Source organism: Hirundo rustica, chromosome 4 (assembly GCF_015227805.2).
Source record: "Hirundo rustica isolate bHirRus1 chromosome 4, bHirRus1.pri.v3, whole genome shotgun sequence".
In the NCBI taxonomy this organism is placed as follows: domain Eukaryota; kingdom Metazoa; phylum Chordata; class Aves; order Passeriformes; family Hirundinidae; genus Hirundo; species Hirundo rustica.
This window is the reverse complement of record NC_053453.1, coordinates 21,355,111-21,427,199: the sequence shown is the minus strand read 5'-3', so window position 1 is coordinate 21,427,199 and position 72,089 is coordinate 21,355,111. Positions and strand designations below refer to the sequence as shown.

At 39.5% G+C, this 72,089-nt stretch overlaps 1 protein-coding gene and 1 long non-coding RNA gene across 4 annotated transcripts; one reads left to right on the top strand and one right to left on the bottom strand.

Moving 5' to 3' along the window:
* Nucleotides 1–37,320: 37,320 nt before the first annotated feature.
* GPR37 (G protein-coupled receptor 37) lies at nucleotides 37,321–50,986 on the bottom strand. The gene is made up of 2 exons (XM_040062492.2): nucleotides 50,276–50,986; nucleotides 37,321–39,744 (listed from the first exon to the last, which is right to left on the bottom strand). The coding sequence occupies exons 1-2, from the start codon at nucleotides 50,984–50,986 to the stop codon at nucleotides 38,926–38,928; spliced, it is 1,530 nt and encodes a 509-aa protein (XP_039918426.1). The 3' UTR covers nucleotides 37,321–38,925.
* A 269-nt stretch (nucleotides 50,987–51,255) lies between these two features.
* Nucleotides 51,256–68,683, top strand: LOC120752337 (uncharacterized). Of its 3 annotated transcripts, XR_009207806.1 has the most exons (5): nucleotides 51,256–51,519; nucleotides 53,336–53,475; nucleotides 54,501–61,045; nucleotides 66,285–66,369; nucleotides 68,540–68,683. It is a non-coding gene; the product is annotated as an uncharacterized LOC120752337 (long non-coding RNA). The 3 variants fall into 3 exon arrangements; XR_005700673.2 differs by lacking the exon at nucleotides 51,256–51,519 and having other exon boundaries at nucleotides 52,265–53,475; nucleotides 57,325–61,045; XR_005700672.2 differs by lacking the exon at nucleotides 51,256–51,519 and having other exon boundaries at nucleotides 52,265–53,475.
* The last annotated feature ends 3,406 nt before the right edge of the window (nucleotides 68,684–72,089 follow it).

Below are 72,089 nucleotides of genomic sequence, written 5' to 3'. Positions count from 1 at the left end.
GCAGCTATGCTAGGTGGTAGGTGGGAATTTGGTGTGAAGGTTTTGGAGTCTGGCAGTGTCCTCTGGTGCCCATAGCCAAATAAACCTACCCTAGATTACTAGCAGACTGAGATATGAGTCATGTAGTGAACAGAGAATACTGGAAAGTTGTGTAAAATCATCTTTTAGTCAGATTTCACCCCATGATAATGTGCTTTAGACATCACTCAAAGCAGGTACACCTGCACAATAACCAGCTGACACCTTATCAGAATGTAAGAATATAATAGACCAGAAAAAATGACAGATTAGTTGGATTGGGAGATCATCTGTGATAGTTTCAATTGACTTATTACCAGGTGGCAGTATTTATAAAAATAACTTTTCAGCATGAGGCATTCAGCCATGCCTTGATTGTCTGATTATTCCTGTGACTTATATGTATTTCTTGCTGATAGCTGTTGTAGCAAGAAAAAGTGCTAATACTATCACCCTACAAAATTTTTTCAAAATGCCATACAGAAAATGGCACTATGTAATTTTTGGCATCAAAACTAGACCAACTAAATGACTAGGATACAACTTTTAGAAATACATTAGTGGACAAAGAAGATTATAGAATTATAGAATCATTTGGACTAGAGAAAACTCTTAAGGTCCTTGAATCCAACTGTTAACCTGGCATTTCCAAATCCTCCAGTAAACAATGTCCCTAAACAACACGTCTACACCTATTTTAAATACCTCCACTCTATCACTTCTCTGGACAGCCTGTTCCAATGTTTGACAACCCTTCTCATGAAGAAATATTTCCTAATAATAAATCTAAAGCTTCTCTGGAACAATTTGAGGCTGTTTCCTCTCAGCCTGCCACTTGTAACTTGGGAGAAGAGACTGACCTCCACCTCACTACAGCCTCCTTTCAGGTACATTTAGAGTGAGAAAAGGTCTCCCCTGAGCCTCCTTTTCTCCAGGCTAAACCCCCCAGCTTCCTCAGCTGCTCCTCTTTGGATTTGTTCTGTAAACCCTTCACCAAGTTCATTATCCTTCTCTGGACACTCTCCAGCACCTCAATGTCTTTCTTGTAGTGAGAGGCCTAGAACTGAATGCAATATTTGAAGTGCAGTCTTACCTGTGATTCTTAGACCAACAAGTTTGAAAAGGGAATCTTAATAGCTAATAAATAGTCAATAAGAAGAAACTGTAAGCATTTATAGCCAGAGATGGGGTGGGGTGAAAGGTAAAACAGGCACAAGAGCTACTGTGCAATTAAAAATCAAGAATTTAAATACCCTTTTGTATAGTGTGTTCATCGGAACACCACAAAATTTTCGAAGGAAGAAAGAGCAACCTGCAGAAAGGGTGTATGCTTTATTATTCCAAGGTGTCTGGCTTCCTTCATAAATTTGGGTATGTCACTTACTTTGCCTGATTCCTTACTTGCTAAGGATATTATTTTCCTATCCACAGGGCAGTTGTGGGGAAAAATGACATTAGTAATGATTAGGGATTTGAAAATCTGGATGTTGTCATACAAGTATCTAAGTCTTTAGTTATCTATTGAGACGGAAATTAGATTTGGGAGGTAGCTTTGTCTCAATCTCCAAACCTATGATTTAGTAAAAGTAATGAAACACTGGGACTTGGGGGGTTGGTTAAACTGGAGAATTACATTATTAACAACTCAGTTTCAGTGACAGGATTGATGCTCACAAGTCAGATTACAAAAGCTGTTTTGAAGACTATAAAAACAGTCTTTACGCTAAAAGAAGACATTACTTTTGTGCTACCTTAATGAAACAAATATTTTGAGGAGAACAATTTTTTTTTTTTTTTTTTTTTTTCTTATGGAATAGCTTTGATATTTGAATTCCTTTCTTCTCACATCTTGATTCTCACATTCAGATACACATCAACCTTCCTGTATGTCAGTCAGACACTAAAGGTAATAGTTATGGCCTGCAATATTTTACTGTGTTATTCTTTCTAAATAACTCATTGACACCCTTTATGGGAAAGGAATTTTTAATTCTTTAATATTAACAGAAATTTTAATGATTTCTGAATTTTTATTTTTTAATTTAGGATGAAATTTCTATAATAAATTTTTATTTATTAAATAAATATTAAAATAATCAACTATTTCACTCATTTTCTCATACATACTGTAAATGATGAGAGACTTGATCTCTTCTAGAGAAGAATCCTTAACATTATAAAAAGCTGTAAAATATTATACTTTTAATTAAAATCCTTATAAGATCTCTATTCAGTGATATGAAAATATTTTGAAAATCTAAAGAGAAAATGTATTGTAGTCTATCGATATGTAGAATAAAAGAGTTGCTTCTTGCAGGGTCTTTTAAGAAATATTTTAATTTTCAAAATATTCCAGAATTAATTCTGAAAAGATGCCTGATAGTTATGAAGAAAAACTCAGATCAGTGCAATAAAAGCCTTGTGCACCTGAAAGTTAAGAACTACATTGCCATTCAGTTATAAATTGAAGATACATGGTCCCTTAACTCACATTTAAAATCCTGATTTCACATACTGTTGAATGGAGAAAATAAAAAGGAGTTAGGAAATAAAAATCTGAAGATTTTGTTGGAGGTGGGCTTTAAGCTGAGTCTTTATGCATGGGGCAGAGACAGTGCTCTGGGAGAATGGCAGATCACAGCATGGTCTGGATTCAGGGATATGTGTGACAAACTTTTTTTTGGGTAATTATTTTATGTCCTTTTGTAAGGAAAAGACAGGATGTGCAGGCACAGCCAGCCTCCTTCTGAGGAGGAGAGTATTCCTGAACATTCTCCCACATTTAGGCTTCCCTCCAAGGGAAGTCAAAACAAGAAACCCTGAACAAGGACCTGCATGATTTATATATACCTGCCTGACAGTGTAGCTGTACTGTCACCTTCAGTTAAAGAATATGAAAACTCAAAGATGAGTCTAAAGATGTACAGAAAAGCATCTCTGCATATTTGGAATTTTCTCTTTGGGGGTACCCGCTTCCTTCAGTGAAAAGGGTTTGGTTAGTTTTGGCCGCTTGAATCACTACTAGGCAAATGCTTAAAAAAACCCAGTTTTTTTTCCAAAAAATATTTTAACCTGATAATGTGAACAGACTTTAAAAAGCAACGGAAACACATATCCTTTCTCTCTCAGGCACATGCTTTACCTATTTGTATACTAAATCATGCTCCTTAACACTAGTTCTTTCCATTTAGTTCCATGACAGCTGCCTTCTGGAAGGAACATGAAAGAATTCTCAGAGTGATCATTCTCCAAAGTCTTAGTAATACTGATTTTTATAATGCAGTGGAGAAGATGCATGCTCTTCCAAGGAAGTTTTGAAAGAAAAGAGACAGCCTGTGTATTTTTGAAGAGTGTGGTCCTGAGGGTGTGCTTCATGCTCTTGGCCTCTGCAGGTCACCTGAGCAAAGTTTTTTGCAGAGTGCTACTGAATCTATTAAGGCACAGAGTTGTAATGTACTTCCTTACTCTGGATAATCTGAGCAGGTTCCTGGTGATTGATTCTTCTGCCAGAAATAACGGTCAGGCGTCCTCTATATCTGAATAAAATTCTCCCATGCTAGGGCACAACTCCCTTTAGTCTCTCCTAACAAGAGACACTGTTTTGTGACATCTTCCTTCCTCTAAAATCGTAATATTTGTATTTTGGGGAGCTTGTAATTAATTTTTTAGGGCATTCACATTTTCATATAGCTTAGTTTACTTATTCCATCCTCATAGGTTAAGATTTTAAGTATCTTAAGAAGCTTTCTGCTCTTTTGATTTTCTGTAGATTTCTATTCTCTTTGAAATACAGCATCCCCAAATGTGGGTGTTATTTCACCAAAGCCAAAGCATCATTATTATATCAAGTTGGAATTCCCAGCCACCTTGACTTACTGTGATAATCTGATTGATACCACCCAGTACCAGAGCAGCTTTTTTTATGATTGCTGACTCATCCCTGGTTTATATGTACTTTAATCTTTACACACTCCCTGATGAGCCCAGTTTAAGTGAGTTTTTGAATTTGATTACTCAGTTGTGTGAATTTATTTCCATATGTCCTTACTGATTCTCCTCAATGATTTTAGAAACTTGCTCCGTTTTAAGAATTTTCCATGTTTTAATCCTAACTTCCAAAATAATTTGGATCCTTTTCAACATCAACTTTTGCATATAAAAGTTATGTACATTTTGCAGCACCTTCCAAAGCTTCAGTGAAAGTTTGCTACATGGGTAAAATGTAGTATTTTTCAGGACCCTACATCAAATTTATCATTGGAATACCATAATTATTTTATTTGATTATTTATAATGCTTACATTATAGAATTTCCAACTAATTCCTGTATGGCCCACAACCATGCAAAATTTTCAGATTTTCCCTACCAAGTGTGCTCAGGATTGAAGTAGTAAAATAGACTGAAGTCAAAAGGTAATATTTCCTTTCCCTCAAAATTACATAGTCAAATATTTAAGGAAGAAAGAGATGTTCAGAATAACATGCAAGGAGCATCCTCCTGTTCAGACAAACCCTCTGTCTGAGGCTTTTTCAAATGTCAGTGCCGAACTAACAAATACTTATCCCTCTCAACATTTTGAATTTACTTGTAAAAATGTCCCTACCATACTAACATTGACATTATTACTTATCTTTTCCTCATAGTGCACTAAAGATCTCATCCAGTTTCTTGTTCCCTGCTGTTCTCTATTTTCCACCTACTCATACACAAAACTATCTCAGCTTCTGAAAATTTTCACTGCCTAAAAACAGTTCTTGTTCCTCAACTGCTTCTGCCTTATTGAATAGTCAACTCATACAAAAGAAAACTGCCCTTTGCTAGATTCTTATTTTTCAGCTTCACAAAAAATTACTTCTGGGTTCACACAAAGGATTTCTCAGCTGCATGTTCATTTTATTAATATCTCTTCCCTCTTATCTATGCTAACATACAGACTGAGATCAAGTACCAATCTTTCCAAAATCATGTCTTACTCCCTCACCTTTCCACTTCCAGTTTTAACAAGAGTCTTCTCAGAGTGTTGCTTAAATGCTTAGTATTTTTGAAGTCAGAAATATTCAGGTTGCAGGGCCAGACTCTTTCGACAATGAATGTTGATTTGTTCTTGGCCTCTGCAGGTCACCTGAGCAAAGATTTTGCAGAGTGCAACTGAATCTATTAAGGCATAGAGATGTAATGTACTTCCTTACTCTGGATACCAGTTAAAACCTAGCAAAATAAAACAAAACAAAAGAAATCCCAGACACAAATAAACCAAAACCTGCCCCACCCCCGAAAAAAAAAAAAAAAATTGAACAGAAGACAAAGAAAAAAGTTGTTTGAATAATATAGAAAGCGGCAAAAGTAGCTTTCCTCCATGAGGAATGAGAGAGAATGAGTAGGCACACATGGCTAAATTATTTGTCCAATGAAAGACTAAAGTACTGGTTTCAAAAAGGAAGATGGAAACTAAATCTCAGTTTGGTCACTGACCAGCCCCCGCAGTCAGTTTTTACATGAAACAAATCGTACTATTTTGTACTGTTTAGGGCATGTCCCTTCAGAAAGATACTTAACGTGACCATCACAAGTAAAATCCTCAAGAGAGTCCCTGAGGTAACAAAGCAGTTTAGTGATAGGTGCAATGTCAGATATGGGACATTAAGATAAGCATAAGATACTCCAAAGAACAAAGGAATTCTCAAAGCAGAAGAGAAGAATGTTTTGTTCTGGTCCATAAAGTCAACCTGGCTCAGCAGTACAGGCAATACCAGAGAATATCAAGAAACCACGAACAGAGAAATCACCTAACAGAATGCCAGCTGATGGCTGTCTTATCTCCTGAAGCACAGAACTTTATATTTTAGAATTTCTACCCCATCAACTTCAGGAAATATGTTTTCTTAGTTGTGGAACCAGCTATTGCTTAGACAATATGGTTTGCAGTACATGCATAATTTTTTGTAGCGACAGAAATGGGATAACATCAACAATTGGTACCCTATTTGTTGAATGTTCTCTGAGAACAGAAGGTATTGAACAACAAAAAATGCAACTTTAAATTTAATTCAGGCATTGGCATTGACTGATCACTAAATTTTTGGAGTAGAATTCTAGATGCCAATAATTCAACAGCAGTATATATTAAATAATGGACTTTTTTTCCTCAACAATAATGCCTGAAAGTAATGACATACCAAAAGATCTTTTACTAAAGAAAATTACTGAGCTTCATGAATTTCATGTTCAGACTAATCATGCTGATGCATCAGCTCAGATGTAGGTATTTGTCGTCACAGCTAATTGTACCTTACTTTTAAAACAAGTGCCAATGTATCTGTTCTGTTTGCAGTACATAAGGGCATGGAGATCTAGGTCCCTGTGACATTTTGCTGATATAAAGATATTGCAACATTAAACCTAATTATATGAAATGCAGTGGGAAAGTTCAGTGGTAAATACTACAGCACAAATTGTACCTTGACATATACCTATGGTGACCTTACCAATGTCAAAGCACAGAGGTTTCCCAGAAAAGTTTGGCCTTATGAATAAAAGCAATTTAATATGACACACATTTATTTTTATCATAATTTGAAATATGAAATGTGGGAAAACCACTTTTCATTCTTTGCAGAAAATTTTGACATGATCTAGTTCTCTTTTTTCCCAGTGATCCTCCTGAAATCCCATTCAAAATCAGTTGTCCTTTTGCCCAGCAAATAATATAATTCATGAAGTGCATATTTGAGATCAAAACTGCACTGCAAAGAAAAGTACCAAATCTTCTTTGAAAGCAATGGGATTCTCTCCGGTAAATTATTATTTATCTAAAACCATCTATGATTTAATAGAATTTTAATTAGGTTGAGATATTAAAGGTTGAAACAATGATGGGCAATAGCTATTCTGGTTTGAGTAAGAAGTGATTGAGAATCTTGACATATTTTTCTTCTCTAAGTCACCAGCTGTAGAAAGATCTGAATCTCACACCACAAAAATAGCACTTCTGCTTCTACTCTTTGTGCTAGAAAAAGAAAAGAGGATTTGAGTTGTCCTCTCATGCTTTCTTGAATTCTCAGGAAAATCACTTCCACTGATTGACAATAATCCGCTAACTTAACTGATCTAATCTTGGCTAGGTTATATATCCATTCTATCCCTGTCTAGCTGGTGGTGCCCTTATCTAATTTCACAAAGTTTCTGCGGTGCCCATTTTCCTTGCAGATATAGTGAAGATGCCTGGGCTACCATCTGCTCCCAGGTCTGAACTGGACTTCCCACATGAGAAGGCAGAGCGAGAAGGCAGGGCTGGTAAAGGAGCTGAGCCAAGCCACTGCCCAAGCTGAGCCTGTGGAAAGAACTGTCTTCTTCGGCTCACTTGCAGTGGCAGCCTCCTATCATGTAAAACACTGCCAAATTCCATGTAAAAATTGGCTTGAACTCAGGCCCAGATTTGAATGTATCCTCTCCTCTGTGACTCCTAGTAAATAAACACCATTGCTGATTTCTCTATTATCTGATAACCATTGTTTAATACCATCTGCTGCATCAACCTTCACCTGCAATTTCTGTGAAAGAGCAGAACACATCATGTAATAACTATTTTTGTAAAGCACTTTTCTGAACTACTGCTCTAATTTGTAGGGTCTGGCAGTGCAACTCGTTACTCATTTGTAGCAGTACTCATTTGGACCCCACAGAGGAGCTTTTGTGAAGCACCGCTCGCAAGGTTAAAAAACAGTCAGGTTCACAGACTGTGAAACTCCTTTTGTATGGATATTCCCAGATGCAAACCCAGAAGGCCCCAGAATGATGTGGTGTACAGAATTTCATACAGAAAAAGTGGCACCATAGGCATAACCTCTGCTTGAGCTGAAGCAATTTTCCCAGCATTTTGCCCAGCATCACAGCCTAAAGAGCATTGAAGCAGCTGATAATACACCAGTATGGCCAATGATATAAAGGAGATATTTAGTGTCCTTTAGCCTTCATAATGGCACTGAAAGTAACCCTGCTGAACTAATAGTGGGGAAAGAAGGGGGAACCTGGTGAGACTGGGCAGGCACATGCACAGAATAATTAGCAGAGGTCTAAGCTGAAGAGAGTCCCCACTGTTAAGCATTTATTGCTTGCATCTCAGATAGTGCTGTGAATATTACCTTTAACTGCTAATATTTGCCTGGAGACAAAGTGATCCAAACCTGACAGCAGATGTTACTAAGTGAACAGGGAATCAGTGTCCTAATAATTATTTACTCCTGGAGTAGTTCTCTGGCTTTTTAGTGGCAGACAAACACAGCATGCCACAACTAAATTATTATATGCTAATGACTACAATAATTTCAGATTAGGCAAGGGCTGGAGAATGGTACTAAGGCAGGATGAAAATCTGTTCAAACCAGCAAACTATTTAACACCTCTGCTGATGGATTTTGTTTCTGTTACCAGTGGTATGCATGAAGGATATGTTTATCTGTTTTCCTATTTTAAAGTTAAGCTATTGTGCTCATCTTAGTATCTTTAAAAGACCTCATGCAAATATGCATGAATTTCAAAAGATCAAATGGTTAAGAGGAAATTATAGAGGTGTGGCACTTCTATATCACTGCCTGTGGATTTATGTGCATAGTTTTATTTGATCTACAGGCAGAGAGGAATTGAAACAATAATTTTCTTGACACTGCCATTTAGAAATTATGTAAGAACTGGGGATCTGATAGTCACTCTTTAGGACTGGACACAGGCTTCTGAACTGCACTTAATTTCTAACATATATCAGATCTATTTAATTAACTTCCTTCCTGCTCTTAAAAGAATCAGTAATACTAAATTGGTAAACCCACAAGATAGGAGAAGAAACTATACCACTTTACTGTGCCAATGTAATCTATTGGACCATCTTTTACACATTTCACTTCAAGTATTTAAAGATGGATTTTTTTAAGCAAAGCTGGTAAGTTGAGAACTTTGTTGGATAAGATAGGTTAAATTAGATCTTTCATCAACACTATACATCTGCTGTATCTTTTTCAGTCTGTGGATTAAGATAAATATGGTGCTCCTTACTGAAGTCATAAGAACATCTTTTAAAGTCTAGTCAAGTCTTTATAAGCAATTTGCAAACATTGGGTTTTTTCATCCTGCATTCTTCCTTCACTTTTGTCTCTCAAAATCCCTCAGATATTCTAGGGGCAGTAATTTGTCTGTACCATGTTAACACCTGGCAAAGTAATGTGTGGCATATGGCCTATTGGTTTATGAGCACAAAAAGGAATTTGCCGTTGCCTGAAAAATTAATTTTAAATTTCTGTGTAAATTAGTGGCAAGGGAATGTGTTTTTCTAGTTCACATCCATATCTCCAACAACAAATTGCAGTTTAAGGCCAATGAAGTATCTGCCACAAAATAAAAAACTATCTTTCTCACTCTGTCTGCATCTGTTGGTAAATTTTTAACAATTTCACTAACGTAGGTGTGGCCTGACATTTCTAAGTCTGAAGAGATTGTAGCCTGTTAGCAGCTGCTAACTCTTTCCCAAGGGAAAAGCTCTCAAGAAAGCCTCTTCTCAAAACAATCTTGGCAAAACAACTTTCCTTTCCAAAACAATTTTTCTCCAGGTGATGTTTTGCTGTTTCTCTAGTTTGGGATTAGAAAGGTGTTGTTCCTATTCACCAATCATGTTAAGTCTGTATCGGAACACCTTATAAAAGGTGATAAGAATTAGACAATGAAGCCTTCTATACTCTTTGCCTTCTGAAATACTTGGAATCGTTCATCTTTCTTTTGTGTCCTACAGTGACATGTAGGTAACTTTCTATGTATAATTAAAAAAAAAAAATAAATCTGGCATCATAATAAAGCATGTTAGTAATAATTGTAATTTTCCAACCAATTTTTATTTGTAGATTATACAATTGCAGTGTGAAATAGTAATTTCTACCTAATATGTCCAGTTAGATTCAATCCAAAACAACACATTCATGAAGGGAAATAAAAATAAGAGGGATTAGTTCTTTCTGTCCCAATTGCTTTCCAAAGACTTTTGAAAGAACTTTCTGCATAGTCATTGTTTCCCTTTTAAAGTCCTTCAGGTCACTCTCATTATGCAAATCTTTAGCATAATATGCCCATTTGATTCCAGGACAAATTATTTTCTCTTTTGGAAAGGCCATGACAAAAGTTCTCACACATTTTTCTTTTTTTACTTTTAAAAAATTCACATTGAAAACATATAATTATTTTCTAAAGTCTGATACTTTGAATTTGACTCAAAGAAGTAGACATCATCCCTTTAACAAATGAAATATCACTGGCCCTGTCGTCAGGAACATAATGCTCCACCACCTTGTCTTTGCTTGGCATCTCTGAAAGAAAGAACCTGACTTCTTTTTCAGGCACTAATTTGAGTTTCCTGAGTTGGAAGTGCTGCTGTGTTCAAAATTTCCTTACAAGATGATTTTATAACCTGTACTCACCTCTGCCAAGGAGATCACACAAGGTTTGCATGAAAGGCTGACCCAGGACTCAGGCTGCTTCTCATTTTCTAGGCTGGCTTTAAAATCCTTTGAAGAAGTTACCTCACCACAGGTAGGAGATGAGAAATTTGAAGGGTTGTTACACACTGCCAATGTTGATGTAAGTCTGGTGAAAAGCTATTGGGCACAGCAGGACATAACGAGAAATTCACTTTCAGCTCAGTGATCTCTTCCATGCAGGCCACAGAGCTGCTGAAATCTCACAGACTGGGTCACATTTCTGAGATAGTCTCTCTTTGCTTTTGAAATAAAAGAGCTGACAAGACACATGCTCTTTTTCAAATTGTAGAGTGACACATCATTACATGAAGAATATAGCATTAAAAAGGAAAGCACAATACTTTTTACTCCTATGGTTCTTCCAGCATCTTCACCATTCTGTTTAGGGCTTTTTCTTTTGAACATTCTCAGTGGAACTACTTTCTGTTGTTTCTTCTTTTCCATCTAACTATGACTCCCTGTTCTGGTTTGGGACAAATTTGGGAGAAAACCCCTGTATAGGATCTCTCTAAGGAAGCAAACTCATGTGGCCCCTCCCTCCAACCGGTCTGGGAAAAAAAAACCTAAAACCTTCTTTGGAGAAAAGTGGAAAAAACTATTTTACTAAACAAATGAAGTGTATACAAGTATAAAGAATGAATAGTATGAAACAATAAAACCTCTCCTTCTGAAGTGAGATGGCAAACTGAGAAAGTCTTTGCCGTGGGTGTAGCTCGGCACTCTCTCTCTCAGCGTCTCCTCAGTCCCAGTCCCTCTGGCGCTGCTGGAAAATGCCGAGGTCCAGGCCCCGGTGGGCCGCAGGTGCAGCCCCCAGTGCTCCCCTGGGTTTTCAGTCCAGAGCAGGTTTAAACAGTTCTAAGAAAAAGGAAAAAAACAGGCCAGGGAAATTCTCTGCCCTAGCTAGCTGAAACGAACTAAAAGCAAAGAAAAAAAAAATCTGTCCTGCAGTCTCTCCAAGCCTCCGCCGAACACCCCGTCCGCAGAAGAATGTGGAGGAGTCAGGCAGTTTTCTCAAAACAAACTCCGCGCTTCTCCTTGCTCTTAGAACTAGTCTTAAAGGCACAGGACTCAATATACAGCACAAACAGAACAGACGATTGGGGATACAGGCATCATAAAGTTACCCTAGGACACTCCCGTGCAAAGATTTTGTTTCAACCTGGCACACTTGCTAAAATGTTCTGTTTTTTGCTTTGGATTTCTGACTTTCGTATTTCTTCCCCACTGTAAAGTTTAGCTTCACAAATTTAATTTTCCTGCTCAGACCACCACAAGCTTCCAAGACTGTATATAGTCTGCTACTTGCGTGGTAGGTCACCTTTTGTTATTAGCTTTAATACAGCCATTAGGACTGTGCTAGAAACACCAAATTTGTGCCACTCAGCTGGCAGGAGATGGAAGCCCTGAAGGCACAGGAGCCGATGTGGTAATTGGGGTGGTGAAGAAAGTTCATGGCCAGGCGAAGAAAGACTGAGGTTGTCAAGGGAACAAAGACAGCTCTTCTGTGCATTCTTTTAAATCGGACAATTTTTTTTTTCTTGTTTTTGGTGGCAAATGCTTTACTATTTAATTTTTAGCATATATTATAGATATTTCAATAAGAAAGATGTATTTCAAGGATCAACTGGGCATTTTCACCCACCCAGTGCCCTGGAAATGAGAATACCGGTAAACCTCTTCATCTTCCTTGTTCTTAATTTGTGTCATGTTTTCAGTTTTGATGATTATTTACTCAAATGTGATACTGGAATAATCACTAGACCTGCAGTTTCTTGCTTCCTGCTTTGGCAAGAGAATCCCACACCAGGACCCTTTAATCCTATTTCAGTACCAGCCAGTACCAAGAGAGGTTCTGAAGTCAGCCCAGTCAGCCTGATTGGGCTGTCTGGTCTAATCAGTAGTCAGTATAGTCAGCGGTTCTCTAGAAACACTTTGCTAATTGCACAGACCTGGGCTTAGACAAAACCTGTCCCTCCTACCCAGAACTCTTTGACCACCTCCATAGTCAAATCTCCATTATGAATTTGCCAGATGCACGTTTTGCTCCTTCTTTTGTTATTTTTGTCTCATTAGCAGTCTCATTTCTCTGTGCCTTTGAAGAACAGAGTAATCTATGACTCACATTCAGCCCTAATCTTAAAGCAAGGCAACTGTGAACAGTTGCTTAAGAAGATTCCTAAGCCCCTTTCAGGAGGGCTGAGAAGATCAGCCCAAATTGTTAGCAACAGAGAAGTGAGAGTGTTTTCCTTAAATTTTTATCTGCTCCATCTAAGTTGTTTTCATAAATAAAAAAAAAAATTCTCATTGACATGAAACTACTTTCATAATGATATGAAAAATAAAGAATACTGACTGACTTTGAAATAAAATTCAGCTTCAAAGGAGTAAGGAACTTCTTATGGTATCAAAATGACATTTTCCTCATGATATAAGAGCTGTTGTCTCCTGCATTGCTGCAGACTGCCATTCTTTTACCCCCAAAGGTATACTAATCAATTCTTAAACAGTCCTACTTCATCCATGTTTTAGATGTCTGAACTACTGAGTGATCTTTGTAGCAGACACATCTGAAAAAACAGCACTCACAATGCTTATGCATAATTTACAGTGTAATTCTTTACACTTATATAGTACCTTTCAGCTTAAGATTCCAAAGCTCTTTGCGAATATTAATTAATTTATCCTTCCAGTGGTACTTGAAGATAGGGGATATTACTATTCCTCAGGAGAAGCAATGGTAAAAAAAAGAAATAAAAACAGAATGCAACTTTCAGCAAGTCACTGATGATATATAGCTTTATTTTTTCAAAAACAAAATGGAGGGAAAAAAGTAATTTTCAAAAATGTTATTATGAATAATTATTTTCACTTCCAAGAGAAGTCTGAAAAATTTTAGAGCAAAATATTACATTCAATATGTAAAGATATATAAGTTTATTATTTAGTTACATGGGTATAAAAGGTTTATTTTTTTTATAAGTAAAGGTATGAACTTATGAAGGCCTCAATTCTTGCATTCAGCTAATGCAGTACTGAAATAAATAGGAGCTAGACACCCAGCCCCCGGGCACTTTTGAGTGTCTTGACAAATGGGTACAAATGGGTATTTCAATCCCTCCCAGTCCTGAGGGGCTTATCAGGAATTCAATAACTTTATTGTGCATTTTTATTTTTAAATTTCAGGATCCCAACTTGTTTCTTGTCCATCTTTCTTTTGTCCTGTAAGAATACTGTCTGCTTTGAAAACCAAAGAACTGCCATTGAAACTCCAATTTTTTTTGAGTTTCTGAAAGCATTTTGACACTTAATCAAGCCTTGCTGCTCCCAGCTCCCTTTATTATGATAATGTATTACACCAAATTGAAGATGGCAAGAGGAAAATTACTCGGATGATGTCTTAACACACTGAATGAAGGCCTGCTCTCACAGAAGCCCATAGCAACGTTCACATTATTTGCTTAATGCCAATGTTGTATTCTCAGCCACGACACACAGCAAAGAAAAGCCAGTTACACAGAGCTGAATATATTAAGATGTTAGCAGCACTGGGTACTTGAATTCCTTTGTGCTATGGTGTTCAAATATGATATTTGATGACTTGTTAAAATGGAATTGCCTTGTCTACTCCTAAAGAGTTATTCCTATGCCACCTTCCACATACTTGAGTATTTCATCATGACTTTTCATTTTAAAATGATCCCATTTTCACATTTCTCTTTCACAGGATTGGTGCATAAAGGAGAATTTTTTAACTTCAGTAATTCCCCCTCCAGCAATGCTGTGTTTCTGTAACAGCCCCAGAGGGCAACATTTATTCCAGTGCTGTCGCACATTGGTTGAACTTTCTTCTAAACTTAGGAGTCTTCATTTCCAACTGAAAGTTTGTCTTTGAAGATACACAGTCGCTTTTGATAGGTAAAATAACAAGGAATGTTATTTTACCTCTTGCTACCTCATAAGGAAACAATTTTTTTAAAATCTTTCTAAGACTATTTAGAGTTTTGCTACCTATAATTCAAGTCATCTGTCTCCTAATACATTAACCAATGACAGCTTTTGTAGTTGCAATTTAAAACAATTCTGGCCTGGAATGCAGAAGCTATGTTTTCACTTAATCTAACTGGCACCATCGCTGTAATGAAGCAAGGAGTGGAGAAACAAGACAGAAACCTGGCTTGATAAACATTCTTTTACTATTAGTGTCAACAAATATATATTAAAAAAATAAATACTTGTCCTAGGGTAACTTTATGATGCTTGTATCCCCAATCGTCTGTTCTGTTTGTGCTGTATATGGAGTCCTGTGCCTTTAAGACTGGTTCTAAGAGCAAGGAGAAGCGCAGAGTTTGTTTTGAGAAAACTGCCGGACTCCTCCATATTCTTCTGCGGACGGGGTGTTCGGCGGAGGCTTGGAGAGACTGCAGGACAGAGATCTTGTTTTGCTTTTAGTTAGTTTCAGCTAGCTAGGGCAGAGAAGTTCCCTGGACTGTTTTTTTCCCTTTTTCTTGGAACTGTTTAAACCTGCTCTGGACTGAAAACCCAGGGGAGCACTGGGGGCTGCACCTGCGGCCCACCGGGGCCTGGACCTCGGCATTTTCCAGCAGCGCCGGAGGGACTGGGACTGAGGAGAGACTGAGAGAGAGCCGAGCTACACCCACGGCAAGGACTTTCTCAATTTGCCATCTCACTTCAGAAGGAGAGGTTTTATTGTTTCATATTATTCATTCTTTATACTTGTATGCACTTCATTTGTTTAGTAAAATAGTTTTTTCCACTTTTCTCCGAAGGTTTTTTGTTTTTTTTTTTAACCGGACCGGTTGGAGGGAGGGGCCACTTGGGTTTGCTTCCTTAGAGGGATCCTATACAGGGGTTTTCTCCCAAATTTGTTCCAAACCAGGACAATACTATATATGATTTTTGCATCATTGGTATGGTAATCAATGTAACAAAATAAATCTAAATATAGGGCTATTCAGCATGCTTGCCTCCAATCTTAGCACTACTAGCTAATCTCTTTGTAATACATTCATGTATTATATACAGTCACCTCAAGGAGACATTTTATGTACGTCCACATATATTAACATCCATCTTCTTAACATCAAGTACCATATTTGTGAGTTAAATGGTTTTGTGGTTTGTGACTTTTAGCATGTCGAATTTTAGAGGTCAGATTAAGAATTTTTCTCAATACTTTACTTTTTATAGTTTCTGCCTTTGTGCAAATGGGCTTCAAATCATATAATAAAAAAAAGGACTCGTGGGCACCTGGGGCTTTCAACTTTTTCTCTTACACTCACTTTAGTGAGTCAAGCAATTCTGCTATGCTTGATTGGGTACTGTCACTTGTCTCTTTTGGAACCACTGGCTCGCTTTGCCCAGGCTAGCTCAAGACTGCAACAAGACAGGAAAACTCCCCTGGATCCTAGAAACCAGGAGGATGGCAAGGGGGCTTTTCCCCCTATCATGAGAGAGAGACCCATCTGTGGCAGAGGAAAGGAGTCAGACTTGGTGAGAGGGCAAAGTCCAAGGTCTTTATTCCGGTCTTTATTTCGTCCTGATCAGATGTCTGCCTCAGCTCTGCTGCTCAGGCCAAGTCCTGGCCCGGCCTCGTGTTCCAGGCTTACATACAGGGGAAGGGCTAAACGAGGGGACAAACCAACACCCAGTGAGGGATAAGGTGGGAGTGGAACAGGGTTGGAAGGACATTCAAAGAAACCAATGGGAACATAAAGGGAGGAACCTCCTTTCCTCATTCAATGTCCTTACCTGAACTCTCCAGAAGCTGGGAGGAACAGCTGAATGACAGACAGAGCCCTCAGGAGGGGACTGGGAGGAGTGTGGGAGGATTGACAGGGAAGGGGGGCAGGGACAGCCCTTGGAATAGAACACTTTCCAGGAGAACAGGGGAGTACAGAACAAACCATTATAACATAAAACCCAATATAAAAATAAGTAACATAAAATACAACATGAAAACAAATAACGTAATGCGGCAGAGTACTTCACTGAAATCCAAGTGGATTTCATAAAGGCATACTGAGATCTCTCTATACCACCTCACTTAGTCACAGATATACAACTTCAGATTGCAAAAAATATATTATGGGTTTGGAACACACACCAGAATGAGCAGAAATCATAAGTTATCAGTATGCAAAGAGTCTCAAATAGCTTGGGCCCTTTCCACAGGTTCTTTAGGGCTTTCCTGGCTCCCCTGGTCATTCCTGAAGTCCTTTGATAATAATGATTATAACTTGTGGAGACTACCAGATGGCATTTGTGCGGCCATGGTCCTGTGTGATTTAGAACTGGGTCTACCACATACAGCAACACACCTTTGTTTTGGACCGTGGACAGGCAGATGTTCTCTGTGTGTAATATTTCTGCTAGCTATGCTCTTTTACATGGATTCTATGCCAATTAGAAAAACAGAGAAAAAGCCTGATCTGGCATGAAGTTAGAGATGCAGACTGATAATACTTGATCCGGCAGGTACCCTGGCAATATGGACTTGGTTTATTAATATTTTAAAATAAACATAAGTCGGCAAAGTAAGTATTTACCGCATCAGTGCCTTTCATCCTACACCTACCGTGGTTTTGATTCCACAAGAGGATAGGTTTGTCGTTATGGTGGATAGCAAGAAGCATGTCCATACAGTTCACAGTAAGTCAGAGCCTATAAGTTCTCCATAACTGTTTCTCCCAAAACTGTCAGATATCTTTCCAGGAAGCAGACTCCCAAGGTATCTTTCCAGAGATTGTAATGAACATACGCTGAAATTGCTGAACCCAGTGTGATCCTGCTGGTTGTACCAAATAAGTTTCCATTGTTTTCTTTTTTATTATTATAATGCAATGAGTAAGTGTTATTTTAAAAATCCTCTTCTAAAATGGAATTTCATTCCTTCAAGGGCAAAACTTGTTACAGAAACTACTGCTTCACACCAAATGAGACACACATAATTTTTTATTTATTGTTTTATCCTCAAATTTTTTGATCACTCTTTCAAATTCTAATAATTCTTAATACAGAATATTTGCATAAAAGACAGATAAGAAGGAACAGAAATATGCATGCTTTCCAATTATTTAAGCATAATGTGACTGTTGATTTTGTGGCATGTTTACTTGCCTTACAAAGATTTAAGTCTATTCCAAGATGCAGAACTTTGCCAAAAGTGGTTGTAACTTTCACAACAGAGAGAATCTTCAACTGTATTCAGGATCTTTTCATTCAGAAATGTTTTTAACTCTTTACTATTAACAAAAAATTTCTGTGAACCCCACATCTTTTAGCTGACAATGCTGATATTTTCAATTCAGTATCTTGTAAGGAAGGTGCTGAGCATGTGACTTGGTGCTTAGATAATTAATGTTCAAAGACACTTGCTAGGAGAGGGTAATCTAACAGAGGTAAAGTATGTCCATATATCAAACAAGCAAGCAAAGGAGTGCCCAAATTAATTGCTAGTATTTTGAACCTTCACGAATACCTATTTTTACTGTGCTTTTAAAATGTATGTAATTATCTTACTTTTCCACATGTATACTCTTTACTAGATAAGCAGGGTGAAGAGGAAAAAACTACTGAAGTATTTTTCTTCCAGTAATTCAGATCTCTCTGACTTGATACCACAAAATGTCAATGAGTTCTAAAAATGGTCTGCTGTTAATATACTGTGTGATTGTATATAAAAATCCATTAGACTCTGTTTGGATTCTAGAATGAATAAGAAAGGATTTTCTCTTCAGACTTTAGTCAGGGACTTCTTTTAATATTCTTATATTCATAGAAAATTAGGGGCTGAAATAAATTACAAATGATCAGATGTCCAGTGGTTGGACCTAGACAGACTCTATTACACCTTGATCAGCCTGGACACATATTTTGTATAAGCTGTGGTAAAGACCTCCAATGACAAAGACTCCTAATCCTCCTCCGGCAACCTGTTAAGACTGATAAAATGAATCCAAGTAAATTTCAAACTAATCCATATGTTGTAGAATTGGCTCTGAACTGAAATTTCCAGAGGGCTTTAGTGTGGAAGAACAACCAGCTGTGTAAGGGCTCTGAGGAACCTTCTCTCCATTGCTCTTGGATTATGTATGCACAAGGCTGAGAGACATTCACATTCCCAGTGGTGAAAGAATTCTCATTCTCTCCCACTTTTACAAATACAGTCTCTCTTGCTTCTATCACAAAACAGCATAGTGCCACTCCTCTTTTATCTAATGATCTTCCCTCTAGATCCTTACAAATAGCTAGGAGGAGAAAATACAATTACATCCCATAATCCCATGTTAGGTTGCCAGACATTGTTTTGTACAGGCAAGATTGAATGAGTACTAAGAAAAGGAAAAGCCATAGAAAATCCTACAGATATTTATTCATTTTCATCTGTACTTTTGTAAAAACTTCAAAAGCAGGAGTAAAAGTTGTTCCTCATTCTGCTACAGTTCCATAGACCATGACATAGGACCACAAAGCTGAATATTGCCAACCAAGATTTTTGGTTCTATTGATGTAACGGTATCCTTAACAGCTCAATTAGCAAGCCTTAACTAAATATGAATCAAATAAGACAACAAAGATGACCACACCCTGGCAATGATGCCAGCTGACACAGAACAGCCTCTATTCAGTGCTAATAACGGTCTTAATTTTCAGAGCAGAAACCTGTGCAAGGCATCTGGGAATGATCAGTGAATGGTATTCCCTAGTCATCTCAAGGAGACATTTGGAAGATAATTGTGATCAGGATTGTTCTGAAAACATAACAGCATAACATATGGTTGCTAGTACCCAGAGAGCTCCTGGAGAAGACATACAGTATTCCCATAGGTATGAAAATGTTTACTTTGTTTCATCTGAACCCACTTTCCTAAGCTGTACCTTACGGCTGTCCTAATCAGCTGGTACAGGCACAGAAAGAAGAGATGGGCCGAGGACAAAGAGAAGCGGGGAGAGCGACATCATGGGTATCACAGGAGCACATCTTTCCAAGGACAGAAGGTCGGTGGTAACAAACACAATTTAGAAATTCTTGCCTAAGTTAGAGTTGACTCTGCAGGCTGACATACAAATGAAAGCCAGTGTTTCTTATTCACACCTGTGCTGTGGGCTGGGGAAACCTGCAGCCACGTCTTGTCATCCAGGGGCAAAGTTTACCAAGATTTTTGGACAGTCAAGCTTTGAAGCTGTGGCTTAGGATTCCCTATTGGCCTGAGTTGTTAGAGAAGTGAGACAATTCAGTTTTAACCTTGTTCTTTTGGAGATCCTCTGCAAGTCATCGGCACAACACATGGCCCTAGTACATGAGGCGTACACATTGGCTTTTCCACTCCCTGATGCACGGCATTCTTCCAGCAGGACACCCTGAGCATAAGGATACCTGTGCATGTTGCTTATCCCCAGTGCTCCCACAGGAGCTCACTGTAAAGGCAATGCCTTTAAAAGCTGAGCTCTGACTGAGGTGAAGTAGAGAGCAGCTAATGACCAGAGACAGCTACAACACTCCTTTCTCCTGCCTGTTGTCATTCAGCCGTGGTAATCAGCTATACGAGGGAAAAGTGACCCTTCTCATGTGCTGTGCATATAGGAAATGTTAAATTGCCAGGTTAAAATTCAAGCAGGCCCCTGTGTCCACAATGCATCCAGCCTTTGTCACTGGTTTTGATGTTTGTTATCTTTTATTCCACAGAATTAAAAGAGATAGAAAAAGGAGCACAGTATTTAAATAATTAATACCCTTGACTGAGGTTTTCAAAGGAATACATTCTGAGGCAGGACAAACCCAGGAGCTGTATTCACTTTAAATAATTCTAGTATTCCAATTAGGAAAGCTGTGAGCTTTTTGTTTCTTAGTTGCCTGGAGACATGGAATACTTTGTGAGGCTTTTAAAAATTCCCTATAATTCCAATTAAAGGCTTTTATATTTACTCCTAAGGTGACACCTATGTAATATGTTTGTTTGCAGTTATCTTTGGCAGGAAAAGATACTAGGAAAGCAACCAGAATTTTTCAGTAAGCCCAGCAGACTACCTGGGAGAGAGAGAGACTGTATGAAACCATCAGCAGCGGCTGTCTGGGAGAAACAAATACTCCAGTAAAGCTCTGAGGAGCAACTCCCTGTGGTGTGCTGCCTCATCCTCAGAGCAGGATTAATGTCATTTAGGAAAACCAAATTTTGTAAAGATGAGGAAAGCAACAAAATTAATCACATCTGCATGGGGGTTTTTTTGTGGTTTGTTTTGTTTTGTTTTTGTTTGTTTGTTTGGGTGGGGGTTTTTGTTTTTGTTTTTGTTTTTGTTTCCTAACAAGCCTATATTTGAAAGCATTTACATATGGTAGATTAGGAATTCTGTAGATTGGCATGTTTTTCCCTGTCTTAAAAGGATTTATAGATATGTTTTGTGAGAGAAAAACTGTAGCTTTATAAGAGCTTCTAGAATCTGATAAGACTTCACTTCTGATTGTAGACTTTAATTATTATAAAAATGCTATAAGTTATTTATCAATTATCATTCTTGCTACTGCTGTTTGTTTATAATATTACTGCATATCACCACACATTTATTAATATTATGGTGTCATTATAGCATAAGTTTTAACAATATTAAATAGTAATAATATGGACAAAATTAACACCAACATTAACATTAATCATATGCTCCAAGAGAGAAATAAAAATCATATTGTCATCAATAAGAAGGTGCTTTATGTACAAGAGGGGTGAATCAGAGTCACTGATTTCTAATGCTGATGAACTTCAAGCCACTTTTTAAGAAATACTATTTTAAGTATACAAAGCTCAAATTGAAATAATTTTATCTGGCATATTATAGCAGATAATGTAAAGATGTCACATACAAATTATTGCTGGGAAAGAAATTAGTCTGTGTGATCAGTTCTTGGACATTGTCTCTTTAGACCTCTTTACAAAGTCAGAATGCTTTTAAAGCAAGGTATGTTCTTCCTGATTGTGTAAATTTTTTTTCATTTATAATGAAAGCCTCCATGAAAGGAAATTATATATATTTTAATTATTTTCCTATTCAAAGGTTTTCTCAGGGAAATTGTATTTTTGGGGTCTATGAATAGTTTTTTAAAAATCATTAATGCAAAAAACTTGTGTACTGATCTTTTGTTGTTTTTGTAAATGTCTGTGCACCTTGAGTTATTTTTGTCTGAAAATATCAGGCAGTTTGGTTAAGTGAATTGAAGTAGTAAAGTCGTCTGTATTCAGAACTTTGGGAGTAGAGGATAGGTACAAACAAACTCTGCTAAGAAAACATATGCTTATACACAATCCATTTGTGTCAAAGCTGATTGCTGTCATTTGTGACTTACTGGCCTGGGTGGGCAGCTCCCTGCTTTGGAAATCCAGCAGAGCACATGGATTTCTAGCAGCTCTTATGGAATGGAAGAAATCTTCCATTTGCATCTTCCTGCCTGACATAACAATTGCCAAATATCGATGGATTTAATAACTTAAACTGCTATCATTTTGTATCTGGTGGGCAAAACAGGTAAACTCATAATAAATGTGCTCATCCTGGTAAAAATTATGGCCTTGATCTTGGCTCATTAAGATGAGAGGAAGTTCAGCTGCAGCTGTGGGAGAAGGGGATACATGCAATCTACCAACAGGAGAGGAACAAACATTCAAACCACTGAGATGTCTTGATTTTCTATCAAAGGAATATTTTTATCTGACTTAAGAAAAACACTTAAAATTTTTATCTCACTTTTAATGATAATCAAACATGCACTTAAAAATTTGGGAATGACAGTCTATAACGGGAATTGTACATGATACAAAAAATTAGGTGAGCATATAAAAGTAAATAAGTCACTACATCTGTATGAGGTAAAAGGAAATAGCTCTCTTGCTTACATTTATATCCTTCTGGTATTATCAACACATTGCTTATCTAAGTGTGGTTTGCTTTTTATCAGATTTAAAAAAAAAAAAAAAAATTCAGGCAAGAATTTAAGGAATAGTGCTTTTCATTAAATTTAACTCTCCTGCATGGTTGAATCTACATGTGAAATGCTTAGATACTACATGTTTCTCCTCCACACAAAAGGTCTAATTTAATAGAACATTATCACATGTAGCCTTGTTCTGTTGCATGATGATATTTATTAAAATATTACTTCTTTGGGATGTTAAAGTTTATATATGCTTTAGTAAATAATGGTAATGGGCCTAACCGAAGAGTGGCAGCAGCTTGGAAAGCATGCATGTGCTAGAAAGTCATATCTACAATCCAAACTGCAGCTTTTAATGTCTCAAAACAAGCATATCAACACAATTATTGCTGTTTACTTCAGTTTTAATGAGGAAAAAACATAATAATACATGAGAAAAAAGAAGGCTTGACAGGTGTATTAGCAAATGGGCTTGTGGTGGTGCAAGAGTTGTTTTATCAAGTTCTTAAGTGTTTTACGTAAGCAGTTTTGTATTTTTATAAGAAGTTTTATGTAATGGTCCGTTCCGTGTACCCCATTTTCCCCAATGCTTTTTCCCCTATGCTAGTTATATAACCATTCTGTTATCTGTCAGTCACCCTACCCCACACCTGTTCTTGTCAATCATTTCTCTCTTGCCTCTGGCGTCCTGTCTATCATTCTGGTCCCTTTCCGGAAAGCTCCAGGGAGGGTGTCGAGTGATAGGCTGGTGCCTGGGAAATCCCCTTCTCCTCTTTGGTGACTGGTTCCCCTGTTGTTAGGTTACAACCCCCGGTTCCACCCTTAGTTTTCTGGATTGGTCGTTGAATTTTCACCACCCCTTGATCCTCCCCGGTTTATAAGGTCGTGCACAACCCTTCTTTGGGGCTCTCCTGAGCAGCAGCGGTCAGGTGCGGAGCTCCCGGCAGGTCTCCCACTTAATAAAGCCTGTTTACCCTGCTCAGAGAGTCCTCCTTCTTGCCGTTGCCGTGGTTGCTGAAACATCTCGTCCTACGCTGGGTGTGGGGAACCAAGTACCCACGGGGAGGAGGTGGCTAGTGCGACTAGCGGCCCCGACCATAGCGCGAGAGCCGCGGTGAGGGACACTGAGCCAGCGCTTCCAAGTGCACACAGGACACCGCGACATGGGCTTATAAAGAAACATGTAATTTTGTTTTCATCAGGGACTTAGAATAATAAAAATAACTTAAAATTAAGAAATTCATAGTCGAATTCAATTCAAAGTCAATTCAATTTAAAGTTCCAGCATTCATAAGCAGCATTCATAAGCAGTATTAAGATATTTTAAGTATCTTAAAACATGCCCTTCATCTGTTGGAGATCAGTATCTGCAGTACAAAACATTTTATGGATGGTTTTATGTCGCTTTGAATAACTATTTAAGAATGCTTTTTAAAAGGAAAACATTCTCTGTAGCACAATAGCCTGCCAAAAACTGTTGGAAAGCAAGTGAGAGCAGTTCTTCTCTGCCAACAATTTGTGCAACACCCAATTTATGACAAACCAAAGGGCCAGCATAAAGCGGGGGCCATAGAATGGGATGAAGCCATTCAAAAGCCCAGTAACACACTCATGACCCTCATACACTTTCAATTCACTAGACACCATAATAATGTTTTTCTATTGTATCAATTACTCTTGAACTAACCTATTGCTTTTGCAAATCCATTCACTCTAGTATTAGTCACTACCAGCATTGTGCCTTTGATTCATGCATTAAGTCACATAGCTGATATTTTTGGAGAGATCCTAATTTATCTTCTGCATCTTCTCCTCTCTTCCTGCCTTCAATCAGAAGCCATATGGGCAAACAACAGTGAGCCTGTTTAGAGGTGAGGATTGTTCAGCTACCTATTCCAGTAATCTTCTTTACATCCCATGACTTCAGCTTCCCCACAAAGAACCTTAAAATTCCTTTTTTCACATAATCTACTTCAAGGATAAATCTTGACCAGATTGGTAAATTCTGCTCTAGCCTTACTATGTATTAGCCATATACATATGTCTATGTTTAAAAATCAGGTAGTGTAAGAATCTTCCATATCTGTGCTGATATATCTGATTGTAGCACTTTGTGTGGTGTTAAGGTACATTAGCTTGGCACATGTGAGGCTAAATTTAAAAAGACTAAATTAGTGTCCAAGCATGAAAATGTCATGCAAAGGTAGCACCAAAACCCCAAAAAAGTTAGAAGGTGTAAGTTGAAAGCTATGGGAGAGAGCAGGATGAATTCTTAGCTCTTGTTAAGCCCAGAGCTAGAATTCTTGTATGGGAAGTGAAGCAGAAGAAATTAAAAACAGAACTGAAAATTGGATTTGTTTGGGCCACTTTTGCAGTAAATACACAACAATACCAAGTAAATATAAATGTGTTTTATTTTTATATAAATTTATTATAAATATACATTTAGTGATGCAGTTGGTAGTGTTAAATTTACCATAGGACTCAGTGATCTCAAAGGTCTTTTCCATACTAAATTATTCTATGATTTTATAAAGATTTCTTTATAAGTACTCAAAAGCAGTTTCAGCCACTGAAAATCAATGACTCTTCCAGGGATGAAAATTAAACATGTGGGAATGTGTGCCATCTGGTGACACACAAAATGACACTTTGTAAGACATGTTGAAACTGATGCTTAAAAATGTTTGTTGATATTTGTAAGCCCTGAAGTTCTTTTATTTTCATTGTCAAGATGAAGTCATGGTAGTAACCTGCAGAACTCCACTACTGCTTATTTAAGTAGGCAGCAACACATAATTCAGGCACAAGAAAATTATTTTCTCTCTCTACCTTTCAACAAAGAACTGTTCAATAATGTAATGGTCCACAACATAAAAATATCACTACATTGGTAAAAAATATTAAACAACACTTTCTGTATCTCTTTTGTCTGCTTTTAAGTCATTCTATCAATTAAAAATAGGGAGTTAATTGCATTGTGAATTACTACAGAGGGCATGCAACCAAGAAAAGTTTCAACTCATAATAAAATAAGAGGGTATGGACACATCCTTACAAGTTAGGAGGATGCTGGGGACAGATTTTCTCTTTGTAGCAATAATTTTTCAGCACACCTCTGTGAAGCAATTACCGGTGATCTTGAATCTGCTTTCCAGTTCTTCAACAAACCATATAATTTGTGAATCTGGATTGTGCAAAGTCCTTGCTGAATGTGATGAGACCTACAGTACTGCATTGATACACTGCATATTTGTGCATCTACACTCATGCAAGTTCTTCTTTAGACCTTGGCCAGAGTTATATTGCTAAAATGTTTATAATCAGAGGTTAAACCCAGCTGCACCCAGTCCCTCTGACTCCTGGGGACTAAAGGAATGAAAGGGGGTTTATTTTCTGCTAAATTCCCATACCCTTAATGCAAAACACTCCTACTTTATCAATATAATCTCAAAAAGTCTGAACTTCAGTTCTTCTTTTTCCACATTATTATCCTTGTCACCAGGCTCTGAAATTACCCAGTTTATGCTCATTGGGTCTGCTTACAGGGTCTTTGCAGACTGTGACACAATGAACCTTGGTTGTTAAGCCACCTGGTGTGTGTGTGCCCACATTCTTACTGCTCAAAGCTAATACCTTCCACAGAAGGCTGACTTCAGCCATGCTCTCCGAGGACCCAGAAAAAACCTTGCCTGTATTAGTAGAGAAGTAATTCACTCCAGAGAAGGGACCACAAATAGCATGATATAAATACAGGAAACTGATCACGACTTGTGCAGCAGAACAAATATCAAAAAATTACAGAGTAGAACCATTTAGTGGATTTTTACATGAATGAGCACCTTCAACAAGTAAGAATGTGAGAAGCTGCTCAAATTTCCCTAGTTCTTTGTTTATACCAATCACCTTATGTTTAGGGGCAAGTCTCTTCCTCAAAAAGGCAAAAGAAGCAAATACAAACTCAATTGTCAAAGACCAGTCATTATACTGATGTACGTTATGGGGTAGCATTTTGTTTTTCTCTGCAACACATAGCCCAGGATTTGCACACTTAGCTCTTGAGATTATTTTAAATGGTATGTCCATTGTGTAGAAAGGCACCTGCCTGATGAGGTATGAGTATTTTTAAGCAGAAAGACAGAAGCTGTAATACTCAGTCATGCAAAAGAATTTGTGTGGATTTTGCCCAAGGCAATATCTTTGACCTAGATCTGTTGCCTTTGGTTTTTAGAAAAATTATATTTTAATATTCATAATCTGTTGCATGCTGAGCTTTTGGTTTGGGACAGTATCACATATAAATAACTGCAAATAAATAAGGACAATTAGATAGGAATAACTGGTCAAAATGGAAATGGGATATGTTTGAACTGCAGAAATAAATAAAATTAGGAACTTACCTAGTAGCTCTGCTTAAGAAATTTAATAGCTTGCAATGACTGATGCCATGACAGAACCGAGCTGACAATTTTATGTCAGGGAGATATTAGTTGGTCTGGAATTATTCCAGACTAATAAGCACATTAATATCATGTTGCTCTTTTATCTATCTCTACAGGTTAACAGAAGAAAGAAAAGGAAAAAAAAAATGAAAAGGTGAAGGCAAAATACTCACAGAAGTAGTTCCATTTGGCTGTAAGAACACTGTTTCCTATCTCTTTTTACTTCAGAAAATAATTCCTATAATCAGTAATTTAAAAGGCAACCTCTTCTTTATTCCACTGACACCATACCTTCGTAGCTTTGAGGTCAAAGAAGCAAACAGCTGTGGCAAATGAATCCAAGCAACTAGTCTGGTAGCTCCTCATGGGGAAGAAATGGATTGTGGCAAGGCATCTGTAGAATTTCCCTAAGGCCACTGCTAGATAGTAGCTTAAAAATGACATACAGTCTTGCAATGTTCAAGTGGTCACTTAGATTGGGTGTAGAGAAAGATCGTTCTTTGTAACAAGAACAGCAAATGGCAACCAAAGAATATTGGTGCTTCAGCAGAAACACACATATTTACACTGCATTTGCTTACCTCCACGGAGAGAAAACCTTTTAGTACTCTTAAAAGTGAGAGACAAACAGCACTGTCTAGGGCCAAGTGATGGCCACCTTGCAGAGATGGTGGCAAGGTGTGAACCATCCCTCCCTCAGCAGCACAGCCAGTGCTCCCCAGTCCCATCACTGCAGGCTGAGCAGGCTGCCAGCCCTGCTGTTCCTTCGGGAGGATGGGGGGTTTATGATGCAAATGAAGGTCGACAGAAAACCACTGCACCAATCTCCTCCTGATCACTTGCATCACTTTTTCTCCTCTGAGACCTGGAGTCTCCTTCATGGAAAATGTATTCAGTTTTTCTATGACTGCTCTTTGTGCCTGTGACAAGGCACCTGCTTTTCTGTAGACACCTCCTGTCTGAATCAGTATAACTCAAGGAGATTACAGGAGTCAAAGAAAAAGAATATTGAGTGCATATTTCCACCAAGACCCCAGCACTGCTGAAGTATAATAACTGCAGAATAACTCAGCTTGTTCAGTCAGGAGTGTTCTCTTTTCTATCCCCAGAAAAAAATCTCAGTGTGGGCTGGAGTCGGCCCTAAGCAGAAACCCTAAATAATCATGCAGATTGAAGGGCACAATTGAGGTTTTTGGCCTTGCTGTGATTTATCATGTGATATATGTTCTAAAGTTAATTTGTGTTAATAGAATATAAAATGTAATACAAGCCATATAAATATAAGTTTTGTATAAACTAGCATGTTATAAGTTAAGTTTTGTTCAAACTAGCATATTGTGAATTAACTCAGGGGAAGGTGGCTCGACAAAATAAAGGAATTTCTCTAGCCTGAAAAGGCATGGGAGGGACACGAGGAAAACATGATGGGAATTACCAGAAAGGGCAACGAGAAAATGCCGCTGCCGGGAATCCTTGAAAGGGAACAAAAGGCGACGGAAAATGGAGATGATAGCCCGGAGAACCAGATGATTACCTCAGATCAATATCTAGATCGTCTCCGTCAGAAATTAACATCTCCACACCACACATGGACCCAACCGTTAACAGTATTGTCCTCCTCCGCCGATCTATTCAGACTCTCGGAACTGAGACCTGCGTGATTAATGAAGATGCCTCAGAGGAAGGACTGTCGAAATCCTGAGTCTCTCTCCGCGATCCAGTGTATAAAAAGAGACTGCTTCAAACCGAAAATATGAACTTGGGGGATAACAGACTGGCAGAGTGTGTTATCATTGTTCACCCAGTGGCGACCCCGGGCTCGATGCTGTCCTTTTAATTGTGGCTGTCCGAGACTGTAATTTTGTCTCTCAATAAAATTCCAAATTTTGATTTATCTAATTTGGTCCATCTTATTTATAACATATCATATTCACCCCATAGAAACACAGTATTTTCTGGGTTTGGCAGGGGTGCTTTGCTGTCTGCAAGAAGCATTGCCATCAGCAGGAGCCACAACCCTGGGTTACCTGGCAAGGCTATGCAAATGCAACACCCAGTGCTGGCAGGGCATGCAGCAGAGGTTTTACCAGTCTGCAAAGGGTTTTTGGTGCTGATCCCTCAGTAAATGAAGCTTCTTTTACATCAGAAGACTCTTGGAATAGTAACTCTACAGTGTATTTTTTACATCATAATATTCTTGGAGAAATGCCCCTACAGTGGACATCCATACAACTGAAATCAGGCTCTGGCGCTAATCTCTGGTATTAGCATAAATGATAGCTGAAATGTAGTAAATTTTATCTTTAAGAAAGCAGACAATAGACTGTATAATCTTCTTAAAAAAAAAAAAACCAAAACCCCCTGATGAATTCATATTAACTTACTCATTAACAACTACAGCTTGTTTTTGCTAATTAACAGTGTATTTTCAGCAAACAATTTCCTGTAACAAACCAAAGAAAAGTTACTCTTGAACTTCATCTAAAAAGTAAACATTGGAAATAGAAAAAAACCCCAAACCTATACACGGAAAATAGGTGAGGAAAAAAATCAGGACCATCTTTAGTTAATAGTTCAAAAGTCATATTGAATACTTTGCCTAAATAACAATAATGTGCTGTCCTGAGAGCACATGAAAAGCACATTTTAAATGAAGCAATGTGCATAATTTTCATGCATTTTTTAGAGGCTTGGCTACGTAGGAAGAGGAGGAAACACTAAAAGAGCTTCAGCTGAGAAAGGAACTACTGGTAATTATCTTGTATTGTCACCAAAACCCGTATGTAAATATCCAATAATGAGCTTATAGATCCTGAGGTTAGAAAACTGCTCAGCTTCAGAAATTGAGTGTAAAGAGATCTAATCTTGTGTTCAGCCATTCCAGAGCCAATTCCATTTAAATAACTAGACCTATTTGAACATGTACTATCAAAATTATGAAAGATTTTTTGAAGTCATAGGATTGCTGTTTTCTTAATGAGCATAATTAGCACTAGAAGCAAATAAAATTGCAGGAGTCTCCATCACGACTGAACAATTAGGTCTGCTTCTGGTATCCAAAACTGAACCAGGATTTTTGCCCATTTTTGAAGCAACTGGATGAAATTATGAGGGCTTGTTAATCAATTTGGCCTAGTTTATTTCTTTTTTTCCTTATATTTTTATATCAGTATATGAATATTTAGCTCTAATGTAAAGCAAGAGGTAATTCTGTTTCCTATATAACATACAGTAATTCAGTTAGCATATTATAAATACCAGCTCAAATCTTGATTTAAATTCATCTTAATTTGAATAAAGAATATTTCTCTAGAGATATACATTAATCTTACCTCAAAATGTCTTTGCTGAGCTAGTGATTGTTAGAAATGTGTCAAGAAATAATTACTTTTGCCCATAAGAATTCACTTTTGTCTATAAGGAATCTCATATTTTAATATTTTTAGGTTGACTCTAATATTTGAGTTAAATGCCAGAATCAACAAAATAGATTTTCTCCTTCAGCCGGGCCAAAAGCTTGACAGCCTGCCAGTGGCTTGGGAGTAAAGCAGGTCAGGTATGCTCTGATGGAATAGACCTTAGTGTTTGAAATGCTACTCTGCTGAACACAGCATATTTCATTTAAAATACCTCATATTTTAATTTTCACTCCATTCAAGATTAGTTCCAAGGGACGCCTATCTCTGATTTGGCAGGTCCATCCCAAGGCAGGACTTCTGCAGCTGGCTGCTGAGTGGTAGCAGAGAAGCCCACAGTAATGGTCATTTTACCAGCCTCCAGGTTCTGATAGCTTTTGGTTAACTGGCAGGCTCATTTATTTTTTGGCTTTTATATTGAGTTAAGGCCCAAAGCACATAGGTATATGGCCACATAGTGAGCTAGAAGTGCTTACTCTCTTTATCTCACTTTTTACTCACTGAACTCAAGGTCTGATTAAAAAGAGGTCACTTTGAGATGTATAGAGGATAGCACAAACAATCAAAATTCTCCAGCTGAAAAGAGCAGCAGAGATGGAGAACAGAATGAAAGATGACAAAGGAAAGTAAACAGAAAGGAAGAATAAGATATTTAAAGAATTCTTAAGCTGTAAAATAAATATTGTTCTGCAATTGGGGAATGGTGCATTTAAAGTAGAAAAAGGTGGATTTTTGGTGTGTTTTCACTTGACAGACTACCTTCTGTCAGATTCAATGTAAACACAAAATTCTGCAGGTTTTTAATATGATTTGTAGAGTTCAAGTCTCTACAGTTTCTTCTGAGTATAATTGCTAGGCATGGATATATTTGCAAATTCTGATTTATACTGAACTGGGTCTCCAGGAGGAAACAAAGCAAAGTCCTCAAACAGTTAACAATTACTTCATTTCTTTCCTTTTATTCACTAAAGAAAGGTTAAAAAAAGTCAAGCCCTACAGGCAGTAGGACCTTCAGGATCTCAACATACAGTGCTGCCTTGTGCAGGATGAGGACAGCCAGAAAGAGACACAAACTGCCCCTATTCATCTGAAACCAGGCTCTGCTAGACTGAATGCTAGCACTATTAACCCTTTCATCACTAAGAGGAGATATCAGCAAAAGCAGGCTGACCTACATGCTCTCTTATCTGAATGGACTTGATCACCCAAAGAGGCCTGTGTGTTTGAAGAAAAAAAAGTCAGGTGTTCTTTCAGGGGTCTTCATTTTACCTGGGTCACTGGCTCCATTCTCAGCAGCAGTGGGGAGGTCTATACTAGAGTGAAGAGTTCATTGTCCAATCTGTTTTAACCTGAGGAAGCTAAGAAACCACTATAATTACAGAATTCTATCCCCAAAGACAGAAGTCAAGCTTATCCACATCTGAGAAGAATTCTGTCCTTTTCTTACACCTTCTTTCTTCCTCTTCTATTGTCAAAAGCCAAAGGCAAGTCTTCATCCATATGAAACAAGGATGTCTTAAGGAGGAGCCAATAGTTTAAGGCTGGCTACCCCATAAAGCCTTTGCAAAAGCAGTGCTATGTAAACCTCTCAAAAGTCGTCCCAGCTTTTGACAGACTTGTCACCAAATCGTCATGGATCCCCAGGAGGCTGGATGCAGAGGCACTGCCTTGCCTGTGGGGAATCCCTGTCCTTTCACCTTCCAGATGCAGCTTCCAGCAGTGCTTTCTGCACACAGGCATGTCTTGTATCATAGGTCAACCACTAATGTGACCTCCAGCTTAATCATACAAGCCTTAACTTCAGGCTCATGAATGATACCTGTTAAAGGAAGCCCTAAACGAGAAATAGTTTACTCAGAGGTCACACAGGCATCTAACAATCTGGATGGATATTTTTATAAATAAAAAAAGACTCCATAGAGAATCATTATATGAAATAAGGATACCTGAGCTGGTTTCTTGTAGTAACCTCCCATGTTTTGGCAAGGAGAGTCCTTTGTTGTCTGTTGTATCATGATTTGCAGGAAGGCAAGCCAGTTTTAATTCAGAAGTACATAATGTAGTGTGGATACTCTGGCCACAGGTCTTGTAGAGATCAATGAGATATTTAATTTCTGCTAGGTTACAGAAAGATAGACTGCAGCTTCCTTATTTTGAATACTTTCCATAGGGAGAAGGATTGTCACCTTCATGTCTTCCCGGGGATAGACTGCAAAATGAATGAGACTTACTTACATGCTCAATTTAAAAGAATTGATCTTCAGAAAAACAAAAGGATTTTCCTTTGCTCAGGGGAGAGTTAGCAAATGGAATAAGACACTGAAAAGACTGATAAGAATAGTCAGTAGAAATTGCTTCAAAATAGACAGAGGAAAGAATTTGAGAAAAAACGTGAAGTATCACTGCTGGCTAAAATTACAGATAGGATATCTGCTTTCTTAAGCTTTTGTGTTCCCTATACAACACTAAAACCACTAACTAGATTCATCTAGCACACATATGTATATTAAATCAAATGGAAAGCACATTTTAGGGAAGAACTAATTCTCTGGTATAATAGCTAAGAGGCTAAAACCTATTTGTTTACTTAAATATTTGTATTGTCTTCAGTAGGGACTATCACATGCATATCCAGCTACTTTTAGATAATTTTTTTCCAGATTGTATACATCCTGGAGTCCCTAGGAACAATTATGAAATTCAGCCACAATGCTATTGTTGAACTGTATTTGTCTCCCCTGTCACAAAAGTTTAGGTTGGTAAGACCATCATTATTAAAAAAAAAAAAAAATAATAATAAAAAATAATAATAATAAAAAAATTATGTTACCATCCCAGACTGCAAAGTTATTCAAATCTTCTCTCTTCAAGATCTAGTTAGTCATGACCATGTTTCTAATTGAGTATTTTCGTTTCCTTTCTCAAAGAACAATGGGCTAAATTCACTGTGGATACAAACGAAGATGTAAGTCTGATGTAAGCTAATGATGGAATTTCTCTAACTAGACAAAATAATGACTGCTTGTGGAATTTTTGCATTTTTTTTTAGGAAAAAAAACCCAACACTTTTGTGATCACAGAAAAATAAAGGATAAAATATAAACGATAAATATATGTATATTTTTTAAAATATATAATAAAAAAGAAAAAGCTTTCCCTTTAGCTAAAAATTACCTACTGCCTTGAGTAATAATGCTGCCACTAGCACTTACATTAAACGTGCTATACTGAGAATCCTGTAACTCTGACAGGCCTGATTTCTACTTGAAGAAAAATGGCACAAACATGTTAATCAGGATAATATCTTCTGCTTTTCAGTAATAAGAAGCTGTGATGCACAACACATGCACAAGGATGGAAATCTTTGACCTCTTCCTTGAAAGAGGCTGGGACATCCAGGCCCATGGATTCTGGCACTCCAGGTAACACTACACAGGGAGTGTGTCACCAGTAGAAACTGAGACTGGCTTTCTGTGTTGTCATTTTGAAAATGCCAGGGAGTCTTTGTCACAGCTTTTGCTGCCTGAAACCAAGAACTGAACCAGCCAAATTATATCATAGGGAAAGTAAATAGCCTGGATTTTAGGGGTTAAATGCAGTGCATGATTAAATACAGCTCTCCGGATTGGTGAGCCTTTAGCTCTCAGTATGAGTCAGTGCTCCAGTAGCAGAGATGCTTGTGTGCCCTGGAGTATATCAATCTGTGTCTTTTTCATTGTTTCTTATTCATTACAAAACATACCCTTTTGAAAATTTGACATCTGCCAAGGAGAGGTGTTAAATGACTCAATCAAATACAAAACAGTAGTGAAAAAATACAATTCCTGAAGACTGAAACCGTACATGTAGGATACCATTAAGTTTTAATGATTTATATATATCATCTGCTCACATTGACTTTGGCTGAGCTTTTCATAGAAAAAGAAAGAAGGAAGAAAGTTGTAACTCCTCCTAATCACATTTCGCAGTGATACATGGAAAGGATCATTTCAGCATGCAGACATAAGGAGTCAGGACAAGCAGATCCACTTCAAGGTCCCTGTTTGCCTTTGCAATCTGGGCAAATCATTAGGTCTAGGTTCTTAAGGAACTAAGGTGAGTCAGCTTTCTGCAGGCAGTTTACTTCTTATAGGTTCTCCCCTCTAATAACACCAACGTATCTATTATTACAGCAGTGATGCCTTTCTGATGGCATGTTGAACCACTGAATTTCAAGCCTCACCTATAAATTTGAGCAGAGCAGGGTTTTGAATCTTGCTCTTCCATCCTAGAAATAACAGAACCTAAATTTTTGATCATCAGAACATGCACAAACATATACATGCTGATGCTACTGTGCTAAGCCTGTATCCACTGACAGCCTGTAATCTTAGATGTGCTCTCCATGCACAGAAAAGACAGAGCCCAGCTGAGGAGACAGACTAATTTTGAGCAGGTTTTGCCTGCAGTCTTGGTTCCAGCACAATAACAAGGGGATGATTTAAGTAGTTCTGGAGTTCTGTTAATGCCACCTGGCAAAAAAAGCACAGAAGCAGCTCAGCAATGTATCTGAGCACATCAACAGTGGTTAGACACCCACAGGGCAAGTTGCATGTGTTTACAATGTGCCTAAGACAATGGCTCACAGACACGAGAGAGGTTTTGAATACTCTTGTTGTTTAATGAATTTGGGTAAGCTACTCAGAATTTCAATAGCAATTCACATTTCATAGAATCTAGTTTGCTTCTGAGTGCCATGAACACAATAGAACAGTCTCACCATGGAGCCTAACATGACAAAATTTCTTATGAAGAGATGCAGGACAACACGCCTGGAAACCTCTGCAGTGTCTTTAGGAGCCATTCCCAGAGTTGCTGGAGAAGCAGCTGTGGAAGCTTACATCACGGTCTTAATGACAGACTGGAGCTGAGCAAGTCACTGACATCATTTAAATGCAGAATTTATTTAAGGTTGAATGTAGGAATTTATCTTGGAAGTGGTAAAATAAGAGATCTCTTCTGAGAGATATTACTCAATAATTTACCATATGTACTTTGGCCTATACAATCATATTTTGATACAGGTCATGAAACATTTTCATTGGAGATACTGAAATACATATTAGAGTTTCATGGTTTTAAATTTCTCAGTGGAACCAGGGCTGGGACAATTAGTGCTAATGTATTAAAGGCATACCTACCTGAAAGATATAAGGTTTTCCTACCTTAGAATCTGATTTTCCATTTCATCACTCTTCTGTGTTGATCACCACGCTGCTCTGCAAGTTTCTCTAGTTTAAGTAAAAAAATCTTTGCAGTAAGCAAATCTGTCATCAAATGCCCTCTTGGTAATAGTCAAATGTCTAACAGAACTGAATTAATACCAGACATAAGCAGCTTATTAATTATTAGAATAATAAAGAATTATTATTTAATATTGAAGAATATTAAAGTAAGAAAAACAAACACAAGAAAATTTCAAGAGTTGAGAGCATCACCCCAAAAGTTAGAAGAAATGCAATGCAGTACAGCATCTTTAACATAAGGAATCATTTATCATGACACTTGAATGGCTGCGACAATACAAATTGCTAATGTGGTATTAGTTTAACCAATTTAGTGAACAAATTAGAATAAAAGGGTGTCTTGCACATCAAATTGCTATAGTTATCCATGGCAAGGCAGAGAAATAGCTGTGAAAAATGCTCCTTCAGCAGCAGAAAAGGCAAGGTTACACAGGGTACAAAGAAGCCCCATTGAATACAAAGCTGGAGAATGCTCTGCCACACAAGTAGGAAGATGTCTTTACAAACACAGCATTACTGATATTCAGATCCTATCTTCTCCAATGACTTACTACATCTTTTTGTGTGGGGTTGGTTTTTTTGCTGGGTATGGGTTTGTTGTTGCTGCTGGAGTTTTTGTTGGTTTGGTCTGGTTTTGCTGGGTTTTTTGTTTGTTTGTTTGTTTTGTTTTGTTTTGTTTGGCTTGGTTGATTGGTTAGTTGGTTATTTTTCCAGGATTACCATACATGTATTGTGGAAATGTTTAAATGCAGAAGCCAACTGCACCTCTCTGGGACAGAGAACATGTAACCTGTGAGCTAGCAACAGTCCTCAGCAGGGCTGACACATGCCCAGTGCTGAAAGATGAAAGCAACTTATATCCAAAGTAAGCACATTTTGTGTCCTGGTGCAATCTCACACCTAAAATAGCAAAATATGATCATATACTATTTCCAAGTAAGTTCTCTATTTTTTCCATTTCTTTCTTTTAAAGTGCTTCCTTCCATTCTGCTGTTCTTTTCCAAGATCCTTGAGCCCCTGTTGTAACAGAAAAGGCTACCGAGGAAAACAATTCTCTCAGCAGGAACAAAAAGGGAGTCTTATTTCCATTCTTTATAAATACTGGCACATAAAAAAAGAATAGTAAAAATCAAAATGCAGAGATGGGAATATGTATTTGAGGAAACACAGGCACCAAAGTGAGGAAGATACTGTTTTCATAATTTCTCTTTAATCCCTGTCATACTTCATTGAATGTAATCAAGCAAAGCCAGGTCAATGAAAAATTTTATAAGGAAGGGACAGTTCCCATCTTCAGAAGTGACTGAGCATGTTAAACAGGATTTTAAAAACTTTGGTAATTTTTCAAGTTCTAAGAAGAAACAAATACCTTTAAGCACAAAGAAATGTGGTTAAAGCAGACTGCCTTGCTAAGGCCCAGTATCTGATTGAAAAGTCAGAAGAACTCACATGCATATGTTTGGATTCATATTCATAATAATTAATTTCAACTGGTTTTTTTTTTAGTTGAAATTATTATAGGTTAAAAGGGTAAGAAAGAAAAAATAAAAAGAAGAAATACTGTTTGCTCAAGCAGATACCAAGATTAGACACATTAAGTCTGGAATCTACAAACAAAAAATAAAGTCCTTTCCAGTTCTTTAACATCTATAGAGGCAAGTATCATGAGGGAGGTAAGACTACATCAGTTACATTCACTGTTAATTTCAAAGCATGAATGCATGAGATTTTCCTTCTGCTCAATACAGCTGCATTATTTATTCAATTAGCATTAAAATACAAGCTATCTATAAAAAATTCAGTTCCTCAGCATGTGTCTACACTTCAGCCTGCTGCCCAGTATAAATATGAGCCGGCTTGCCTGCCAAGAACAGAATGTCTGCTTCAGCCAAGAGTGGGGAAATAAGCTCTGCTGGTAAGGATAGGCACTTTCCAGTCTCCAACCTGGCTTGCTTATAACAACTTTAGATTTTACTATATCATACTGTTGCTGGCAGTGTTGACATGCCCTCATTTTAACAACTCTGCAGACAGCAAGAAGCCATCAGCAAAACACACAGTGGCTCTCAAAACCGGCTCCAGAGCTGTGAGCTGCTGTGAATAGCGGTCTCTGTGAGAGCAGCATGATTCTGAACGAGCATACAGAGCCCCTGTGATTAATATTCATGCTACATATCCCAGAACAAATGGGAGATGCCAGCCTGATTCAAAGCTCTCTGAAATTGATGGAAACCTCTCCATTGACTACCATGGGCTCTGGGTCAAGCCCCAAGTGTTCAAGTGTGTTTATACCTTTTAAAAAAGAAGGAATTCACTCTCCACATGTTTCAGTCCCTCACATTTATTGTCAGCAAATCTCTGGCAAAAAAAAAAAAAAAGCCTTTCTCTGCAATGAGATTCTCATTGAAGCCAGTAGGAGCTATATATACAGGGATGGAGGACATAAACTGAATGTAAAACCAACAGTGTACTGGAAAGAATCTTGATTTGGAAACCGCACGAGATAAAATTCAGTGATAAAGTGAATGTTTCTTTGTAATAAGTATAAAATAACTCAAGATTTTGTATACCTGCAGGTTAAGAAGAAAACTTTAAATGAGGCACATTGAACCATCATAATATAACATTAAAAAAGCCCACTCCTATAAATCTAGTACCATTATAACCATCTTCCTTAAACACTCTAATTATATCCTCCAAGTGTAAGTACCCAAATATTAATTAAATATGGCCACCTAAATTATGATATGCAAAGATTTTTTTTAACTTATTAAAGGAATTTAATACTACTCATAGGTATCTTTGTTAAATGCAGATTGACAACCAAGTTAAAGAATAAAACCTCATTTATTTTTACACTACTTTATAAATTTTCTGAAGCCCAAATTAGTGTACAGTAATTGGATTAAAACTACCTTCAAATACTTTCCACCACGTCTTTTACATGAAAACACCTTGCAAAGCCCACAATGTCTATATAATCATTTTACAGTATTATATAAAAAAAAAAATACTACAGAATTTTAAAAAGTGGATTGATATGGATCTTCCTCCTCAATCAATGAAATCCTAGCACCATACAAAATCTCGCGATTTAAAACTGAGTGCTGGCTCTCCTTCTCTCTCTTTCTTTCCTTTTAATAACCAAACAAATTATTTTCCAAAGCATGACGGTTAATACAGATTGGTTTCAAGAGTGGTTTTTAACAGTGATTTTTTTTTCCTGCATTTTGCTTCAAGAAGAAAAACATGAAGTAAAAAAAAGAAAAAGGAAAACGATACAGGAAATAAAGTCCTAAGGTCAATTAACAGTGAGTCCCCACAGAAGCAAAAGTCGACATTTCACGACGGATGGTACTGAACGGGGAGAGCTCCAGTTCTGTGGTGTACTCGTTGTCATTGTCATCACTCGTCACTGTGGAAGACTTCTGGATGCATTCATCACAGCAGCAACAGCAACACTCCATAAAGGCCCGGCTGAAAGGTTTACAGAGACAGAACAGGAGAACTGGGGTAACACAGGACTTAAAGAACAAAAGGAACTGACTAATGAGATGGAGGAGGTCCATAGTCTGTCGAGAGACTCCTGTGGACATGTAGGCAGTCACAATGTTGCAAATGTTTTCAGGAATGATGCAAAATCCATACAAAATGGTCAAAGCCACCACTGTGCAGTTCATCTGACTTTCCAGCTGAATCTGCCGCTTGTTCCCCCTTGTGCAGGCTTTTTCTGCCCTCCTGATTTTCCTCGCTGTCACCAGGGAACAGGTAATAGTGAACAGGGTAGGCAAACAAAAATAGCAGCCGAAGTACCACCAGAGCCGTGCCCCATCGTAGGTGAGAGCCAGCACGTAGATGGTGTCGGGCAGCGCCGTGGAGATCTTCACCACGCAGCGCTCGCCTGCGGGGCCGCCGCCGTACTCGGGGTCGTCCCTGGCCAGCTGGCGCAGCACCACCTCGGGCAGGGCCAGCAGCAGGGCGCCCACCCAGATGACCGCCAGCTTGGCCGTCGTCGAGGCGCAGTTCTCGATCATCTCGTAATACATCTGCACGTTGGTGGCGGCACGAAACCGGTCAATGCAGAGAGCACACAGCGTGAACGTGGTGACTCCCAGAGAGGCCACCTGGGGAGGAGGGAAGGCAACACGGGTTAATACGGGTGCTGTCTGGGGGAGGAAAAAAAAAAATGTGGGGGAGAAAATGTGAAAAAAAAAAAAAAAAAAAAAGGGATAGAGGAGGGAGGAAGAGAAGCAGTTGAGCACCGCGGTGCTGAACACCATCAAAAGAAGCATCGCAGACAGCACATAGCTTCCAGTGTCTGCTGAGCTACCATCCAGCATGCATTCCAAAAAGAGTACATGCTTCTATCTTTTCGCCTACGAATTCTTATTCCAGCTTGGTGTCAACCTCTCCTGGAGATCCAAGCAAGCATCTGTGCAACACTAAGTGGGAAAAAAAATATAGAGGAACTGAATAAAATTTAAAACTAAACTGCTTCCTCCCCCACTTTTTTCTAACAGGTGTTTTTCAGAAAGATTGGTTCCACCACAGGGGTTGGAATTTTAAGTCAAAATGGGAGAGATAGGAGAGCCTTCATTCAGCAGAAGTTGTGACCATATAACCAGCTCATCATGCATGCAGAGGGTCAAAATATTAAACATTCCATATCTAGAAAACTTATAAACCCTGGGAATGAGGCATCTACTGAATTGAGAAGGATCCAACAATTATTTTTGTGGACTTAGGCTTTTAAGTGAAATTTTGATGGTGTGTAGGCACATAAAGTCATCCTCTACCATGAGTTCAAAGAAACTATTTGAAATCCTCAGACTTCCAGAGCCTGTGCAAAACTAATCTTCACCACAGTAGTTAGGCTCTATATAACCATAGTCAATATCTCATTTAAGAAAAATTCAAGGAAAAACCAGGCTTAATTTCAAAGGGAACATTCTGTGGGAGAGTGTACTGTAGGCCAGGAGAAACGGAAGAAGTTTCATTCTTTAAATGATTTAAATGATGGATTGGAGAGTGTTGTCAATTATGTACTGAGAGGAACAAGTACAGAGCAATGCTTATGTTCTCTAGCTTTAATAATCATTATTCTATGCATGAACAGAAATCTTGTGCTGTCATGAAACATCATTTCCTATAATTTTATCCTGCTTATAATTCAATTTCCTAAAAGAAATCTGCAAGAAGACTATGTATATTTTGGCCTAATTCTATTAACAATAAATTCAACTTCCATTCAAATTTAAAGCAGAATGCCCATTAACTTCAATTGGAGAAAGCCTAAGTACCTTGTTGAATTTTTTCACTTATTTTCTTGGGTTTGCATGTGTTATGCTGAAAATGTGTTGATTCAGAAGAAAAAAATAAGTTAAATAATAATTGCTAATAAATGTAAAGAATGCTCACTATAATGAATGAAACATGTCTGTGCAATTAACTGGGAAAACCAAAGTAATATTAGGCAATTCACTATAATTCTGCTTATCAAAATTTGATGTGCAATGCTATATTCAAATTTCATATAGGCTGACTTTAAGGAACACTTTCTGATTTCCATGATAATATAGAAATATTACTGTTTATTACTCTGAAAAAAGTTCTGCAAAGATAAAAAGCACAAGTATGCACAATTATACACATGTATCATTAATTTTGGCCTTCAATATTTAATGGCCATATCAAGTTGCTAAAATTGACTATCACTGAAAAATATTAAGCACTTGGGATTAGAACGGTAACATGCTGGCTTGGTTGGAGAATTCTTGGAAGCTGCTTCCTAAAAGATGGAATAAGTAAGATACAATCTCTTACTAATTAACTTGCAGAAATATTTAATAGTGACAAGGCACTACTGTAAACATTTTAATAGACAACCACTGATTTGGAAGTTAAATTGTCTGACAAGATTCAAAGAAAGCTTGGTAAATACAGCAAAAAAATGAAAACATTTAAAGAAAAATAGTTACAGGGAAATCTTAATGAACAGTGATTAACTTCGCTAATTTAATATGATTTTCCTGTATCACAGCTCAGAGGCAGATGTTTTTACTCAAAATTAGCAACTTTGTTTCCAAAACATTTAAATGTGTGTGCAGTCTTGAAGTCTCTTAGTGACAGCAAAACCTTTAGTCTTAACATCAGTATGAGTAACAAGAGAGTCAGGACTCCGCTTGCTACAATTATAAGAGACAGGGGAATAACAGATCTGAAAATGAGCAGGGATTGAAATAAAAATCAGCAAAACAGAAGAAACCATGAGTCTCTGTACATTAAGATGTTCCTTTTCAGCTCTGGCGTGAGCCTCCCCCCACCCCAACGCGGACACTTGGATTGCTTCAGCATTTCATTGCAAGCAGACTGCTACACAGTGGCCGAGACATTCAAACTCTGCAGCTCTTAGGGCTGGACTAATGAAAGGAGACATGTCTGCCACGAACAAACATAACCTACGGGGTTCCTGTCACATTAATTGACCAACAACTTGCAGGCTTGCAACAGGGAAATAGAGCAAGAGGAAAAAACTAAGAATATTGGAAGGCATCTTGGAAAACCCTCCCGTGGATTTACTGATGAAATGAGCTAAACAAAGCCAGTGTTTCCCTGGAACAAGCAACAGTTTCCTATTTTCTGTAGTTTAGTGGACTTAGTGAGGCCATAGAAAAGCTCACAAAAACCAAACAAAAATATTCAAGCAGATGATCATGGATTCACTCCAGCTGACTTGCTTAAATGCAGTAGAGCAATTCAAGGGCTGGATTACTTACTCCACACAGCAGAGTATGAGTAATAGCCAGAGAAATCAATGAGTGCTGCTCAAAATCTATGAGTGAGAACTGGGACATGCATTCTTCATGTTCACACAAGTTTAGTTTAGCTATGTTTCTTCATACCAGTGATACTAATAATTAGAGTTAAGATGAATGTGTGAAAATATTCAGAGAATTTTTCTTTTCTATTGTTATGTTGCCTTGAAATAACTACAGAATTAAGACCGTTAATTTGACAGGAAGAAGGTAAAGCACAAATTAACAAATCGTAAAGTGGTGCAAAGCCACATGGAGTTTAATGGCATTTTTCTTGTAATAGCTGAGTGTCTGATAAGCTGTTGCAATCTTAATTCCACCAACCTGGCAGGAAATGAGGCAAGGTAAGAGCAACTCAGGCTCAGTAGGTTTTCATCATCACTTAGTTGTCTGGTTTATTTCCATATTGTCCACTGAAGACTCTCCTGCAGTCTCTAGACATTCAAGATGACATCACTTTACAATTTCCTCTTAGTATATGAAATCAGAAGTGTCCCCAAATTTCCAACTGAATGACCATCAGTCTGTTTTGAGGAGCTGGTGAAGGAATGGCTCCTTTGAGGAGATACCCACACCATCTGAGAGAGAACTGCTGTTGAAGGGATTGCCAGCTAGAGCATACACACACAGAGGAAGATGTTATTGTTACAAAGACTATCTTTAAAGACTGTTGCTCTTCAAAAAGCCTGGACAGGGTTAGAGGACACTGTGATGCCCCTTCAAGACACTACATAAACCTTTGGTCATTAGCTCACCAGCTGTTAGTCAAGTGTGTTAAAACTGATTCGGGGGACAGAGGCCACAGAATACAACAGCAAATTCATGAAATGCTCAGTATAATTGCTGTTCTCCTGTCCATCCTTCCAACATACACGTTCCTCTTTCACAAACTTTAACAATCACCAAAATGTTCCCAGGCCTTTCCTGGCCTGCCCTATTTCTTCTCCTGGCTGTGGTCCCACAGCTCTTGGCCCTGGTCTCCAGGAGCAGAGCCTCCGGCTGACCAGCAGAGCAGTGTAGATGTATTACAGTGAGTTATGGCTGTGGAAATAAGACTCAATTTTGTCCCACTAATTTCTAGTCAAAAGTAATGAAAACCAGAAATAAAATCAGAAAAGGTGACTTGGGTGAAAAGATCAAATGCTATAAGTGAATATAAAAGCAAGGTTTGGGTGATTCCTTCCAGTAGGACAAAGAGCAAGAAGTGATATTGCTGCTATCTACAAAAAAAAGCAAAACAACAACAACAAAAACCAACAAAACCACAAGTATTATGAGATACAAAAGTTACTTAAGCCAAAAGACAGTGAATGTAACAGACTGGAAATCAACCAGCTCTGAGCAACTCCAGGCTGGAAATGAGAGGGACCATTCTGATGGAGAAGTGAGTGGAAACAATGTAGACTAAGCTTATACTGAACAAATTAAAATAAAGATGTTATAAAAAGTGGACCCTCCTACCAGCTGTAGCTGGATTTTCTAAAACAGAATATATTTTATGTTGATACCAAATAATTTCTTAAAACAACATGGTACTCTTCTTTCCTTTGTTACAAGATGGGCATTCAAAATGTTTTCCCATTGTAACGGGAAAGCTGAACTACAGAAGAGGTTGATGACTACTATCCAAGCCACCTCTGAGCTATCACCCTGTAGACTCTGTATATCCATTCCTGTTATATCATATAAATGACTTTTTATTCCTTGAGCCATTATAGATCATCATTTTCTAATGGCTGTTCCACATCCACATTAAACTTGATAGCTTTGGAACATGTTAATGCAACATACCAGGAGGACTCCTGTAGATTTACCAGTTTTGCCTAAGATAAATAAATAAATTTAGCACAGACTGCAATACTTTTTTTTGTGATACTCTACACTTTACAGTAGAGTCCAGTAATAAGAACAGACTACTGCAAAATAAAAGATCAACCCATTGCAAACAATTATGTAATATTTATCTAGATTTCTGTTCTTTTAATAAAAAAGTCCCACTTCACTCCCCCCCCAAAAAATTCCAACCAAAATAAAACCAAGAAAAACAGTCATTATTATAAAAGAACAAAAATATATCTGTATTTCTTACAAGAAGGGCTATTAAACATTAATGACTTTATGAATTAAAATAGGGAAGAGTCACTCAGTGAAAACACTACTGTGGTGTGGCAAGAATAATTCAGTGGTTAAGAAGATCTGGGGCCAGGGTACAGCTCTGACATTAGCAATTACTTTATGCATACTGAATAAAAAACTACATCATCTATCTGAAAGACAAGATGATAATTCTGATATCTACTATCATGGAGATGATCCTACACACTTGGAATAACAGGTACAATACTGTTGTTACCTTTGAAGAACTTTCAACATCAGACCAAGGAGATGCAATGCACACATGCTTTATGTGATATTTATTCTTCAGTATATCCTAAGATATACTTCTGTATATGATAAGATATACTGATTAGAATCAGAATCCACTTCCATACACCACTCTTGAGTTCTGCTAGAAGCAAAAGCCAACAGACCATCAGGGCACTGGAAATACTCACTAGTACATCACATGCTTATTCAGGGGCTTGGAAACATCACAAAACACAAAAGGATTTCATTTTAGTTCATCTTCCTGTTTGCAATATACCACACCAAATAGATTTTTTTTTCTTTTTTCTGTGTCACTCTCCATAAAGGATCAAGTTCTTATCATAATATACAAGGGACTCCTGCACTAATTCTTAATAGTAGCAATATGGAACTACTACTAGAAATCTACCACTTGCTCTTTTTGCAGGAAAAATCCTGTCATATGGAGTAATGACATGTTAGTGTTCAGAGAAGAGTCAATTGTGCTGGAATCACAGATGCTGTCTTTTCCTGTCCACACATATGTAACTTAAATATTACTGACCCAATTTTGAAACCTACTCTGACACAAATTCATTTCCATGGTGAAATGCCACATGCAAAGTTTAACCAAAAGCAAAAACTTAGAAGATCCTAAGGACAGGATTTGCAGAGGAAAGAAAGGCTGACAGAACAACCAACATGGCAACTACTATCATCGTGCCATTAATACCTAAAGGGCAGAGATATGCTAACACTTCTGTTTTAAATAATTATTTATTGTGTGATAAGCACAGAAGATATTCTGCTCAGTTAAAGATCCGTCTAGCCATTGCCCTAGAAAACTGTCAGGATGAAGCTTTGAAACTGCAAACACCTCTGAGTGTCTTTGCCTATGACCCAGACGACTCACTGGAGGTTCAGGAGCACAGCTCTGACTAGAGTCAAAAAAGACATAAAGAAAATGCCGCACATCAAAAGACACAGAAAAGACAGATAATACACAGCTTTTATGAACTCCCATTAAAAATGTATTTGCTTCCCTGAAGTGAAACTTAAAATAGGGATCTCTTCTGACAGCTTTGGAACAGGCAGAGAATGCCCATTTTCTCTGTGTTTCCTACATACCTCTGTCAAGTCGAAGAGAGAAATGGGAAAAAGCCTCACCTCAAATTGCCCTGGAGGATCAGCTCCAGGGACAAAAGAGTAATTCCTGTTTCAGTCCAAATCAATCCTTATGCTTTCCACTAAGAATACTAATTGTGATAGCTTTCCTGAGCTGGAATTTGCCCACTAGAAATAGGAGTGATGCCACAAACTCATTGCCAAAAGCACATGCAGATATTGGGCATCAGATTTCAAAGGCTTTTACTGTCAGCCTGCTCCAGAATCACGCCAGTCTTGTATGTATGATACGGTCCAGATGAGGACACAACAAACTTTGTCGTGTGTTCTTTGTGAGACGTATGGGAAAGGCAGAGGGCGCCTTTCATTTACTAGCACCAAATGCAGGGCTCTGTACCATCCACTGATCTCAGCAACTTCTTGCTCTGCGCTGAACTGCACAGGATGGTAAATCAGCTTCTGCAAACTTTCATGCTAGACCATTCCTCAGTTCTAAATCCTTATTTGGCTACAAGTAGCTTGATTCAATCTGTTGCCATAGAATGCAACCCCTTCAAACACAAAGCTTCTAGTGCAGCCTCCAAAAGTAAAATGGACACAACTCAAGCAAATTTCCTTCTTAAGCTTGAAAGAAGGCTTCTAGTCCTACCTGACAGAATCCATTTGTCATCTTGTGAAAGTTGCTCTGGGCCTTAAACAACTTACTTAATCTCTTCATTACTGGCTTTCAGCATTAAAATAAAATAAAAATAAAAACCACAAAACCACAAAAAAACGCAACTTCATGTGACAGTTGAAAATATTTAAAAGCACTGTAACAGTATAGATTTGGCCTACATTTATATTTCTTTCTACTAAGGCCTAGAATAAATCTGTAAGTAGGGAAAGTGGAACTATATTGTTCAAAAGACTATGTGTGCTTCGAACAAAACCAAAAGGATTCCACATCAGCAGGAATTAGCCAAAGTCATGGTCTCTCTATTGTCATTTACCTCATGTCTCCTGATTCTAAGTAATACTGACAAAAGTATACGAAAGACAAAATAAACACAGTGCGCAGGTAAACACTTCAGACATGCATGCCAAAACCTAGACTTCTGAACCATGCAGAAAAGTGGCAAAAATTGAGCAGAATATTAAAACAGCAGAGGAGAAACACATCTCCACACATCCTTACAGGCAGAGTAGCTGCATCATTGTCCTAATTCCCTTCTCGATTCCTTTTCAGTACACTCAAAACTAGTAGCTAGAAGTGTCCATACTGTGATAAAATATATGACTGAAATGACTATTTAATGTACTTGTCACAGAAGATCTTTATTAGGCAAACCATCCTTTAAATTAAATTTGTAGAGACAATCCACTGCTGGAATCTCAGTCTTTACCTATACAAATGTGTGGGAAGATATCATAAAACATTATCCCCAGACTGTGCGTGCGTATGTGCTGTCACTAGCAACAGATGCTTTGTTGGAATTCTGCACAATATCCATTAAACAGCACAAATAAAAACCAATTGGCCACAAGAGGCTGAACTAAGAAAACTCAAGGTATTTCCCTGGGATCACTTGAAACCTTCAAACAACATGAAGCATGCTTGAATTATGTTAAAATGCTGTGATCACCGCATCACTTGCTGTGGATAACCAGCTATCCCTTGTTCTCTACTTCTGAAAGTAAAAGGTGAGAAGACTCAGGGCAATAAGGGGTTTTGATGTTTGAGATATTTCTGGACATATCTGGAGAGATGTCTGAGACATGTAGCTCTCTAAACAGCATATGCAAAAAAAAGAAGGAAAAAAAAAAAAAGAAAAAAAAAAAGAAAGAAAAGTGATGGAAACAAGAGGTACTTAAAAGAACTAAACACTTTGCAGACTTACAGAAAACACAGACAAGAGATTAAAATGTGTCCATCTCAGGAAGGTGATTCTATTTGTATTCCACAGGTTTGGAAACCTCTCCCAAAGATAGCTGTCTAAGCTTCCCTCTCAAGGAGCTAAGACGACTTCACCCTTTCCCACCGTGTGGAGATGGGCCTGCCCAGGTGAGTTACAAAGGAAAAGAGAGTGTTGTTCAGCTGTCAGATGAATGCCCTGCTGTAAACAATCCTTGACAGCGCAAGGAGCAGCAGCTGCGCATGGGATGGGTTTCATGACACGCTACACATCTGCATTGCTCTTGGTGGTGTCAGTGTCACTCTGTAGTGCCTGAGAGGTTAGAACAACACTTGGAAAGTGGTGAACCTCTGCTCTACCTGCCTTCTCTGCCTCAGCAGGGTCAAATCCTGATTTACAGGACAGTGTCCTCCTTTCCAGGTGCCAGGTGAACTGTGGAGAGTCATTATCCACTGGTGTTCAGTATCTGCCACTCATGGTCACAATCTACATACAGAGTGGGAAATCCAGCCTTCTACTCACTCCTCTCAGAGTGATGAATATACTTTACATACATAAGTATTATATTTAATGCCCACTGAACAAAAAATATACAGTTCTGGGAGCAACACAGAACCCGAAGACCCTAAGGCTCTACCTCTTCATATTTGTACCTTAGAACTAAGTTATACTTTCTCAAGGACAAGGAAAATGCTTTACTTTTAGACCACAGTAACAAGTAGAGCCTAACACAAGCTACCAGTTCGTCCTGACTGGTGCCAGCTCTTGAATAAGACCAACTCTAGACATCCACAGAACTTTAAAGTGAAAAAATAAGGTAAACATTAAATTATAATGGGGTACAGCAGCAGCTGAGTATTTTTTCAGGATTTTACAGTTTTGAATTTCAGTAACTGCATTTCAGCTAATCTACTTCCAGTTTGACAAACTCTTTAGTGCTCAAAGCTGCAAAGCATAAGCAACTGATTCTGAGGAACAGTGTGGCCACACAAATAATTTAAACTACTATACTTTAATTAGATTCAAAATTACAAAGAATTATCTCAACTTTGCATGCAGTGGATGCACTAAAAAAGGCTTAGGAAGCGTGAAATGTCACAGGAAAGTCCCTGAAACACAAGCTACACTATTTATTTTAATGCAATGGTTACTTTTTAAAACACTACTACTTATTTTACTGGTTAACACAGCAGCCCCAGAATCCATTTCAGGAATTTTAAAGGATTCAAGCACTATCAGTTTTTCAATAAATACATATTTACTGCATCATATCTTCTTAAATGCAAATCAATTGAGTGTACTCTGAGTTTTTTAAATGCAGTAGTATAGTACTGGCCAAGAATTCAACTAAGCGTAGCACAGCTCCACCCTTTGTCCAATACTACCAGTCATAAACTAAATAGACGAAATAAGCAGTGGCAGTTTTATGGCTACACAGGTCACACGTCTTTCTTAACACTTTAAAATACTGTAGTATCATTTGACAGTAAATTCTGTGTGCTGTGTACTAATGTGCTGCTGAAACTGATACTCTCTGGATTAATAACAGCTTGGGTATTTGAAGGTTTTTTGGGCGGCGGGGGTTGCTTTTTTGTTTGGATTTTTTTTCTAATAGCTCGTTCTTAAAATAAGAGAACCACCAGTTGTTTCCCTCAGTTCTCAGTTACAGAATAATGTTGGACATAAGGTTTTTGGAATACAGGAGAGCCAGCCAGAACTCCAGGCTACCACCCTAGCAGCAAGCCTCAGTGTTCAGTTCCAGTAAATAAATAAAGCGGACAACCTGAGCACTGCCGGCAGGACTGTGGCCAGCTGTCTGAGCTTCTTTGACAGAGCCTCTGAACAACTGCCAAGAAGCTGCAGTTTAAACGGAGCTGGTGTCTTTCAAAAAAGAAGAAAGAAAGAACGAAAGAAAGAACGAAAGAAAGAACGAAAGAAAGAAAGAAAGAAAGAAAGAAAAGCAGCTAAATAAACGTGCGATTTGAGCGGTGAAATATAAGTGAAGAGCCCAGACATCCCATTGATGGTCCTTTTTAAAATCACCTCCTTACAAGCGATCCCCTCAAGCCCTTCGTCTGTTTTCCTGACTCATCTTCACTTCACTAAACTAAACAAAGCAAAAAACTTGAAATCTAATTCGGATAGAATCACTTGTTTTTCAGGGTCACAGGGAACAAGGAAAGTTTGGCAGAAGTCACGAGAGTGGCAGGAAGCGCCGGACGCACTCAGCGGGAGCCGCAGAAACGCCGGTGCCGCTGGACCCGGCGCGGCCACTGCCGACTCTGATCCCTGCGAGACCGGGCCGGGGCCCCGCTCCGACCCAGGAGCATCCAGGAAACCCGAACCAAGGCTCATCGGGACGTCCCCGGGCCCGCAGCAATGCCGGCGGGCAGCGCCGGCCCCGCACACGGCTCAGGCTTGCGGCGCGGAGAGGAGCTCGGGGAGGTCCGCGTATCCAGACCCACGGACGTTACCTCGATGTACGGGACGATTTTGCAGGAGAAGTCTTCTAGAAGCCACTTTTTGGTGAGCTCCTGGAAGATAACCAGCGGCAGGCAGAAGAAGACGATGAGGAAGTCCCAGAAGGCCAGGTTGGCCAGCAGGGAGTTGGAGATGCTCCGCATGTAGTAGTTGTGGCAGACGATGCACATCACTGCCATGTTGCCCATGATGCCGATGCCGAAGATCACCACGGAGAGGCACATGACGGCGTAGGCGCCGTACGACTCCTCGGTCAGCGGGTAGAAGGGGTTGCGGAGCCGGGCGCGGCGCCCCGTGGCGTTCCCGCGGCCCCCGGCGCTGCCCTCGCCGCCGGCCGAGGCGTTCAGGGGCAGCCAGCGGGGCCCGCCCGTCCCGCCCCGCCCCGCCGCCGCGCCGGCTCCGGGCTCGCTGCTCCGCGCCCGCCGTCGCCCGGTCCCCGCCGTCCCGCGGGGCGCGCAGCTGCCGCCCGGCCCCGCCGCTCCGCCGGGTGCGGCGTCGGCCCCGCGAGGGAGGGCTCCGCGCCCGAGGAGCGTCGCGGCCGTCCGCCGGCCCGGGGCCAGGGGCGTCGCGGCCGGCGGCGAGCGGGCGCGCTGCGGGGGCGCCGGAGGGCCAGGCGCCGCGACGGGGTCCGGGGCCAGGGCGCAGGCAGCCCACGCGCCCAGCACCTGGCAGAGCAGGGCGAGGGGAGCGCGGAGGGGCCGCATGGCCGGGAGGCGGCGGGGCTCACCCGCTCTCCTTCAGACCCGGCGGCCGCCTCGTTCGGCGGGGGTGGGAGCGGGAGACATGCCCACCCAGCTTTCAGGGACAGCCTGCCGGCCCGGGGGCCGGTCAGGAGCAGCCGCCACGCCGCTGCCGCCGGAGCGCGGCTCCCGCTAGCGCCGGGGTCCGCCGCGGGCAGCGGCCGGCGCTGGGGTCGCGACGAGCGGAGCGGCGGGGAAGCCTCTCGTGGCCGGCGCCCGGGGCACACCCGGAAAGTTGTGTCGCCGTCTCCGACGCGCCGTGTTAATGTAGCAAGTGCAGCGCCGGCAGAACACCCCCCCGGCGCTCCGCCCTTTCCCGGGACCGCTGCCTCCTCGCCCTCAGCCGCACCGGTCTCGTGCTGCCCATTTGCGTCCTCTCGCCGCCTCGGGCAGCCAGTGGCTCTACGGGTCAGGAAAGGTCCCTTGAGGAAGACACCTCCCCTCGCCGGGCGGTCGCGAACACTAACTCCTTATCTCCAGCACCTCGGAGAACACAGGTTGTTGCGCGCAGCTCGCGGTGTTTCAGAGCTTTGCAAAACTCTTGCCGGGATCGATCATCGCACCCCCGAGCACTCGCACGCGGGCAGGGGTCGGCGAGCACGGCCGGGGCGGCAGAGATGCTGCCGGTGCCTGGCGGCCAAGCCCCGGGACGGACCCCTCGGGGCTGCTCTCGCCTCCCGAGTCGTGCGGGCACCAGGTGAAGCGGGGCGGCAGCCACAGCCCCCCGCGCAGGCAGGGGTTGGTGTACGGCGGGCTCTGCTCCTGCTGCCGGCTGCCCGCGGCTCCGGGCCCGCTCAGCCCGGTGCGGCTCGCTGGGTCCGCACCGGCTCCGCCGCGGCTCCCGGGGCGCGCCGGAGAGGCGGCGAGCGGCGCGGCGGCCGCAGTGCGCAAGCGCCGCCCGGCGGTGCCGCGGGGCCGAGGCACCGCCCGCCGGGGCGGCCGGGGCCAGGGGCGGGTGTGGGGCCGGGCCGGGCCGGGCCGGGCCGAGCCGTGCGCTCCCCGCGCCCCCCGGCAGCCCCTGAGCTACCCTTGCGGGGATGCGGCCCCGAGCGGGGATGCGGCGCCTGCTGGCTCCTGCTAGCGCATCCCCGCCGCCGGCTCTCCGCAGCCGACCGGCGCGCCCCGGTCTCCGCGTCTGGCTGCCCTCCTCGGGCCGCTGGTGCCAGCGGGACCGAGAGACCCGGCAGGCGAGCAAAGCGCTCTGCTCTGGTACCGGGAGACTCGCCCCGGCACTAACCGCGGGCCGTGGGAGCGGAGGGTGGCCGGGAGGCGGTGGGGGAAGCTTTTGGCACAGGGATGGCAGAGGAGCCCTGAGGGCACCTTGCTGCAGGGGCAGAGGCCACGGGCGGGGACAGAGGGACGCGCGTTCCCCTGGGAGAGCGCAAAACGAAGCAGCAGGCTGAGCGAAGGACGTGGTGTTCACACATCATCCCGCAGTGGAATAGCATCAGAAGCATCACCACAGATTTCTTCCTTTGGACATTTGTGTATGGTTTTCTTTCTTGCATTTGTACGGTCAGAGAAACGTCATAGTTCTTTCGTCTTGTTTCTCTGATTTTTATTCCATTCAGGTGACAGCTTGCTGAATTTGGATGCAGTAGCTCTGTAAAATTATTAGTACCCTTAAGAATTCTCCACCGCCCCCGCCAGTTGCCATTTTGTAGAGCTTTTGTGTAAAGTGTGCCCAACTGGTTTAAAAGTTTAATATTTTCCCCATAAAGCAGTTTGAGAAGATTTTGTACTGTCTTTCCTTTGAAAAATGTCCGTGACAGTTACCCGGAAAACACAAACAGGAGAAACAGAGTGTTTTCCTTTTGTCAAACCATTCTCTCGCACAGGTCGGTGAGGTGTAACGGTGGAAACCATAAGCTTGGGTTGAGTGTGTAGTAACTTAGGCACTGCTGTGTTGCATATCCCTAAATACAAGTCAAGCCATTTTCTTCTTTTTCCTTAGCAATGTAAATATAATCTCACGGGGGAGGGGAAAAAAAAAGAGAAAAAAAAAAAAAAAAAAAGACTGAACGAATTTTAAGAATTCCTAATAAATAATAAGCTTATTCTAATAAAGGTATCCATGAATGTTAAAAACTAACTAGGAAGTGTTAAAACCTACCAGGAAAAAAAAAGAGAATGGCAAATATATTTAACCTTTTTTCCCCTAATGTTTTTCTCCCATTTGTTCTTTCTGAGCTCAGCTGGTGTATTAAAGGAGTTAATGACGATAATGAGCTTACATTTACAGTGCCTTTCTTCTTGAAGAGTCCCAAAGGGCATTACAAACAGATATGATAAATTCACCGCTTGTTCTTAAAGGGTACTGGGGATTTTTGCTGCTGGCGTTTATATGACAGGAGCTAGCAAACATACTGCCCTTCTACATACTTCTGCAAGAAATATGGATCATCAAGAAGAAGGTTAAGCAGTGTTTGGTTGACATCGCTGATCCTGTAAAGGTGAGATAAGAACTGAGTTGTGCATAGGTTTTCCAGTGTTGGCATTTCACCTGCTTTATAATGGGGAAAAATTATTTCTGAACACAGAGAAAAATCTTCAAAACTATTATCTTTGTCACATTTCTTTTGGTTTATTAAGTATTCTTGTTGTTGTTGTTGTTCCAAAGAACAGCACATACAGAAAATCTGGATTTTGTCAGTTGTATTCAGCCAGGCTAAAAAGGTCTTTTGCTGCCTTTAAAAACAGTGGATTTGCCGTTATGATAGTTTTCTGTTTACTTTTGCTAAATACTGGAAGTTAGTGTCTGAAAATTGCATTTTTCAGATATCTTTGGTCCGCAATATATGTTTGAAACTTTGCTGCAGTCCAAATAATTTCTGAGTTTTTGTTTGTTTCCAATTTTTAAGGAGGGAGATCATTGTGGGAGTTTTTTTGAGGCTGATGGTGCATTTGTCCTGTGTCTTTCAAATAATTCAATTTCAAATAGTGTTCTTCTTATGATAAGATACTCCTTTAGGATAAAGCTTCTACTCCATTATTTTCTGATACAGCCTACAGTTCATTCAGTTTTCACAACTCTGCTGAAGAAGTTGTACATGTTTTGACAGTCTTTCTACCAATTCATGCATCGGCCTAGAAAGGATCATGAAAATCACGAGCAGACTTTTATATTTATAACATGCTTAAAGAAAAAAAACAACCCAGAAACACCCAAAACATTTTTCTCTGTTAGATGGAGGAACTAAAATTCATAGATATTTTTGCAGCCAAAATCTATAAAAGGATCACCAATAAGCATGTTCCTACATGAAAAAAATAAAATTGAAAAGTTTCCAAATACATTCATTCTGTTCTGTTGGTGTTCTACGATATTTCATCTATGATAAAAAAAAATCAATGGGCTTTCAATGCCTGCACTGCTGGGTTTGACATCTCCAGTATTCAGTACCTGCATAAGTAATACTGAACATACTATTTGTTTCAGCAAGGAGGGATTATTGTTGTTCTTTCTGCCTCTCCTCAGGGTTCATAGAATCACAGAATGGTTTGCGTGGGAAGGGGCCTTCAAGATCATCTGGTTCCAGCCCTCTGGCCATGTACCTTCCATAGACCAGCATGCTCAGAGCCCCATGCAGCCTTGCCTGGAACACTTCCAGGGACAGGACATCCACAGCTGCTCTGGGGAACTTGTTCCTTACCAGCCTCACAGTAAAGGATTTCTTCCTAATACCTAATCTAAAAGGACTCTCTTTCATTTTGAAGCCACTCCCCCTTGTCCTATCACTACGTGCCCTTGTGTCTCTATGCTGCTTTAAGGTCTCCCCGGAGCCTTTTCTTCTCCAGCCTGTCTTGGTAGGAGAGGTCCTTCATCCCTCTAATTATCTTTGTGGCCCTTTTCTGGTCTAGCCCCAACAGGAGGCCTGTGTTCTTGTCATGTTGGTGTCCCCAGAGCTGAACACAGCACTCCCGGTGCGGTCTCACCAGAGCAGAGCAGAGGGGCAGAATCCCCTCCCTCAACCTGCTGGCCACACTTTGGGTGCATCCCAGAATACTGTTAGCAATGCTCAACAGTTCATCACTGAAGAAGAAAGAGTATATTTCCCAAAACAACTTCTGACTTTTTGGTTTTGAACTATGGTGTGCTCAGCTGCTTTACACTTGTTCAGGCAGATAGAAGAGGACAACTTTTTTGTCCATAAAAAACACAGATTTACTTATCCTGTTTTCTTACATCTCACTGGATTTTGTTGTGTATTCTGTCATAGTAATCTAAGTTTGAAAAGAGCATAATTATTGTGATGTGGTATCATTGGCTTTTTTACTTCAGGCAGATAAATGTACTCTAATCAACAGGAGGAATTTTGTTGTTGAATTCAGTTTCTTATATGGTGGGGCCAGGCTCTATAACAAATGCTGAAAATTTTGAAATTTGAACTCGAAAAGAATTTGAAGTTTAATGATAAAAAGTTTCTTATAATTAGCATTTTGTGCATTTATTGACATCCATTAGGAAACCTTCAGATAGCTCCTCAGTATAGATTGCTCTTCCTGTCTAGTTTCACATTTTAAATTATAATGCTTTTCCCTTTAACCTTTCTCATTTGCTGAAGTTTGAATTCTGTTTTAAAGGATAAATGTCATTGCTCATGTCACACAGTCCAAGTAAATTTGTTTGATAGGTTATCCTTGTTTTAAAAGAGAAGTTCAGCAACTATTCAATTACAGTTAGTAATTAAAAAACCCCAAGTATATATGTTACATGGAAAACTGTGATGTGGTTGATACTTGCATTGCTGATTTTCTGTCCTTTTTTATCCAAAAGGCAGAATGATGTATTGAATATTTACCAGCAGTAAAAATTGGGTTGAGAAGTCATGGACTCTTTTTTTACGGTGAATGACTTGAGGAATAAGTTATTTTTCTATGATGTGGAGCTGTGGGAAAGAGTATCTATTATCAGTGGTTATCCTTGATAGAACGTAGTTTAAGGCAATGAGGGTGAAGCCAATGTGTGATGTCCATCCACAAAAATTCATTCTATTTCAGTCTCTTCTGTTAGCATCATTCCTTTTACCCTTATGATCATCTTCACAAGTTTCTGTACAGAAAGTGCTCAAACAGTAAAGGTCTCAATACTAAAGGTGAGATGAAAAGACTTACTTTTTTTTCTTTGTCTGGCTATAAAATTCAGATCAGTAAAAAAACCCAAACCCAAAAACACAACACCTTTCCTTCTTAAAAGCTTATCTGAGTTTTTCACTGTAATTGGCAAGAAGTGTCGAAAGGCAGTAAGAGTCATATGGACACAGTTTAAACCTTTACAGACTGTGAAAGTGTTGGATCATTTTCAGCCTGAGAGATTTTTCTTTAAGCATCCACCATGGTGAAATTCTTAATCATTGCATTTCAGAGAATTCTTAGATATTTGTTTGTTTGTGTGGGGTTTGTTTGATTTTGCTTAGCTGCTTTATACAAAGTATTTCTTTCTATATCTACCAGAGTTTGACTATTTCAGCTCATTTGAATTGGAGCTATAAACCCTAAAAAGCACAAACTGGTATTCAAGGTTTCAAGTTAGACTGCCACTGTGATATAGATACTCAGCATGAATGTTGCTGCCGTGTCACTTCTTGCCCTAGTTTGTTATTTAATGCAAACCTGAAGTTCAAGGGAAATTAAGATCTGAACTGTGGTAACTTCTTATTTATGCTCCATGAACTCTGGAAGATCTTTAAGGCCACAACAAAGGTTTCACTCATGGAAGAAACCGAGAAACTGATTGTGGAGAAACTGCGGGAAGACTGAGAGCTCCACGATTTCCAGTTGCAACCATACTGAGGAATTCCAAAGAATTTCAAAAGGTTTTGGCAGCACTGCTGTCCTTGGGATGGCCAAGATTGCCCAGCACAGCAGCACCTCCTCTCATCCAGCTGCAGTCCAGCCAAGAGTGGGTGATCACATGTATCTCAGAGTGGCAGAGGTAGTTGGCATCCTAGTAGCTAGTTTTAAGCAGCCTTGTGCAGCTATAAGGAGAAATTAAGAAAATGAGAGGAAGGGGAGATGAGAAAGACTCCAAAAGACAAAGAAGGAGAGAAATCAAGGCTGGCAGAAAAAAAGTAGTCTTGAGTGAGGAAGAAGGGATTCTCTTGAGAGAATATGAGGAAAGAAGAAGAGCTTAAAGAATAGAATGGAGAAGGGAGACACTATAGTATAGACACTGTCTCATCCCTTGAAATCAAAAAGCAGACATCTTGAGATTATTTGTTCCTAGCCCTTTTGAGATTTTTCTGTACTTTGGTATGCTAAAATGTATTTAATAGTTAACAGAACCTTATGTTTTTTTACAGGCAGATGATTTTCTCCTTTCCTATGCCACATTAAACTACTAAATATGCATCTTGGACATGCACTAACTTTTGTGTCGTATGAAGTGCACTCCAAACAGTCGTATGTATCATAAATAACATATATTAATTGCCCCTTAATTGCTAGGCTAAGTGTAGGCCATTGCTTTGACTGTAGGAGATGTTTGGTTTTTTCTGCTCTGAGCTCTGTCTTCTACAATGCAATAGCTTGGTACTTCACTCTTTTATTTTATTTTATTTATTTAGTCTTCAGGTTTTTTTATTTTCTGCCACTTTAACATTACTCTCAGTACTTTCATCTGCCAAGGTAATTTACCTATTGTGTACCTTTTCTTTGAGCTTATTAATGAAGTTATTAAAATAAGAAACCACCTTGCAGTATGCCTACCCCTGCCTACTTCCCCATAACTTAGCGCAATTTGCTGCCGTTTCTCATCAGCCAGTGTTTGTGATTCTTCAGCCTGTTTCCAATTTACATGACAGTGCTTACGTCCGAAGCAATTTGGATTCATTTTGGGAGATTTAGTAAGACACTGTATTAAACCCTTTATTAAAATCATGCTGTGTATCCCTCATCCAGGGTTTTTGCAGTTCTATCAAAAAACCAATCACGTTTCCTTGGCACGACATGTTCCTTATGAACCCATGCTGCTTATTGCTCATTGTACCATTATCCTTTGAATGTTCAGAGGAGTGTTTCAGAGTCATGAGTTTTGTTTCTTTTTTCTGTTTATTTTCTTTTTCCCCTCAGCAAATGTTCTGTTCTTTCTCATTACAGAATATGCTTGAAATTAAACTCCTTGTTTAATAAGCCACACTTCTTCCCTTTATTGATGTTTGAGGCTATATTTCCTATGCTATATGACTTTTCAGAAATAGTTTTTGATGGCTTACTGTTTTCAGTGTGCACTTAGGGATGCCTTTGATGTGGGCTAATTGACTAGATACAACTGTTTTTCTTACTTTTGTGCCATCCATAGCAATTTTTTCTTTCTTGTCCTGATTTTGGCTAGGATAGAGTTAATTTTTTTCCTAGCAGCTGGTGCAGTGCTGTGTTTTGGATTCAAGAAGAATGTTTTAACACATTGATGTTTTAATTGTTGCATATTACTGCTTACCCTAAGTCAAGGACATTTCAGTTGGTTCGTGCTCTGCTGATGAGGAGCTGCGTAGGAAGCTGGGAGGGAACATGGCCAGGACAGGTGACCTGAACTGGTGAAAAGGATGTTCCATACCACAGAACATCATCCCTGTATATAAACTGGGAGAAGTTGCCCGGGAGCCTGGGAGCTGCTTGAGGATGGGCTGGGCATTGGTCAATGGATGCTCAGCAGCTGTCTTGTGCATCACTTGTTTCTCTTGGGTTTTATTCCTCTCTTGGTTTTATATCATTATTATTACTGTTGTTACTACTATTATATTTTACTTTATTTTAATTAACAAAATCCTCTTATCTCAACCCACAGGCTGTACCTTTTTGTGATCCTCTTTCCCATCCCACCGGGGAAGGAGACCTGGGGAGTGAGGCAGGGGCTGTGTGGTACTAAGTTCCCAGCTGTGGTTAAACCATGGTACTTGTTTTTGGTCAAACGTACTTTCAATGAGAACAAAAAGTAAATACATATATGTGGGAAACACTAGTTTTGCCCACCTCGTTCTCACCAAAGTAGCCCTACATTTGAACTGTGTTTGCATTTATTTTATATCTTTTAACAATTTCCTTTGGTATCATTAACTTGTTCTTGACTTTATCCTGAGAGCCATTGAACACTTTAACAGAGTTCCAGTGAAATTGTAAGAATATATTTCCTTTTCATTGCTCAAGTCATCCTGCAGGAATTTGGATATTCCGTTTTTCATCTTTTCCCTGAAGAGTAGCCCACTGTATGTATTGTCTTCATAAGTAAACACAACACCCTAGGGAGAAGAGTTGTTTGAAACTATAATAAATGTCATACACATTCTCCCTTTCATGACTTATTTGTTCTCTGTTAGGGACAGATACAGAGTCTGTTAATGTTGTAGACAATTAATTTTTATCACACCCTTACTTGCCAAATGTAATATTTTGGCTTAGAGTTCTCTTTTCTGTTTTGGTTTGCTTTGGGTTTTTTTATTTTATTTTTTCCTATTTTTTTTTTTCTTTTTCCTCTCTCCCCCCTCTGTATCCCATGATGATTGATAACTTCTGAAGGATGACAGGGAATAAGGAAATCAGCTAACTGCATCTCAGCAGCTGGTGGGTTACTTTTTGTACATTTTTATGTTATAACCTTGTGAAAACATTTCTGCAACTTCTTGTAGATATTCTATATTAGAAAAAAATCTATATTTGTTTTAAACGCTGAAATCCTTGTCTTCTACAGCATTGTTCCAATTTACCAGCATCTATTATTGAGGACATAGTATAGAGTCACTGGTAATGTCAGCAGGTCATTAAGGAGAAGAAGCAGTCAGGGATGCCAGCTCTTTTGTCACTGGTCTTATGAATCACAGATGTCCAGGACCACAGAAGGCATCTGAGGGTGTTGGTAAAAGCTGCCTGTGGTGATGTTAAATCAGGCTGTGCTTTTTCTACATAAATAGCAGCACACTTATCTCTGTATAGGTGTAAACCTCAGTTTGCTGCATCAGTTAGTATATTCTTCTCTTAAAATCATCAGCAAATACCCTGATTTAAGTAATGACCTTTGGTACCAGAACATGTCTGTCAAATAAAATATCATTAGGAGGCACTTGTTATTTGTGCTCAGTAATAAATTCTAGTATACTCTTTACAAGACTGAAAATATCTTGTCACTGAGACCATGGTCATTTCCCGTGGCAGAAACATGTTCACTTGAGTGGTAAGTAAATTACTTGTACAGTGGGACACAATTTTTGCTGTGGCTGTTCTTTGCTTACTAGGCCAGCAAAGACAGAGAGAGGTAAAGTAAATTTCCTTTTAGCTACTTTGACTCTAAAACATCTAAAAACTGCTTTGAGGTTGAGGGATGCTTACAGAAATAGTGCTCTGGACTGTCATCTGCAGCCCTCTTTCCTCCTGAGGGGTGTCACAGAGCCGTGCTAGATGATGTTTGGCCATCAGATACTTTCTTAAATCAGGGAAAACTCATTTGCCTTGTTTTAGCTGCTTTTTAATATGTGTAGTTTGTAGCACAAGGAGACCAGGAAAAAAAAAATAAAAGGTCAAGGATCCAGTCTGATCACTGTAAAGAGCTTTAGAAACGTGTTGTTGACCTCCCAAAGAACTTAATTCCATGGAAGCCTGAACAGCAGAGAAAGCCATATGTTTTCTGGAAGAAAAATATATTATTGGCTGGAAGAGGTTATTGCAGTTGTTTTAAAAAATAGTAATTCAAATTTCCAAATAAAATAATCTTGAATCCCCTTTCAAATGACTATGGTTTGAAAGAAAGCTAATGGCAATTATTTTTCTCTCTACCTTTAGTTCTAGAATGTAAGTTAAGGGTTATTAAATCTAATTGTGAAATTAATATTATCTCTTTTGATAATGCTTATTTTTTTTCTTAGCATCCATTGTGAAACTGTATTTCATTTGGGTGTTGGCAAAATGGTAGCTTCCTGTAGAGCGAAACACATATGCATTTCATGTGGAACACATGTACCATATATGAGCCTGGTTGAACTCTATCTTGCTGTGAGCTAAGTCTTCTGTCACATCCCCTCCCACTTTTTAAAGGTAAGGAATTGCAGCAGTGATTTATGTGAAGAATTTTCAAAATGTATTTAATTAATATTTTAAATAGGAAATAGGGCCATTGTGTTTGTGAAGACCCTTCTGTTTTCAGGCTGAGCCTGTCTGAAATGTACTCATCGTTCAGCTCAAGTCACTCGCCGGAACATTGCTTAAAATGAAAACATTGCTTAAAATGAAGGGCTGCTCTTTCTAACCTCTTCAGGGAAGGCTTTAGCCAGAGCCAGAAAACAGAGCTGCCAGCTTGTTAGCGTGAGAATCCCGCCTCCATAGAAGTCTTTGGATTAATGACTTCAGACAGACAGATGTGAGACTCAGAGGCCATGTGTGGGGGAAGGGGTTTCTTGTCAGAGGGCCCTGGAGGGTTCTTGGTGATAAGAGTAGCTTTATTCCCTGAAAAATACAGCTTGTTGACTGCGCAGCTCTGAAGGAAAACTGGCAAAATCAAAGGAAAAATATAAATATTGCCGGTATCTTAGTGCTGGAAAGTAATGCACAGCAGCTGCTCTGAGTCCATTCAAGGAAACACCTGTCTTTCTCTGTGTTCACTGTAAAAATCTTAAGCTGAGTTCTCCACATCTGAATACAGTAGTTACCAATGCATGTTGCTAATGGAAGTGATCTGAGTTTCCCATGAGCCATCACTGGAGGAAAACCAATTTCTGTGGGGTAGAAGACTTTATAAGCACCAAATCTGTCATAGCAAATCCATCAAGTTTATCCCCTGCACACTAGCCTTCTTGCTATGCTATCAAAAATAAATATAATCAAAGGAAATCTAAACATCTTCATCAAGCTCTTATAAATGAGGGAATACCCTGTGGGGCACAATATACAGTATGTGCATTGTACAATAAAATATTTGCATGTTCTGTGACATCTGTAGAGTGCAAGAGTCTATAGTCTTGAACGGCATTTGGCATGCAGTTCTGCATACAGAAGAGTCAAATAGAAAAGCTACACATTTCATAGTGTGCTTATAAAATTATGGGAATATAAAAATGCAAAACACTGATATTCTTAAATAGATTTCTTTACATATTATGCATTCCAGTTTAATATTAATTACATTTTAATAACCTGTATGTTGTAAGTGCACATATGCACATGCACTGTTTCACACAAGCACGTTCTGTCACACACTTATTAAAGTATATGTCACACTTTCTATTTTGTGTTGTATGTTAGTGTTAAAACCAAGAAAGTAAAGGCATATTTTCAGTCTAAATTCGTAACACTGGGAATGGGTAATGGGAACAGATGTGATGTAGAAGGAATTTTATTCGGGAGGGCTGTCATAACAAAATTAAGCTATCCAGCTGACTTCATTTCAGTGGTAGAAACTTTCAGCAGTGGGTGGTGTATGAGCACAGAGTCATACCAGTTTAGAGCTCAGTGAATATCTCTTAAATATAGCTAAAGTACAGCCTGATGGAAGATTTAGGAATTATAAGCAGCAGCTGATGAAAAAAAAAAAAAAATTGCTAGTGGACATAATGTGTCACAATAGCCTATCACATTGAGATAATGTACAGCTGCAATGATGTCAGCTGCCCTGTTGAGAGCCCTGTGATGGGGTCTTGGAATGATGCAACTGAATAAAATAATAACAAAGGCTCTGTCAGTGTGTGCAGTGTGGCCATAGGCTGCAGACTTCTGAGTACCCTCTTGAGGCGTGTGACCTCCACCACGAACACAGATCTATCTTCTCAGGTCTGGGCACTAATAACTTCTGATGCATTCAGTTACCTGTCTTTCAAAACTTCCCACGGTCCAGGCCCTGCACCTGCAAGGCCAGGAAAAGATCTTGCATCATCAGCATAATGGTAATGCTCTGTCCTGTGTTCAGTAATGATCTCACTTAGAGATTTTGTATTTACAGCATGGGAAAGGAGGAGAGCCTTGAAGGGTGTCACATTTCTGACTCCTTTACTCTGGCACATAATTACCCAGCAGAGCCAGTTACCTCCCATTTTTCAGGCAGCTGGAAGAGGAAGGATGCTCTTGTATGTAAGATCTTGGGAAATACAAGCTCAGTAGCTGACTGAGAGCTTGTTTAGTGTGCCCTTGAGTAAGTTCTTCAACTGGCCATTATTTTCTCATTTACAAGAAGATCACTCTTTCTGGTCTTCAAATTTTCATGATGTTTCTAGGCCCATGGGTTGACACCAAACACCTACAAAGTATCAGACACACAATGTTCCAATGCTATTTGGACCTGCCTGCACTTCCAAGCATACAGTTCTTGCACTGCATGCAGTTCATTCAAATGAACAGTGAACAAGACAGCTGGAGAACAGCTTTAGAAACACCAGCCATTTCCTCTGTCTGCTAAAAGGAAATACTATGGATTAGATATATTATTTATTTGAGAATCCCAGGAAAAACTGAACAATACTGAACTTCTTGAGAGACTGAACAGGTAATGACAATTGTAATTGATGCTTCCCTCAAATTTAATTCTAAAGTTTTTTTTACATTTTCTAGAAACTGGCAAAGTAGAGTAGGATAATTTGCTGAATTTTTCAATCATTTTCTTGAAAAGTTTCTGGGTAGATAATTAAGGAAATTATCAATTTTTTTGATCACTGTGAAATGTTGACACCTGTTTTCCTTGTAATCTCTCAATCAGGAGCTTGAAATGTATTGCAACAGGGCAAAGAAAGAGGAGGTTCCCTTTTATTGTTTCCCTGAAATCATATTCTGCTAGAGCTGTTTTGTCTCTGCAAGCAACATGCTGTGCCCTTCTCTCTTGAAGGTGTAAGGGCAGAAACTCAAGGCACTGTAGGCTTATGACAGGGCTGTATTTGGGTATTTGGAGTTCTCCCCTCAGACACACACACACAAACATACACAGCACACAAACACACATACGCACACACACACACAAACACACACACACAAACACACACACGTCTTGTCTTGGGTGTCCTGCCCCTGACATACACTGTCAGGAAATTTCTGTGAGTCTGCTGGTAAAGATACCAATTGTTAGTCACCAGAGACAGGGAAGGAAGGACTGCAGGGGAAATCAGAGGTGATGCTGGTGAGCACTGCAGCAGAGGTGTGTGGGCTGTTCCACGTTCCCTGCTGGAACTGCAGAGGCTCCATTAGCAGTAACTCCTCTAACCCTGTACCTGCTTCGTACAGTGAGTACACACTGAAATGGCTTGTGAGGCGTCACATATAAGGTCTTGCCCTTCTGAGCAAAATGCCTCTTGATCTCAGCCATATATGCTGCTAAAGATCTTTTTCTTTTTGATCTAAGTGATTGGTATTCATAAAGTGAAGGAGAGAGGAGGGGTCATGGCTGTCAGCACGAAGGAGGAGCAGCAGGACCTTGGCTGCAGCGAGAGGTGTTTAAGTCTGAGTGCTAACATCTCCTATAGCACATCCTTGAAACAGCATCCTGGATAAAAAAAGGGGAGCCTTGCTAATGTTTTAGGGACCAGCCTATTAAATAAGTGACTACACTCCCAATCTTAACACATTATTGTTTCTGATTAGCACTTTTTGTAGTATTTTTATAGACTTGTTCTGGAATGCCCATTATATCAGACTGACATGGACTAATAGCTTGATAGATTATCAGAGCAAGTAGACAACAATTAAGAAAATTATCTATGCCTATTAATGTAAGAATTCTATTATGTTAATTGTGTATTCACGGAAGAGCCAGAGGGCAAATATATTGTACCTCCATGTAACAAAGTGTTTCAGCTGAAGCTATTACTGATTATATTGGAATTCGTATTTTTCAGAACACTTGTGTTTTTTACTTATGTTCTTCACAGCAAATTTCTAAAATTATATTTGGTGATAAATCCTGGTACCAACTGTGCAAGGTCTGCAGTAATTTGTTATCCTAGAGAGTCACTGTCAAGTGGGGTAACAGCTCAGAGAGGCAGGACTTCTAGGAATGGTAATGTCATTTCATTAGTATGTTCCCTAGTGCTTTCTTTTTAAAGGAAGCTGTTTACCCCACACAAACACACACAGAATTATGAATGCATTATGCATTGCCTCTTCAGAAATATGTCTATTATATTTCTGCTGTGATATGTTATGTCACTCATGGGTGGTGGTATATGGTTCTGTATAACTGAGACACCCAAATTCCTAGTTTTTCTTGCTGATTTCCCCTGCCACATATAATCCTAACAAATGAAGGAACAGCTCTTTTTTTGTCTCCTGTTACCAGAATATTGCTATATCTGACGTCTTATTATGTAGACAGTGTAAGGGAAGACTAGACACAGTACTTTTGTCTTAAACTGCTATCACTGTAGTATCCTCTTCTCTAGATCTGGGGACTGGAGAAAGATTTTCAAACAAACCTCATTCTCCATCAGTTTTCTGGGTTCCAGCAGATACTTGTGAGACATATTTATAGAATTCTCCAGCAAAAGTCTCCCAGCCTCTATGAGAACAGCCTCAGAAAACAGGATTTTTGCTTTAGATTGAGATGTTAAGGGAGCCTGTTCTAGTTTTGCTTAAAGGTAATGACAGAGACAATGTAAGCACTTACAGACTACAGTTACCTGTCTCAAACACTGTTTAGGATGCAGAAGGACTTTGCCATGGGATAAGCACAGAATGGAGTGGCAGGATGGTGCTGGCTCTGGTCTGGTGAGGTCTGCCTAGCACATCCTGGGTCACACGTCCAGAAAAGAATTCCCACTGTGGCAAACTGCATAAAGAAGCAACTGCTGGTACACATATCACTGGTTAAACCAAGATCACCCCATTTAATAGGATAGATGGCACCCATGAATAGCAAAGACCACTGAAGCCCACCTGAGTATGCCTCCACACATACCGGAAACAGGGACTCTAACTTAAGCCACCATGACAGGAGCTTGAGAGGAGGTAAAGTTGCCCAGGTGTGATCTCAGACCAAGCTGTCTTAACAAAGCTGAGGGAGAGGAATATATCACTGATAATGGCAGAATTTATGTGACACAAGGAAACCAAACTCAGCAACAGTGCTGAAATTAGCCCAGACTGAGTAAAAGGTAATTCTGGTGGGGGGAGATTGTGACTGCCAACTCACAACCCACTGACTCCAGAAACGCACTGACTCACCACTCACCAACTCAAAAGAAAAGAAACACTGAACACAGGACTGTTTAGCATTAGAAGTGAGGGAATAATTAAGCCAATATAATAAGAGAACTGTGTAACCAATGAGCATGAATTCCTTTGTTTGCTTAAATACAAATAGCAAAAAGTGTTGAATGACCTCGGGATCCCCACCACCAAGAAGCCCAGGGTGAAGAAGGACCGACGAGATACTGTTGGATCCACAGGTACTGACTTTTGCCCCATAGCTCTCTTTCCTCTTCTCCTCCCCCACCCCTTTCTATTTCTCTCTCTCCCCCCATCACATTTTATTGTTAAACAAATTCCATATGATTGACTTCACCATATGGTCTCATTTGCACCTTAATTTGGGTAGAGGCATTTCTCAGTAGTCAGATCATAACAGAGAACAATTGTGAGAGTACAGAATACACCTGCAGAAAAGTCTTTCTTTCCATCCTACCTGTGTTGGGGTTTTTTTTGTTTGTTTGCTTGGCTTTTTTTTGTTGTTGTTGTTTGTTTGTTTGTTTTGTTTTGTTTTGTTTTGCTTTTTATTTTTGGTTTTGGGTTTTTTGGGGTTTTTTTTGCTTTTTTTTTCCTGAAGCTACAAGAATTTGAAGAGATAACCTCTCTCTTCACAAGCATTCAAGGAGGTTCGAGGGCTCCTGGAAGATGCTCCTACTTGCAATGGTTTTGCTTTTGAATTTTTTTGCCTGAAATCATGATTTTGTCATGACTGAAAAGAGAACTAAGGAAAAGAAGTCTGACATAAAAATACTAGTAAAATGTGAAGGGAGGAGGAATGTGCTCTTCTCTTTCCCTGGGATCAGGCCAATTAATCCACAAGGGCTTTTTGAATACCACAGTACCTTAGTCAGAATTAGAGGGAGATGTTTTAGCCATGTCTGCGGGCATATGCTTTAACAAGAGAAATGTTTCATGTGCTTTGTCTGTTCAAAAGAAATATACTTCATTGCAAAACTGATTAAGTTTGAGTACCATTAGCAATGACCATCTCTGAAAATCTTCTAAGGATGCTACTGTTATTGCCATTGAAAACTCAGCAATACTGCTGTAGCAGCATAAAAATTAAACTGATGAGCTGCAACTTAAGTGTTTAACAGTGAGATATCAAGTGAACTATTCAAATTTGCTGCAGTATAGAAATCCATGGCTGTAACTAACAGAAGACAACAACAGATATTTGAGACATGAGTGAGAAGCATGCAGTGTGAATGCTGAGGTGGCTATAATGGATGGCTGAAGAAATGGAGCAGCAATGAGAAATAATTATTGAAGGGACAAGAGATTTTAGTAGCTCTGAAGTTGACAGGTAGAAACACATTAAATGACAGATCCAAACCGATGGAAGTTGATAATACTGTAGTCGCAGCAGACAATTTTGCAGTTGTATTCTAATGGTTAAGGTTCTTGGCCAGAAGATGACGATTTCCAGACCAGTGCAGATTTTTTCTTCATTTGTGTAGTCAGGAATGTGGGAATTTCAGGAACACAAAAGAAGAAAGAGTGTTTCCATAAGCGAGGGCTTAGACACTCATCTTGTGAATTACAGGTTAGAGGCTAGTAGCTTCCATGGGGAAATAACCACCTGCCTTGAGTTCCCTGCTTGGAGTCATTCAGACAGCTGACTCCTGCCTACTTGGCATTCTAGGGCTAGGACTTTTCTGGGAAGCAAGAGAACATAGCCCCCATCTCTGCTCCCCGGGGCATTCCTGCACGTTCCATTCCCTACTCACTGAGAAGTGATCTCGAGCACCAAGGGCAAACCCGTGCCACAGAAACCTGCTGCTGACTGAGCAGTGGCAGAGCAGCTTACTGCCTATCCATCCACTGGGAGGAGGAAGCCATTTCTGAGCAGTATTGACAATATAAGCCTTAATGTGGATGGGAAAGAGAAATTATTTGGGATGGAGCATATGAGAGACCTTGTCAGCTGTGCCCTGGAACGGGGAGCTGCAATTCTGGCAGTCCTGAAACCCTGGGAATTGATGGAGGTCTGCTGAGCTCCTGGTGTTCTCCTAAGGGCCCATTCAAAGATTCAGGTATTCTGGCTTGAACTCAGGACTCACCCTGTCACTCAAAATAGGCATTTTCCAGATGCAGAAAAACCCTACAAAAAAGGACATGATTTGGCTGATCAGACACTTGATCTTACACTTGTTTGTTCCGCCGTCTCCAGGCTTTTTTTTTTTTTTTTTTTTTTTTTTTTTAACTGAGGTAAATAACTGTGAGTAAAATCAGAGCCAAGGTGTTCAAGTTTAGCCAAAAGGATGGGGTTTTGCAATGATATTTAGTTATTAATCAATCTTACAGAACTCTGAACCTGATGTATACAATGATTATTTATTCTATTGCTGTTACTGCTTCAATTGACAGAAAAGAACAAATAGAGCTTCATATGAATATCAAGCAAAAAGGATCCATGTCTTTGAAGCCCTGAAGCTCCTTTCTCTGAGCCAAGAGAAACTCCAATGCAAAAGTGAAATGCAGAAGAACTTGTTAAAGTATATTAATCATGAAACTGAGTGAACTACAACAATACTTTCAGAAAAATACTTTACCAAAAATGGTACATTTTATAATATAAAATATATTTTTTATAATAAAAATACCTTTTATAATGAAAATATTGATCACTAATCTGCCTTATAATAATATAACAGATTGTTGGGTTATTTTCTCATTAATGGCCTTAAAATGTAACATTACATCAAAATTATTTTCATATAGGTAATGAGTATTATTAGCTGGTGAGAAATAATAGAATACAATACAGAAGCAAGGGATGGCTATTTCTGTACTTTGTGTAGTAACGAGCATAATTTTCATGTTTCTCTTCAGCAATGTTCTTCTATATAGATACAAATTGAGCTTTAAAGAGGATTGTGTAGGTAATTTCTACTGGTGTTTGTAGCTGCTTTTGCAGATGGAGAATTTGCACAGAAATAAACAGCCTTTTAACATCTGTAAGTACAATTACCCTAGAGAGAAAAAACAACAGAGAGGAGGAGGAGGATGCCATTCAAAATTATGACTGTTACTGTAGAACTTGTTCCTTCTGTGTGTTCCATAACAACCATCAGTCAGTGTGAAAAGGGAATCTGTTCTTCATCACAATTATTTTCCTCCAATTTGTGTCCAGTTTGACTTGCTGAGATAAATTGGTGGGCTTCTTGCACTCATCTTCCCTTTGGAACCTAAAGGAAAAAAAAAAAAAAAATCCCCTCAACAACAACAAAACCCCCTCCCCAAATGAAAACAACAGAAAAACCTGTAAAATTGCTTTAACATTACAAAGCAAAAATGAGAAAAGAGGAGGTTACATTTCAGGCCTACCAGTTTCAACAGTGTTTCCCTAATTTGAAATTACAGTGGTTCTATGAGCTTGAGTCACATTTGAGTTTTTTCCTTGACCTTTTGTAGAAAGAAGCAAGTGTGAGGGAATAGTCAGTTCCCTGTGTACATGTTATACTAATGAACACAACCTTAGGAAGGCGAGGCAAGGTTGGGGCGACATTAAAAACACCAAGAAGTTATTTTCCATTCCTCTGCCTCCCATCCAGAGGGTGATCAGGGCTTTTCAGAAAGTGTTTAGCTGATACAATCTATCCTATTGTGATTTTCAATTTATGGTGCAAGTGATTGACTGATGTTGCTTGTTAATGTAGTGAATTTGTCTCTGTATATGTTTTATCTGTGTGGTTTAGGCTGTGTTGAAATTGCATCAATTTACAGTGTTAACTGTTATGCAGCATAAATAGAGCCTGCATGGAAATTTGAAGTGGGAACTAAATGAGCAGATGCAGAGATAATTCCAGCTGTCACTATTAATATTTCCTTTTTTTTTTTTTTTTTTTTCTTTTTCATGCATAGTTCTCCAATTTTAAATACAAGTTTGGAGCTATGTGTGGATAAAACAGGAATCAATTTTTACTCAGATGTTGTTCACCCATGTGCCACACAGGCTGGTGTGCCCACAGAGCACAGCCAGGTGTGCCACGTTCTGACCTGCACAGAAGACACTGGCTGCCTGCCCTGCAGGAAACACCTGAGGTGTGCCCCTAGAGTTGGGTGCCACTGATACAGCAGATGAAGATTTTACCAATACAGAAACAGATTCTCCTTCAGCCTGTTGTGGCTTTACAACCTATAGTTTAAGGGCCCCTTAGTGCAGTTTCCTTTTGGGGCCATAGCAGCTCAGAAGGCACAAAGCCGGGCTGGAAATCTGCCAGATGCCAACAAACAGCCAAGATCTGGTAAAATAATTATATTGTATTTTAACATTATATTTTGTTTATATAGACAGAAAAAAGAGTTTGGTATTAATGTCATCAAATGTGTGCAGACATCTTTACCTATAAACAGACCTGAAACGTCAGCCAGATATCCCTTCTTCCCTAGATGAGGAGGGGATATAGGGCAAAGCAAGTGGTTGGAACATATTGATAAGATGAAGGTCTGCAGGAAAGACAATTTCTTCTGTCATCATTTCATTTATCTGTTTTAATCTTGATGACAGTACAAAATTTTTCCCAGGCACCCCTAACATACCCTGCATAGCTGCACTTGCTACTTATTTCTCCTTAGTGCACTGATTTTCCAGATCTACATCCTAAAATTTGTAGGGAATAGCTCCCTCCCCTGCAAAAGGTAAGGTATTGCTGCAAGTCATAGAGGACCAATCTTGTACTGATTCCTTAAGTGTTAAAGGGAAAATCAGCCCATTTAATTGGATTGCAGTGGTAAATTGCACTTGCTGATACATTTGTGCAGTATTTACTAAGTTTAGTGTGTAATTTGTGAATTGTACTCAGACATCTAGGTTGTAAATTCATTTACAAATATAATGAAAGTCTTTAAGAAACACAATAGAAACAGCTCATTAAGGAAATTTTTCCCTAGAAAAAACCAAACTTCTTATAGAATTTTCTTCTCTGATTGGAGGGCTTATACAGTCTTTCAATAAAAAGAAGATAAAAGAAGCATCTGTTTCATAATCATAATTTAGACAGCATAATAGTGTCAGAATGCAAGACTACAAGAACTGCAGATGCTGGGTCATTCCTCAAAAGGTCTTTGATATCCAGGGCTTTGAGAACAGTGTAAGATTAGCATACACAGAGAGCAATCTTTGCATTACAAAAAAAAACACCCCGAAGCCCTCAAACCACCACTTTCCTGCAGGATAAAGCTTTGGAGTTCATTTTCATGAATTGTATGAAATTGAATTATATGTCGGGTGTTTGCAAGAAAATGTGTGAAATACCGTAACAGATTATGCATCCTCTGGAAGAGGTATGGCCTAAGAAGAAAATAAATGGGTTTACCAAAGATGAAAAGTGATTTGTTGTGGTGTGTTTTTCTTTATGGATATTTTTGTAAACCCTTTTGAATGGTTCGTTCGTATTTCTCCCCTCAGGTGGATGGTTTTAACCAAAGTTTTCTCCTTCCTCACCCAGCTGTCCATCACTCCCTAGTCCCACCTGTTACCTCATCTCCCTAATCCCTTTGCTCTAGAAAGCCTCCTGTCAGTCCTTGTCCCAACCCTCTGCCTAAACGCCTCCCAGGAGTTCCCTTATTCTGTGAGACCCCATGGGTCCATGTGACCCTTCCCGCTCCCATTGCCTTTCCTATCGATTGTCATAGTGTGAGCCCGTCCCTAATCTCCTCCCTGTTGTATCTCTGATTGGTTGAAGAATTGTACCCTCCCTGTGTACCTCCCCCATTTAAAAGACTGTGCAGAGCACAGATTTTTGGCTTTTTGTCGCTGTCCCCCTCAATGATTGAACTCCTTTGAGAAGCACAGGAAAGGCTCCCCCCTGTTCTTTGCCCTGATCCTGGATTCTGTACCACAGGCTGCTGTTGAGAGCAGGGACAGCCCTGCCCTGCACTGCCACTCGGGTCAAAGCCACACCTGGGGGTGGCC

Coding starts and splice junctions, on each gene's coding strand:
- GPR37 (XM_040062492.2), bottom strand. CDS start 50,986: ATGCGGCCCCTCCGCGCTCCCCTCGCCCTGCTCTGCCAGGTGCTGGGC. Junction 39,745..50,275: donor AAATCGTCCCGTACATCGAG/GTAACGTCCGTG, acceptor CCTCCTCCCCAG/GTGGCCTCTCTGGGAGTCAC.